The sequence below is a fragment of the Podarcis vaucheri genome (genome assembly GCF_965113315.1).
Source record: "Podarcis vaucheri genome assembly, chromosome: 2".
Classification (NCBI taxonomy): domain Eukaryota; kingdom Metazoa; phylum Chordata; class Lepidosauria; order Squamata; family Lacertidae; genus Podarcis; species Podarcis vaucheri.
The window spans coordinates 100,609,708-100,672,175 of NC_138760.1; the positions used below are offsets into that span (position 1 = coordinate 100,609,708).

General features: G+C 43.2%; 1 long non-coding RNA gene across 2 annotated transcripts; it reads right to left on the minus strand.

The window, feature by feature from the left end:
• Positions 1-20,185: 20,185 nt before the first annotated feature.
• LOC309525490 lies at positions 20,186-60,735 on the minus strand. Of its 2 annotated transcripts, none has more exons than XR_014216342.1 (3): positions 60,373-60,735; positions 59,499-59,682; positions 20,186-21,020 (listed from the first exon to the last, which is right to left on the minus strand). It is a non-coding gene; the product is annotated as an uncharacterized lncRNA (long non-coding RNA). The 2 variants fall into 2 exon arrangements; XR_014216343.1 differs by lacking the exon at positions 20,186-21,020 and adding an exon at positions 36,151-36,615.
• Between the last annotated feature and the right edge of the window lie 1,733 nt (positions 60,736-62,468).

Below are 62,468 nucleotides of genomic sequence, written 5' to 3' on the forward strand. Positions count from 1 at the left end.
GCAAACCCGGTTCACCAGATTACGTGTCTACTGCTCTTAACCACTACACCACACTGGCTCTCTGCACCACTCAGGGTCCACTGGCATTTATTCCAGCCCAAGGCCCTTGCTCTGAGAGGTACACAGATAGTCATGAGCCCTGCTCCCCATCTCCAAATCAACTGGGAAACTGTTGGGTTGCCATATACCCAGAATTTCCCAGACATATCCAGAACACCGCAGTCAGAAGCAGTGTCTGGGCTGGAAATCGCTGGAGATGTCCGGGAAAATCCAGACGTATGGTAAGCAATGTCAGCACTGTCGTTTTTGGCAAGTTCCCTTAAAAACAGCTCCAAAACTTCTCTCTTTTTTTGGAAAATTTGCCAAAAGAGCTCAACAGCTTTGAAATATGGCAACCCTAGCAAGTTGGCTAATACACTGGGGTGGGTTACACATGGAGAATCTGCTCCAGCGGTAGGGATAGATGAAAGGAGAGAATAAAGCAGGGTGAATACAGAAGGCCAAGTTTGGCCTGAAACTACACGAAGAAATCTCTCCAGGTAGCAGTTTCCAGAGCTGACACCCATGTTCCTGCTTCTGATCTCCATTCTTGGGGATCACTTTTTTTAAAAAAAATGAGCTCTAGTCCAGTGAAAGGTGTATATGATTTTGACTTTTCACTTCACATATGAAATGGTCCAAGGCCAGAGCAGAGAAGGTGATTAAGGACAGGCCCATCATAATGCAGTTTTTTAAAAAAAGAAGAAGAAGAAGGCACTTACTTACTAGGATATTATTAGATTTCACTGTTTCTGATTTATGGTCTCTGCTCTGTGAGTTTTAATATCTCTCCTTGACTCTTTTTCATCCTGGCAAGTCACTACATTTTCTTCATACTGTGTGGTACACATCGCTTTTGTGCTTTTGTTCCCACAATTAGTTATTTAAAAATATTTATTATGCCTAAAAAACTTTAAAGTAAATTCCTTCAGAGTTGCTAATTTTACATTGAAATGTAGCAGTAGTTTTTCCGTTCCCTGCCCCTTTTTCGTTGCTAAGGCACAATGCTTTAACTGTGTGTATCATCTTCATTCGTTATAAACTTATCAGAGGCATTGCATTTTTTCCCTTTAAATTGAGCAAGTGTCCTAGACTGGACTGGAACCTCAGAAGATTCCAGAAGAGTAACGCCACACTCCAGAAAATAAGTCTGGATCCAGTGCATAGGTTTCACATGCACATTTGCTCACATATATATTGGATGTCAAGTACTTTGGCCACCTCATGAGAAGAGAAGACTCCCTGGAAAAGACCCTGATGTTGGGAAAGATGGAGGGTACAAGGAGAAGGGGACGACAGAGGACGAGATGGTTGGATTGTGTTTGCGAAGCTACCAGCATGAGTTTGACCAAACTGTTGGAGGCAGTGGAGGACAGAAGTGCCTGGCGTGCTCTGGTCCATGGGGTCATGAAGAGTCGGACACGACTAAACAACAACAACATATTGGATGCTGTCCAGACCAGGTCATGAAGCCCCTGGAGCAGCTGATGCAGCTGGGATCCAGAATCCAAAGTGAGTTGAGGATCACTTTCTGGATTTTGGAAGAAACCTTTATTTTATCAACCTAGTTCTGCAGAACTAGATCTAAGCATCTCTTGTTGTTGCTGTTTAGTTATTTAGTCGTGCCCGACTCTGCGTGACCCCATGGACCAGAGCATGCCGGGCACTCCTGTCTTCCACTGCCTCCCACAGTTTGGTCAAACTCATGTTCGTAGCTTTGAGAACACTGTCCAACCATCTCATCCTCTGTCGTCCCCTTCTCCTTGTGCCCTCCATCTTTCCCAACATCAGGGTCTTTTCCAGGGAGTCTTCTCTTCTCATGAGGTGGCCAAAGTATTGGAGTCTCAGCTTCATGATCTGTCCTTCCAGTGAGCACTCAGGGCTGATTTCCTTAAGAATTGAGAGGTTTGATCTTCTTGCAGTCCATGGGACTCTCAAGACTCTCCTCCAGCATCATAATTCAAAAGCATCTCTACTTTGGATTAAAAACATTGTGATTTGTGCACATCCTAGCCATTGTGTAAGCCTTTATGTGACTGACTGGAAGAAACGTAAGACTGATATTATATTATATTATATTATAACTGGCAGACCTTGATCCATCTTAGCAGCCCTGAAATTTTTAAAACATGCACCATTGTCTCCAGAAATTCAGGATGAAAAGGTGTCCACATACTCTTCCATATTCTGAAGTTGGTGATACTATAGGCAGGGTGGATGTGAGATCTTTAAAAGGGTCTGTTGTGCCCAGTGTGAGGTGGGTCCACTTTTATCCCTGGGGAGCAGACCTGAGTGAAGTCCTCACGGGGACCCAGTCAGGTCCAGCCCCCCCAGAGTGAATCCCACCCCAAGCCCACTTGCCATTGGTCAGCCTATCAGGCAGGCTGAATTCAGACTTCCCCAGCTGTAGGGAGAGGGCTGGTTCGTCTCCCTCCGGCTGGAAGACCCAAAATAGAGCTGCTTTGGTGGCAGGCTGGCCCCCTACTGAGAAGGTAGGCAGAATTCTGGGCACCATATAACAGCTTCCTATTTAACTTATCATGTGTGTGCCCAAGAGGATAGTGTATAATTTGATATACTTGTTTCACTTTATATTTCATATTCTAAATGTAACCGTGTGATACAGTACTTTTCAGTGGGAATCCGTACTCCCTCAACAACAGTTTTTTTCTTCCCTAATGAAAGAACGCTATGACATTACATTATTTGTTTTCCTAGCCATTAAAATACTCAGTTCCACTTATGTGTTAAATCATTCTGCATTCTTTCCTGCTTTGTAATATTTATGTTGTTCATTTTCTGACTAGTTCTCCTCATTCTTTTATTTCCTTAGGTTTTCATTTTCTCACCTGAAATTTCCACTTTACTCCATCATTGCCTTGACATTGATGAATTAACCTTGGCTGTTGAACTTTGGCAGGAATGCTTTCAGAGTCCAACTTTTCATTTGAAAATCATTGATGCTCTCACATTGCTCCCCCTGACACACACACACACACACACACACACACACCGCAGCACGCACATACCTTTTCAAGGTTACATTACCTAGCCTACTGATGTAAGGGTAGAAGCTCCTGAGATACTTTTATGTCCCCTCTATTCAGATACGTCAGCTTTAAAAAAAGACTTTTGGTTCATTAACTGTGCAGCTGGTGTCTGGTCTAAACAATGTAAAATATGCAACTTATACTGCACTCAGTAATGTATTTGTACAAAAAGAAAAAAGTTAGAAACTGAGGTACGATAGAAGAATTAAATGAAACAATTCAGATACAAATTGGGAGTAGGCAACATGAAACCAGCATAACTGGCAATCATGACTAGTGCCCACTAGACGTAGGTAGGGCAACTAGGAGGTCAAAGGGCACGGCCAATGAGATCATGGGACATGGCCAATGGGGTCATGGGTGTTTGGCCAAACTGTTCTGGTTATCTCCCCATCTCAGAAGTCCATGCCAGAGAGACCTAGTGGAAACCACTAGACTAAGTGAAGCCCTTTCTCTCTCTGTCAAGAGAACGTAGTGGGCAAAAACTCTGACATTCAGCATTTCCTGGGCAAATTAGCAGATGCAAGGAGACGATCGTTCAGCAGTAGGATGCTGTGGAGCAAATGAGAAGGGAAGTTCGCTTGCTGAGGGGGTGGTATGTTTATTGCTTGACGGAAGCTGATATCCATGGCTTGAAGCTGGCTAATGTCTGGCAACGGGCAAATGTTGGCAGGTAGATGGTGATGTTGAAAGGCTGAAACTAGGGTGTTGCCATACATCCAGATTTCCCTGGACGTAGCCAGAATACTGCAGTCAGCAGCAGTGTCCAGGTGGAAATCAGGCAAATGTCTAGGGAAATCTGGATGTTTGGCAGCCCATGCTGGGCAAAAATAATAAACGCTCAACAACTTTGACCCCCCTTCCCCCGAAAAACTCAACAACTTTGCCCAAAAATGTTCAACAACTCTTCTCTCTGGATTTTCCTGTTTGAAATATGGCAACCTGAGCTGAAACAGGCTGATGTTTGTGAATTTGTCAGCTGAAGTTCTCCTTCAGAAGCTGGCCAACAGAAGCTAGTGGATATTTATGGATTGGAGGCAGGGCATGACTGTGAATGAATGGAGAGTAAATGATGAGGGAATATGCCCACTGGATGTTAGCTAGTGTATGTTGCTGTGAGGGAATGGAAGGTTTTGAGCAAATGTGCCTGCCGGCATTCATAGAATCATAGAATCATAGAGTTGGAAGAGACCACAACGGCCATCGAGTCCAACCCCCTGCCAAGCAGGAAACACCATCAGAGCACTCCTGGCATATGGTTGTCAAGCCTCTGCTTAAAGACCTCCAAAGTAGGAGACTCCACCACACTCCTTGGCAGCAAATTCCACTGTCAAACAGCTCTTACTGTCAGGAAGTTCTTCCTAATGTTTAGGTGGAATCTTCTTTCTTGTAGTTTGGATCCATTGCTCCGTGTCCACTTCTCTGGAGCAGCAGAAAACAACCTTTCTCCCTCCTCTATGTGACATCCTTTTATATATTTGAACATGGCTATTATATCACCCCTTAACCTCCTCTTCTCCAGGCTAAACATGCCCAGCTCCCTTAGCCGTTCCTCATAAGGCATCGTTTCCAGGCCTTTGACCATTTTGGTTGCCATTCTTTATGAATCTTTATGGATGTTGGCTACTGTATCTTTGTGTGCATGAATGGGAAGTTTGGAATGCACGGAGAGTGAATGATGACTGAATGTGTCCACTGAATGTTGGCTAGCATATGTTTGTGTGCCTGAATGGGAGGATTTGAATGAATGATGAATAAATATGACCTCTGGATGTTTCCTGCTGTTTGTGTATGTGAATGGGATTATTATTATTATGAATTGCCTGCCCTTCACCCAAAGGTCCCAGGGTGGGTTACAACATAAAAACACAATATTTAAAACAGTTTTACACAACTTACAATGCGTTGAACGAATGGGGAGTGAATATGACAATGTGTCTGCTGGGTTTTTTCGGGGATGATGTACGTTTTTGTGTGTGCATAAGGAGGTTTTGAATGAACTGAATGATCAATGAATGTGCCTGCTGGCATTCTTCATGGCCGTCAGCTGGTATAAGGATGTGGTCAAAGTATATTGCCTGTGTATGCATGTTCAGAGGCTGGCCTCAATTGGTCTTAGGATGCAGAATGAATGTGATGCTTGAAAGAAAATTGGTGGGTATTTGTGGATAGATGAAACCAGTGGGAGTTGGCAGCCTGAAGCCTGCTGGTGGAGTTGCTGGGGAGAAGCCAGTAGAGGTGCCTGGGTAATGCAGGCAAATGGCAGCCATCCCATTCATTGTCCTACATATATGTTTTCCTTCCAAGGAAGTCTGAAGCAATGTTTTCATGAGAGAACCCCTGAAAACAATGAAGAAGACTGCAGGGGATCAGCAAGGTGGGGCGGTTTCTTTCCTCTTTCCCCTGTCTGGGTTCTCCTTCATCAAGAAAATCACTTACTTTAGGCTGAAGACCTGAGGAGAGGAGTCTCCAGGCCTGAGGGAGAAAAAATGAAAGGTAATATGGGTAGGAGAAACAGAGAAAGATCCCAGGACAGGTCAGCAAAAGCAGACCTGTGCTTTAGTAGGTCAACAGAGGATGAAACAGAGGCTTCAGTCAAAGTCCTCACAGTGTTTTGTTGAGGCTTAACTGGGGTGAAGTAAATAAAATTTGCAGTCCTTTGCAATCCGGCGTAAGAGTTTTAACAAGGTTCCTGAAAGCTGTCTCAGTTTAGTAATTGTAAAAAAATAAGGTGTATTTGAGTAACACATTTTAAATGTGCCCTTTTAAAGAGACAATTCTAAATTAAATTCTAAATTAAAGTAACTATGGAAGCTAGCCCACTGCATAATCTTGTAATAAATAAACATTAATATCTTTGTCACACATAGTAACTGTATCTGATTGGTTTTATACCATGCCTATATCCCCCAGTTACCAGGGTTATTGGTAAGTTAAGGGTTCAAAGGGTACAGGTGATTTTAAATGGTGGCAAACATATGGGTTTAGGAAAACTATTGGAGTGGAAGCTGGGTTTTGCTTATAAAATAAATAAGGAGATACCCCACTTTCCTTGCCACAGGTTCAATGGCTATGACCCTATTAATATTATATGGTGGCTGTATACCAGTTCCTGTGTCCTGGTTGCTAGGATGACTATTAAACTGAAAGAAAAATGGGAATCTGTGAAAGTGCTCATTTTGAGGACTTTCTCTCTTTGAGATCCACTTCTGTGCTCCCAGACTGCACGTTAACAACAACAACTTGTACCCAGTGCCATTTTTCTAGAAAAAAAGGTACCACAACTCACCATGAACGGCTCCCTTGTTTTCTTACAATGTCCATGGCACCCACCTAAGAGGTGCTGAAACTGAGTTCCAGTGAGTTCCTGCTGGGAAAAAAATCCTGCTTCTGCCCCACCCATCTAAGCACTGCCAGGGAGCTGTATGTAATCCAATTTAATAAACTTACTGAGTTATTAACACCTGTATGGAGCCTGAAACAGTAATTCAACAGGCAACATACTGGTAACCAACCCATTTTAAAACTTGCAGCATACATGTATCAAAGACTGAGACAACTTTTCTTCAAGTTACTATGGGTGCTTAGAGAATGGTTTGGTTTTTTAAAACTAGCACCTCCAATTTCTCATTTAGTTCCAATTTGTTTCCATCTAGTGCTTAAGGACGAAGGAGAAACCTTAAATTGGGACAGTTGGGAGCAGGCTGGACTGCTACCAGTTAAAGTATTTGTACCTTAATGGTATCCCAAGGTGGAAGGAACAGATCGAAGCTAAAATTAATACTCTCCTATGCTCCTGGTTCCAGTTTATCCAATTATTGTATTTTTTTGTTGAAGTCAGAGGCGATTGCTCAGGCATTTGAAGTTTTTGAAGATACTATTGTAAATGTTTCTCCGTCATCTAAAGGTATGGTTTCAGTAAGGTATAAATTTATGACAGAAACTGAACATGGTGATTTTATGGGAGACTGACTTGGTAATTGAAATTACTAATGAGCAATGGCATGCTCTGCAGAAAAAGAGACCTTTAAAATCGGTTTTGGCTACAATGAGGGAAACCTTGTTAAAGCTTCTTCATAGATGGTATCTCACACCTTTAAGATTGTCTTGCATGACTAACAATGTAGATCCCAGCTGCTGGAAGGGGAGTATGGGTCAAGGGTCCTGTTTTCATATGTGGTGGAGTTGTACTCGTATTTTCAACTCTTGGTCTCATGTTTTCAGAGAAATAAGCTTCATTTTCAAGACAAATATTACCATGTCTCTTATGTTGGCATTGCTCAGGTTATAGGAAGATAAACCTCCAAGATCGATTACACATAAAGTCCTATTAAGCTTTTTTCTTGTTGCAGCTTGAATGAAAATTGCTTAATGCTGGCGTAATTCAGAGAATCTCACTTTGGATGCACAATATGCAAGAGTTTGGTCAATTACATTTGCAGAAAAATTAACTAATCAAATTAGAGCTGCTCAAGGCAAGGCAAGTCTGTAACTTTGATTAGCAAGGCTACAAAACCCATCTTTCTATTTATTACTTTTTTATTTATTGTTAGAATATAAAAAGCAATCTATTTACAAAATTGTGCGTTTCCATGTGTGCATATCACATCCATATATTCTGGATGCTGCATTTAGTGTCATTTAAAGGCACTGTTTCCATTTTAATAAGACAATGCAGACTTTCAAACATGGAACGACAAAAACTGAACAAGAAGTTCTGGAAACATGCCTTACACGGGGTCAGAAAAATAGAGGAACGTGTTAGCTTTCAATCCACTTGGAAAGGGTGTGCAAAATAAATACGACTTTGCAGAACCACAAGATGAAAGATCCATGACTGCGTTTAAACATATATTTGACAAAGGAGTAGAACTTACACAATTTTTTTTTACTGTTCTAAAAAATGAAGAAACCCATAAATAAACAGCTGTTGCAGATTTGTGTCAAACTGCAAACAAGGCAGCTAATACTGGATTATTTGATTCTGGGGGAAATGAGTATCTGTGGAAGGATGTTTCTAGAACAGGGATATTTGCAGAGAGAATCCACTGAGGCATGCTGTCTGATTCTAAACATAAAATTTACAGGAACACATATTTCAGTAAGACTCATTTATATACTCGCTAATCATAAATTCTGTACAATGCACACACATAATAAAATGCAAAGTGATACCCCCCCATGCCTGTACTAATACACCTGTTAATAAAGGTAAAGATAAAGGGACCCCTGACCGTTGGGTCCAGTCGCGGACGACTCTGGGGTTGCAGCGCTCATCTTGCATTATTGACCAAGGGAGCCAGCGTACAGCTTCCGGGTCATGTGGCCAGCATGACTAAGCCGCTTCTGGCGAACCAGAGCAGTGCACGGAAACGCTGTTTACCTTCCCGCCAGAGTGGTACCTGTTTATCTACTTGCACTGCATGCTTTCGAACTGCTAGGTTGGCAGGAGCAGGGACCAAGCAATGGGAGCTCACCCCATCGCGGGGATTTGAACCCCCGGCCTTCTGATCGGCAAGCCCTAAGCTCTGTGGTTTAGACCACAGCGCCACCCATGTCCCTGTTAATACATGCACCCAATTCAATGTGGTGGGAAGAATCATGAGAATCAGACATTTGTGCATATTATTCATTAGATTTCTAGTCTTTCTGTCATCAAGTAACAATCCCAGGGCGGCTTACAGCATAAAAAGTTAAAACAATACAACCCCCAGTCAAATAAACAGCAAAAGCAGATAAAATGCCATATTTAAAAACCACTGTGCATGTATGCACATTCCAATCACCTGTTGATCATGTTGTTGTTGTTGTTTAGTCATTTAGTCGTGTCTGACTCTTCGTGACCCCATGGACCAGAGCACGCCAGGCACTCCTGTCTTCCACAGCCTCCCGCAGTTTGGTCAGACTCATGTTTGTAGCTTCGAGAACACTGTCCAACCATCTCGTCCTCTGTCATCCCCTTCTCCTTGTGCCCTCCATCTTTCCCAACATCAGGGTCTTTTCCAGGGAGTCTTCTCTTCTCATAAGGTGGCCAAAGTATTGGAGCCTCAGCTTCACGACCTGTCCTTCCAGTGAGCACTCAGGGCTGATTGATCATATCACCTGTTGATCATATGCAGATGCTATTTAGCAACATGGCCTACTAAAATTCCAGATGCATTTCCTGGAATGTTATATACTTGCTTTCAGACATGTAAGAAAAGAAAAGAAAAAAACAGCACCATCTTGACCAGCATAGCATTTGGGGGAAAAGGAATCAACTTTTTTTATATACTTTATTTTTAAAAGTATCTCTCACATGCATTTGCTCTCCCCTCCAAAATAAGGAGCACTATGGAGAGAGAAAGGGGGCGGGGAGAGAGAACACACAAAGCTTTTTGCTTTAAATGCCTCCCTGTCTACCTTTCCTTTCCCCTTCAGCACTTCAAGAAGGTGTCCATGAACTAGGCCAGTGATAAATGGAATTTTCAACCCTTCCAAAATCCAATTCATAACTGTAGGAAGATTTAGTATCTTAGCAGTAAAAAAATTATTTCCAGATGAGGAAGTGATTTGTTGGAAGTATTTTTAGAAATGCTTACAAGTGCCTTTGGAGTAGCTGACTTCCTAGCCACCCTTGCATTGTCTTCTGCAGCCCCATTTACAGTGGTATCTTGGTTTAAGAACAGTTTAGTTTATGAACAACTTGGATTAAGAAGACTGCAAACCCGGAAGTAGGTGTTTTGGTTTGTGAACTTTGCCTTGGAAGCAGAACATGTTCCTCTTCCTGTTGAGTGTGTTCCATTTGTACACTGAGTCCCCCGCTGCTATGGGAAAGCACACCTTGGTTTAAGAACACTTTGGTTTAAGAATGGACTTCCGGAACGGATTAAGTTTGTAAACCCAGGTATCACTGTATATATATAAGCTGTTATGCTTGGAACTATGTTTGTGTGTGGTGTTCATTTTAGCTGTTTCCTGTCCTGATCAAATAAAACTTTCAAAGACCAATAACTGTTACATATTCAGTCATCTGTGTTCATCTGAGCTTCAATCTGGACTAAGGATTCTGAGCCCGTGTTCTGATTTGATACATGATATCCAATCACGTGGTATTATCAGGATTTGGGCTACTGGCATTGGCTCTTAAACTCTTGAGTTACAACTTGCAGCCTGGGGGTTTAGACAGCCAAACATGCTGAGGGTAGGAGTGGCCCACGCCTTCAGAAAAGTATATAAGCAGTTGCTTTGCCCTTGTTGTTCTGTTAGCTCAGTAAAGTCTCTTGCTGTTATCACCATATCTTGCCTCATAGAGACCCACATCGAGAGACTTCAATAACCAATATGCATAAAGAATGTCCCAATAGAGGTGTACCCATTTTAGTAAATTCATATTGTTTTTTTGTTTGTCATACTGCTAGTCCAGAACTGAAATGGATGCATGAGTTGATGACATCTACGGATGTGTGGGTTGGCACAGTCTAGGGCAGGCATAGGCAAACTCGGCCCTCCAGACGTTTTGGGACTACAACTCCCATCATCCCTAGCTAACAGGACCAGTGGTCAGGGATGATGGGAGTTATAGTTCCAAAACATCGAGGGCCAAGTTTGCCTATGCCTAGTCTAGGGAGTGAGGGGAGTTTGACAGGGGTGGATTGTAAGTAAAGTTGTAGGCTGAGATGGTGTGCATTGCAAGCAGGGATGTGGCCCCTAGTACACGCATACAAACATACACATTGATTTGAAAGTGTGAGCGCATACTGCAGTCTGGTTATTATACACAGCAGGTAATGCTGTAAACTTCTGTTTGGGACGTACTGCTTCAGATTGCAGGAAAGGGCTCTGCTACCTCAAATACTCTTCCATACCAAAATATCGAAATCCTGCACTTTCATACTGCAATGTCTGCTAAGTCTAGAACCATTCAATGTAGCATCTATTTGTCATTGTTTGGGGATCTGTTTGTTTTTTGCATGGGGGAACATGTGTGTCCTTACCCTGAAGTGGCGCAGTTTGGGCAAAGTTTTACCACCTGTGAAAGTGAGGTCTAGGATACCAAATGATTAATATCATATATCAGCACATTTTTATTGAGCAGAACCAGCCTCTGGGTAGTGGGTGCTATAAGGAGACTACTCTTCATCTAACCAGCATGGACAGAGTTATGTGGAAAGCTGGATGAAAAAGTATGAGAGCTGGAATACGGGCTACAAAATTGGGGTATGTAACCTAACAGAGTGAGCAGGGGAGGGGGAAAGAGAGGAGACTTTTCAAAATTGCAGTGGAGTCACTGTTTCCTGTAATAGGTCATAACTCTGACAGTCTGTGATATCTTAAAATAGAAGCTAATCTTTCTAGAAATTAGTTCCCAAAGCTAATTTGTCCATCAAAGCTATGTCTCTGTAACAGCTGCAGAAAAGGGAGGTCATTGTCCCTTTGGTAATTGAAAGTATGTTTTGAGATTGAGCAATCTGCCCTATTGTTTTCCCCCTAGGAAATAGTAAAATGTCACTAATTAAGATTTTTATCTCTGGCATACCTCACAAAGAAATTGGCAGTTATGTCACTGGCCCAAACTTTAGACCTAGGAAGAATCCACCTGGGTACCAATTTATCTTGGTGCTGCTGGAATAAGCCAATGCAGACAGGTACGGATCATGAAGGGGGCTGGAGAAAAGAATGGAGCTCATCCCCTCCTCTCCACTTTACTTCACAGCACTCCATAGACTTAAACAATTTTCTTCCTCCCTCATTTGCTTGCCTGGTATCAGATCCAGGCAGAGAAAACTGCAGAGAGCCTTGGGCCAAAGCACTTAATAGGTGAATGGGGGCAAACATATATATGGTATGTTGGTGGTCACCCCAACCTGTCCTGCTTAGTCTGTAGCACCATGGCTATGTTCTGCCTCCACTCTCTCCCTCCAGTTGCTGGGAGAATTTTGTTGTGCACAGACTCTGCTTGTGGGCTTCCCATGGCAACTATTCCCTGTGAGAATAGGACCCTGGACTAGATGGGCTTTGGCCTGACCTATCAGGCTCTTCTTAGCTCTGCATTGGATTATAACCAAAATGTGCTATGACAGAGAACCATACCCTATGCCATGATCCTTACACTAGTTAGCCATCAGCCCAGGAGACAGCTCTGCAGAGATGTACAGCAGCTAGGGATGGAAGAATTTCAGGGCAATGTTGTAAGCATCTGCTCATAATTCAATCCCATTTAGTTCACTGGGACTTAACTCCTGGTAAAGGGACCCCTGACTATTAGGTCAAGTCATGACCGACTCTGGGGTTGCGGCGCTCCTCTCACTTTACTGGCTGAGGGAGCCGGCGTACAGCTTCCAGGTCACGTGGCCAGCATGACTAAGCTGCTTCTGGCAGTGGCGTAGCGTGGGTTGTCAGCACCCGGGGCAAGGCAAGTAATTTGCGCCCCCTAACCCTGAGTGAGCCAGGTAGGGGCAGAGAGCTGCGAGTGCGAACGCCCCCCCCCCCGATGTTGCGCCCGGTGCGGCCGGCACCCCCCTGCAGCCCCCACGCTACGCCACTGGCTTCTGGTGAACCAGAGCAGCGCACGGAAACGCCATTTACCTTCCCGCCGGAGCGGTACCTATAAATCTACTTGCACTTTGACGTGCTTTCGAACTGCTAGGTTGGAAGGAACTCTGAATATTTTACCAAAACATGCATTTTTTGAAATATGCATTGGGGGACAGCTTTTGCAAGGATGGAGGGCTTGAGAAGGCTGCTCTAGGAGGCTGAAGGTTTTTTTCCTCAGAAGAGCTTCTGGAAGGGGCTGAGGCAAATGTGAGAGAGCTCTGGGGAAACCAGATGGAGAGATTCAGAGGCAAATTCCACACAGGAAAGGCCATTTCCATTCAGGGTGGAGGAAGAGTTCAAGTTCCCCTCAGTGTTGCCGCACATAGACACCTACATGCTAATGAGCAAAAACCGAAAGTGTAACAACATGCTTCTGAATAAGCGCAAAGCAGATTTTGCTCCTTGGGGAGGAGAGATGAAAGAGGCTGAGGGAGTAAAAAGGAGAACTGCAGCAGCTTTCTCTTTCCCCTCACACAGTGTTCATCCAGCAGCAGCTCCACAGTCAGACTGAAGCCCACCGTGGCAGCAGCAGCCCATCCCAAGACAGTGTTGCTGAAGAGACTGGACTGAAAGACGGCCACCTCCTCTTTTTTCCTCTGCCTGCTGAATAAATCCTAGCTCCCTTTTTAATGTTATGATATATTACCCACTGGTTTTTTCCTCTGTCTGCCTTCAGGAAATATAGGGCCTCGCAGGCACACAGTTTAGGGCCCTGGCATTCCCTGCCCCCCTTTTAACCCCGGGTACCATAGTTCCCGCTATAGGAACAGATTGCTGGAAGTGGTAGGGGTTACATGCCTGCCTTTCTTATCCTAGGAAAACGGAGAAAGTGCTTTATTATATGCATTCAAAACATGCATAAATGCTGCATAACTTCTCAAAACCCCACAACCAAGCATCATTCCAAAATTTACTGAAAAGTTTCTGGCGTTTGCCAACTCAACTCTGAACCTAACTCCACCTAAGAGACCAGACACAGGAGTTGGTGCAAAGGGAATGTTAATGCTCCATTTTGCCTTCTGTGACTTATCCTAAGAACCTAAGAGCAGCCCGTGCTGGATCAGACCAAAGGATATATTGTCTTCTCATCGTGTTTCCTATAGTGGCTGACCTCTGGGAAGTCCATGGGCAGGGCCTGCGATCAGAGGGGTGCCAACTTCCCCTCAGGATTGTGAGTTTATTTCCATTAAATTCACAGCTTGGACACTCTGGGTGAGCGTTTTCCTCAAGCTACCCCAAACAAAACCCCAAGATCTAATTTTCTGGTCAGTTGCTGACCAGCTCAACCCCTTTCTGTGCTTATGTTAAAGTTGGGTTATATTTTGCCCCAGTAAGTAAGAGATCTGAGTGTGCCGAGTGATTTGCCATTCTGATCTCATTTAACCCCAGTCAGTTCAGGCTAAGTGCGAAAGAACTGATTTTTACCAAAGCCAGTAATTGGATGTGGGCGTCACATGATTAAACTCAGCATTCTACACCCTCGGGCACCCTTGCCCCCCTACCCAGACATGGTAACTGAATGACTTGCTAATTAAGCATTAAAAGTTTGTCTCAGCACAGCAGGCGCTCAGCAGCCCGCCCGCCCATCCAGAATAAAGATGCTAATTTCCTTTAAAGTAGGGTATATTCCATTCATATGATTTTAATATGCACCTGCACATACGTGCGTGCATGCATGCACACGATACCACTATTTTCTTTCAATAGAACAGTTGAAATGTTGAGTAAATATAACTATCCCCTTGTTATCTTGTTGAACAGTATATAGATTAATATGAACTCTAGCTGGAACTATTGATTCAGCGAATAATCCTGAAATGTGCTTTTCAATTACACTCAGAAATTGGTCTTTTGAATTTCCAAATTATGCAAGGCAAGGCAGATTCAATTTAATCTGCAAAGGGAGGAGATATTTGCAGTAGCTTGGCATGAGCAGTTCATTTTATAGGAGTGTGGAGGGAGGGTGGTTTTTTTAAAAGGGGGGTGTTGAAATGTTGCTCTTCTTGTATTGGCTGTTGCTGCCCTCCAGTGGCCAAGCAGTGCTTAGTTTTTCAATCAAATTAAGGTAGCCTTTTGCCTGCTGTGACTAGAATTGTGCCACTAGAAATTTCAGGTATTCCTCAATCTAAAAACTGGTGAATGTTTCCCTGGCATTTCACTTGAGCAGGAGGCACCCAAAGATCTGCCACAACCACCTCTTAGGTGCATGCAATTCTTATTGGTGGACCCATTCTAGTTCATGCCTTGTGTTCTAAAGTATGTATGTATGTATGTATGTGCAAGACTTGTGCAAGGCCTGCTCTGAATCTATACCCAGAGGAGGGGACCAGCGAGGAAGAATACCAGTGGCAGGAGGGGACTTATCAGAGAAAATTAGCAAATGCTTCTAATTCTAAATAAAATATAAATATTTTTTAAATCCCATACATGGGAACAGAAGACTCGTACATGATTGCCAGTGCTTTTCTGAGTTAAAAGCAGCTTACAGAATAAAAGTGCCAAAACAGTTCCTTAATTAAAACCAGTGATATTAAATAAGCACAGTTAAATTAGCTGGGAACATAATATAAACTAGATAAGATATAATTTTAAAAGTACAGTGGTACCTCGGTTTTCGAACGTAATCCGTTCCGGAAGACCGTTCGAGTTCTGAAATGTTCGAAAACCGAAAACTCAAGACGGAATACATGTGGCATGTTCTACTTCTGAGGCCTATTTGAAAACCAAAGCATTTACTTCTGGGTTTATGGCATTCAAAAACTGGAATGTTCATCAACAGTGACGTTTGAAACTGAGGTACCACTGTACCTCACTGTACTTAAAAGGTTTCTAAACCGAACTGTGGTGCACATGGCAATCTTTGTTTTCATTCATTCCTAGTTGCAGTGAAATATTTATTTTCCTGGAGTAAGCCTCACTGAAGTCAACAGGACTTTCATCTGAACATACCTGTGTAGGATTACACGGTTAATAACTATTACGCAGTCTAGTCCTACTTGGAAGGAAGTGTCATAGTGTTCAGTTATCCGATCCTCGCATCTGCACAGACATGAAAAGACTCAGTAAATATTTTTGAGGAAAATTAAGTTTCTGCCATTTGTTTTAATATTTAGAAAGCAATTTTAATGCTAGTGTCATGGCTATGAAGGTTGGACTCCTAATTGTCCCAGTCTTGGTTGGTATCGCAGTGTTCATCAAAAGTCATTCAACCTTGTGTTTCCTGTTGCCCTATTATCATTTATTACACTCAAACTATTATCATTTATTACACCCAAGGAATTTGTGACCATATATGTGGCTCTCCTCCCCCACTTTATTCTTACAACAGCTCTGTGAGGTAAGTTAGGTTCTGAGACTAGCCCAAGGTAAGGCAGCAAACTTCCTGGCTCAGTGGGGATTTAAAAGTGGGTCTGCCCAGTTACCACCCCCCACACCGGGTCCTCTGATATGATCCTAAGATCTTATGTCAAAGTTTCATAATTAATTAAATTTTAATTAAAAACTGCAACAATAAACCTGATAAGATAAAAAATGTGCATGTATAATTAATCCCCATTACACAATCTTACACTGTCTTTGACACTTTCGTCTGCCTTTTTCCTCTTTATGTTTCAAGAAAAACAGAGAGTCGTTTACCTGAAGGTGGCGTGTTTTCCCCAGTCTACAATGTGTTGCAGGCGCCTATTCTAATGCATTACAAAAGAGCAAGACAGAAAAGTGTCTCCACATTACACTTTTACTGCGTAGTAGAGCAGGACAGAAAGAACCAGAAGATGTGGGTGCCAGGATTGATTCGACTCTTATTGGGATTCAGTAAGAGCTGTTCAACCATTGAACCAACCCCTTCAGAAGGTGGTAGACTCTCCCTTCCTTGGAAGTTTTCAAGCAGAGGTTGGGTGGCCATCTGTCATGTATGATCCAGCTGAGCCCCTTTGGAGTTTTGCTTGCGGGTACGCTTCACATTCAAACACTTTTCCTGCAAGTGGGCAAAGCAGAGCTTGCCGTGAGCTCCTTTGAATTTGCGCTGTCAATGGAGCGTACCTTCAAAGGGGCTCACTGACTGTAACGATTGACGCTGACAGCAAGCCCCTTCAGCCACACTAGGAAGTTCCCAATGGGAAACTCTCTTGTGCAGCCGATCTCAGCGGAGCACCAGTCTGCAGATCAGCACCATCAGTAAGCACTGCTTGTAGAAGAACAACTGGGAGTTCACTTTTAGCAGCACATTTACTGGCCCAGCAGCCAACATCACATACGACATCAGTAGCAAGGGAGGAGGGCATGGTTTGGGGAAATGACTGTGGGCCAAAGTGGAACACGTGCTGGGGTCAAATAGTTCTTGTGGATTGGAGGTTCACCACTGTGTTTTAAGAGGTATTCCTGTAACCATGAGAGGGTTTGACCTTGAACTTCCCAGTGCTTGTTTTAATTAGGAAAGGACACGCTCACTGCAGGGACGCCATTGCTCTCAATGGCCAAAATAGAGGTGTCACCTGCATTAGATATGGCACTTGATTCCAGGGAAGAAGTAAAAAAATCAGGGAACCGAGGAATGCTTCCTTGAGCACCTCGGAGGAAAGGCAGGATTTAAACAAATTAAGTATTGAATGGCATGCAGTACTACGGCTTAGCCCCAGAAATAAGAAATTATAATAGCTCACATGCATATTTTCCATGCCACTGAGTAATCACGATCAGCTTGCACACATCTGGAATTAAGGTTAAGGGCTTTTAGATCAGGGGCATGATTAGGAAATGCTTAATTTGAGTTATACATGCCTTCCCAACAATGTAATAGTAGCTGTTACTGATTATATTGGTGTATAAGCTTATACAGCAGAATGTTTTCACTTGGTAACAGCAGTTTGAAACCATTATATGCATGTGTGAATAAGCTATCGAAGATCAAACATTGCAGACGGCGCTTTCATATCATCTGAGGTCATTCTGTGCCACAGTCCCAGTCTGGATTGGAACACATGCGTGCATGCACAAGAAAGAACGGGCCTTTTCTGTAGTAATCCTGCATCTATGGAATGCATTCCTCAGAGAGGTCTGCCCAATACCCTGATGCCAATATTGCAATTGTTTTGGGTGCTTTTAATCTATGTTTTTAATGTTTTAATGCATTTTTATGCAGGGGAGCTGACTTGGGCTCCAGGTTATGGGTGCCCAGTGTGCGTGACATGACATCATGACGTCACATCATGACGTCCGAAAGCATCTCTGAGGTCTCACAAGGCCTTGGACATGACTTCCAGTGCTTTGCAAGGCAACAGAAGTGCTTTTAGGGGCCCTGTGGTGTGGGTGCTGAGCACCCATAACATTTTTTGTGGGTGCTCAGGCACCCAGAACCCTCTAAAGTTGGTGCCCCTGTTTTTATGTCTGCATTTTATTCATGTTTCAAATTGCTTCACTCCTTTGTGTTGTGGGAAGCGAGTCATAACTTCAGTAAACATAAACTTACTTGGAAAATGAAAAGACATCTCCACACCATCACATCTAGTTTGGCCCCAATACAGGCAACTCAGATGAGCAATCCTTCATTTTGTAAACAATTTTAATAATTACATTGTGCAGTCTCATGTCCTGTGGCAGTGAATTTCATCAGTCAGTTGGATCGGTCTCAAGAAATACCCAATACTTAAAAACTGAAGACCTGCAATCTTACAGCTGTTCAGAACGTTGATCCAAATCAGGAAACATATGGTGAGCTGACCTAGATACAGCAAAGTCAGCAGCTTACTTTAATACTCAATGGGGAAGAATGTTTGAGGCCTGACCACCTATATTCATGTTCCTAATTGTCATCTGAGTAACTATTAATCAAGTAGTTCTTTGCCTCAAATCTTTTCCCAGATTACATTTTATCAGGATGAATAAGCCAAAGGGTTTCTTTTACAAAGAAACTCTTCGAAGGGGGCTAATTGGTTAATCAAATTCATGCACTGTATCTCTACTTTTGGTCTTTGACTTTCAACTCACTAACTAATTTAGCTTTCTATTATGTCTGATGTAAAAATCTAAATATATTGCTTTAAGCTTCTCAGAGTTTGTGGTCACACCTCACTGGCAAGGGAGTCTCTGGCAAGGGATGGCTTGCGAAGTAAATCAGACGATGGCTGAAAAGAATGAATCAGTTTCTCCACTGGTTCTAAATTTAACTACCCAGCGTCTGTTAAAGATAATATTACATCAAATGAGTTGTGTCCTGCTGTACCACAAGACTCTTTCTGATGCATCCTCCGTAGACTTTCAGACTCATTAGCTGGCACAGGATTGGTTGACGGAGTTCCTCAGTAGCCATTATGGTCTATGGCAGAGCTAATGTTCCCCATGATTTTAAAACTAATACATATTCTACTGGAATACGGCCATGATGTATCTGACTTTCTGATGTTGCAGCAGATTATGGGAGTTAACTCTTCTCCTCTTGTCTGTGCTTTAACTAGGATGGGAGGGGGGGGGACAATAAACATCAATGGAAAAGGCAAATGGTGCCATGCCACATATCGTTTCAACATGTAAACACTGGCAGTGGCAGAGCTGGGTGTTCTGGCACCCCAAGCCTATAGCAAACCAGGGAAAGAGGGAGAGCCATAGCAGCTGCTTTGCCGCTTGCCGCTTTGCCACTCACTGGGCTTGGGGATTTCGGGGGGGGCGAATGCCACACCCCTTCAGGATAACACCCGGGGTGGCCCACACCCCCACGCCCCTCTTCCTAAGCCCCTGAACACTGGGCTTAATATACTATTCAAGTCAATTTAATAGAACTAGTGGAGGTTATTTCGTAATATTCAACACAGGTTATATAAGGCTTTCAGAAAACCTCATATCATGAAGATTTGCTGCAAAATAAATCTGGGTCAACATATATATTTCCCCCTTTAAAAATAGTGTGGATTGCCAGAAATCTGATGTCAGACATACTTTGAAACAAATGGAATGTGCACCAAAAATTAAGTAGGCACACCCATTCTTTGTTTCTGCTGGCATTTATCTGGTCCAGAATCTGCTTTTTCTGCAGGAGGAAAGCAACTTTACCAACTACTCCTTCTGTGTCAGAAAACCCCCACATGTCAGCTAGAATAGGAACCTTTAGCTCTTTATGTAGCTGCAATGCATCATCACAACTGCAGTTTGGAGTATCTTCCAGGGCAATGAAGGATTTTCATGCTCTGAACTTGCCCTGCCCATTCAGGCTGGTGACAGGGCCCTGCTAGACAGAACAGACTATAAAAGGATTCCCCTGAGACTTTGTTTGAACAAGAAGAATCCTCTGGGCCTTGGTGTGTTTTTGGTGTCTTCGGCTCTGATTCTTGGCTTCATTCATCAGGTTTTGACCTCATTGGCACCACTTTCGCCTTGCAGTTCCTGGCTCTCAGAAAACCAAGGAGCTGAGCTAGCTCTACAATGCGAGAGATTGTGCTTATGAACAGTCATGTCTACAAAGTATACACAAAAATATCAGGTGTTATAACAATAATTGAACAACAAACCAACAACACCAGAACTGGCTTATGAATATAAAGAACAATTTTACTGGAATACGTAAATATATACCTTCATAAACCAACTAGACAATGAGCAAACTAAAGTGCCTGGAGATACTCATGAACATAGAATGTACCAGTTGTCAGGAGCTCATCCTACACTCGAGTAGGACCCTGGTAGAGACACATGCCCGACTGGCATGTTCTCTCCCTCCTGGTCATTCGTTCGGGAGCTTCAAAAGCTTTCTTCAGCCCGAACATCACAGCAATCGATGCCAACAGACACCGGCACACTTAGGGATCCACAGAGTGTTTGCAGTTTGCGTAACAGACCTCAGCAACTCAGCATTTTGGCTTATCTACTTTCTTTACATATAAACACACAGGAGCACTGCAACATGGCTCCCTCTCTCTCTAGCATCAGACAGCAGAGAGAAAAAGAACAAAGGACAATAGTCCCACTTCACGGAACACAGAAACACAAACATCCTGTCTCCGTCACTTCCCACTCTGTGGAGTCAAAACATACACCGTCATGTGATGGACAACAATCCTATGATTGCAATCACAGAGCAGGAATTCTAACACCAGTGTCTCTCTCGTTGCTGCACTGGTTATGTATGTGATAAATATGTCATAACACAGCTGGAACAAATAGTTGTCCACTGGAAGCACAAAGCAATAAATGTAGGAGTGGTTACCAAAAAGCATTCTTCAAGTGGTCGTTAGCTGGAAGCGCAAAGCCAAATGATCAATTGAAGCCAAATAGATGAGACCTGTTCTTCAGATATTATCCAGGTTTCGCAGCAATCTTCATCAGTCCATGATGCTAATCACTCAACGAACCATGATTAGGGACATCCTAAGGAAAAATGGGACATTCCAGGATCAAATCAGAAACCAGGATGGCTTCTCTAAATCAGGGACGTCCCTGGAAAATAGGGACACTTGCAGGGTCTGTCTTCCTCTTGTTCCAGCCTCCTTAATTACTATTTTTAGAAGCATACTTGGGAGGGGTATAATTTAGCTAAAATTGGAAGGAGTCAGTGGGTGGGGCTTGTGGATGTCATTCAGGGACCCCCATAATTTCTGGTTCCCTATCCAAGCACCTTCTCATGCCAAGCAAATATATCATGACAGTTGAATCTTAAGAATATATTTTCAGGGACTGATGCCTGAAAAGTAACTGATTAGATTTCAAGTTCTTACTGTTTGGAGGGGTTTTTTAACTGCTTTGAAATTAAACAACATTAAATTGGATATTTTTTGCTTTTCTTTTGCTCATCATAATGATGGAAGTTATTTAATTAAAGCAATTTCAAGTTGGCACACTATACTTCTCAGGCCCAGAAAGATAGCTGCTTGCACATATATGGCAAAAGAATGGAATATGTCTCACATAGATACTAGTTGCATTGTCAAGAAAGCAATTTCCCCAGAACACCTCTGCCCCTCTGACAATCTGGAAAAAGTATCATTGCTCAGGAGTGAAATGATGGCATTCTGTCTCTAATGCGTAATGCAGCCAAACCAGTTGTTAACTAATCTTCTAGCCATGTGTATGTGGTCCTTCTTTAGCAGGCCAAAGACCATTTCTCCTCTGTTCTAATTTAATTTCAATACCTTAGTGACAAAAAAAATAAATGTCCTACCACTTCTGGAATAAGCATTTTCGTGTATATCACTCTCTAAATGGGGAAAACAGCAGCAGTACAGAGGTTCAGGAAACTTTAGCAAACAGTAAAGCCTGTCAGTGGTGTATAATGTTACATGGAACTTTTAGCTTTCTACCATAGACTGATCTAATACTAGTCTACGACAATCTGAAAGGAATCCTATCATTTTTAGCACGTGAAAAAGCATGCCAGTGATCTTCTGTAATCTCCAAAATCTTGTGCCGATTTTCCATGCCCGAGCCATACATTCTTGAGGTGGCTAGTGTTGGCAAAGAGACTCTGCCCCAAAAAGAAGTCTCCATGACAGCACTGGAACATGATGTTTCTGGCATGGAGAGACTACACACAATTAGAAGGATAAACATGAAAAGTGTCTATTGCCCTCCCATCTGAACCACTTGGTGTCATTTTCCAGCAGCTAGCATTTTACTGGGTAATATGTAAACCTGCCCTAAAAGTAATGGCATCAGGAGTTTGAGAAAACAGGCCGCTCTTAATGATGTGGGATTGCTATGATCAATACCTGGGATTTGATCCCTCCACCATGTTATAATATTTATTTCAAAGTAGCCTTTGGAGGGGGCGCTTTCTGAACAGCATTGGAACAGAGGTGCTGAGGAAGCATACTTAACTCACTTTTTCTTATCTAAATCAGATTTCCACTAGCCTTTCCTTCTCCTGCAGATATCCCACAAAGCAGTGGAGGTTTAGGATCATGTTTTCCTTCTCCTAGAACATGGGTAGGCAAACTAAGGCCCATAGCTGGATCCGGCCCAATCGCCTTCTAAATCTGGCCTGCTAAACCGCCACTGCTTTTGGGGATATCTGCAGGTGAAGGAAAGGCTAAGGAATGGTAGGCAAACTAAGGCCCGGGGTCTGGATCTGGCCCAATCACCTTCTAAATCCAGCCTGCGGACGCTCCGGGAATCAGCATGTTTTTACATGAGTAGAATGTGTCCTTTTATTTAAAATGCATCTATGGGTTATTTGTGGGACCTGCCTGGTGTTTTTACATGAGTAGAATGTGTGTTTTTATTTAAAATGCATCTTTGTGGGGCATAGGAATTCATTCATTCCCCCCCCAAAAAAAAAATAGTCTGGCCTCCCACCAGGTCTGAGGGACAGTGGACTGGCCCCCTGCTGAAAAAGTTTGCTGACCCCTGTCCTAGAAGGACTACCTTCCCAGGCTGATGAGCCCCTTCACTTCCCTCTGCCCTCTGCCCTTCACTTCCCTCTACAGCAAGTGCAGAAACCACCTTCTTAACCAATGGACCCACTATTTCTCTCATCTGCTCAATCTGCTGGAGCCTGTCTTTGCCTGCAGGGGAACTCCCTAACTCACTGAGGGTTTGAGACCCATTGGCTATCCTCATCTGATTTAGTTGGGGCGTGGCCACTGTCGCATGCTGACAGCTTCTAGGAGTCACAGGTGAGAGCTGGGTAACAGGTGGGGGCAAAAGAGGTACTACACCTCCCCTAACATCCCATACACCACTGCATAGTTCTGTGAGCATACGCTACACACAATAATTCTGGGGTTTTATTTTCCTGTTTTGTATCCTGCAGTTTTCTACCTTTATTTATTTTTCCTTCTTCTTAACAAAAAAAAAAGGAAATGAAGGATAGCACAGAGAGAGGGGGACATCAAATACAAATCTTCTAAAATTAGCCACGTCTTTGTTACTGCTGATTAGCGAGAATGAAAGTGTATAAAGATAAGAAAGTCTTTTTGCTAAGCACTTGTGCTGGCCTTGCGTTTTAAAAGAAATGCTTAGTTGTAAGAAATCTTCTCATACATTAGAATAAATGTTTCCAGTTACTTAAAAACTCTTTTCTCTCGTGATTAATTGAAATGGACAGTGCCAAAGGTTTCTTCTTTGAAGTTGGAGATACGGGCGGCTTTATCTACATCAGATAATAAAGCACAGAGGGCCAGTCCCTAATTTGGAAAGAGATACTAGACGGAATCTATAGACAAGCCATGCTTTTTTTTATTGAAGGAGAACAATTAACAGCAGTCAGGATTTGCCATTTTCCCTCTCTGCTTTGCAGGTTTCCCTTTGAAGATACCAGGACCAAAACTATCTAGATACACCTGTTATTTTTACAAAGGTGCCCGTCTCCCAAGGCAACCCTCAGGGAATATTCCAGGCTGCGTCTGAGGTAATCTTACTGCCCCCATGAGTTAGAAAAACAAAGGAGATTTGAGAGAAAAGGGAGAACCGTTCACAGAAGCCACCCACACATATATTTGCTAATGGGCCACTGTATTGCTTTCAACAAGGGAACACTGTTGCGTTTCTCCATCCATCTGGAAATCTATGGGAATTGAACTCACTTTCAGCAACAAGTGATGTGCCTAGGAATTATTTGATCTGCTGACTGAACCCATCCATGTATGATGGATCAACTTCCTAACTCTCCCAAGTCACGATCAAAATCATGCTCCAGCTTTCAACAGTTGCTAACGCAAAGCAGGTGGAAATCAACGAAATAAAACACACCGGGCATCATGCCATTCAAAAAAAAAAAGGAAAAGTGATCAAAGGGCAAACTGAAACTATTTGAAAAGATTTTCCACATCTCACGACAGAGACGATGGAAAAATTGCTTCGTCCATTTTCTTTTGGAATATGTATCCATAAATACTTCCACGTCTACTTTTGAAGAGAGTTGAAGTTTGAAAAGGGGTGAGAAATGGTTGTTATGAGTAAAATGTGGATGGGAATCCTAATGAGTAAAATGTGGATGGGAATCCTAATCTCATAAAAATTTATGGAAGCTTCAGCACATATTTCTATGGCTGTGAACTATAACCTTCATTTGGACTGTGGTAGAACTTCACTCAATGAATGTAAAAAATGAAACTGCACAATTCAATCAAGAATGACTATTTTTTTAAAAAAAAAAGCTTGGCACATTTTTATGACATGTCGATTGGTTCCAATGAAGTTTTCAAAGTTTTGGGAGATTTTTTTAGATTTTTAGAAATAGTGTGGTGTGTGTGTGTATCTCAAAAATAATGGAAGTTAATCTGCATAAAAGTAAACAAAAACTTTGGACTGCTCACTAGATTATTATTCTGGACACTATTAAAGCAACAGTTTATATAATGCAGTGTATTTTTTTAAGGAAATGTTTTAATGGCTGCAAGATTGCTAATAATAGCTGCCCCTGGAAAATAGTGGTCCTCTATTTCTTACATCGTGACTTTGAAGACTTTGAAATCTCATGGGAATTAAGATGCTTGGTTTAGTTGTCTGCCTCTACATATTACAGCCAGACCCTCTGGAAGACTTCAATATCACGTTTTTGAATGAACATAAAACAGCATGTAATGTGGAACTTCATATCTTGTTCTTTGCATGAATTCTCAAGACTAGAATCTTAATTATGAAAAATACATTATCTAGTCTGGGAAGGGAACTCATTTCCAATTTACAAATCTGAACACTTTAAGAAGAAATAGAAAGCAATGAGTGAGGCCAGGGGGACTTGTCTGTAATTTTTTTAAGCATAAATTAATACGTCATGTAACTCTGGATTCTTCTCCAGAGTGGATTTAAAATGCAGTATTTCTATCCTTTAATTTCTCTTCCACTGCCAACAAACTCTCCCCCTACAGCCCTAGATTTTGCAAACTGATTAGTCTTTTCAGTGCTGGACATTTTCATGGGAGAGGGACTTTTAAGCTGTTGCCCTCGTGTCTATGGAATGCTCTACCCAGTGAGACCTGTTTGACACGGATAATGGGTTAAAACTTGCCTCTGCACTCAGGCATTTGATGGCATGTGATGGTCTGTTTTTACAGATCATTAGTTTTTTATTTACTTTTAGGTAATTGCATATCCTGCTGGTTTTGATTTTGCTCATTTTTATGCAGGGTGTTTTTAGTATGACATGGATTCATTGTGGTGTACGTTTTGGTTTTAACTTCTGTACATTTATCAGGTTTACATTTCTTTCATATCTTTTACATTTCTGTAAGTTGCAGTGGGTTGTTTTGAGAAAGGTGACTAAGACATTTAACAACAACAACTTAATTTCATGACCTGACTTAAAATTTTGGCATTTTGAGGTGGGGAAACAGGTAGCTGTTACATTCATGATGTTCCAGGCTTCGTTTTAAACCGTCACAGAATTAAGGGTGGTAGGGAGCAACCCAATAGCAAGATCCACCAGGATGAGCAGGTTAGGAACCAGTGGATCTTCAGCTGAGCCAAAAAGATCTTGGTGCAACTGGGCTACACTGCCTTCATTCCCTCAACCTATGCTCAGCTGGAGATATGCCTCCATCCTGGTTCAGCTCGGGCCCAGAGCTGACCCTGGTGGCTCTTAAACCAGTGTAATCCCTGGAGGAAAGAGCATTCCAGGGGTGTGGCAAAGAAGCAAGAGTCAGACTGGACTCCAAGATCATTGAGCTCAGTCACATGACAGGGCAACCCAACATGGGTTGAAGATGAAGTAACACAAATACTATTTTAAAGGCTGGTTTTCAGCAAGCAGTAGCCTTGCTGGTTAATGGAGCTTGGATCTGGCATAACTTTACTTGCACAATCTTGCTTTATGCCAGTTTATTGTGTGTAGGATCAGCTAAGTCCTACTTAGAATATTTAGCCATGTCTGTTGACTTAAACTGGGTCTTCTTCTTCTTCGATCACTTGTAGCCGAGTAAGATTGTCTTCCATAAACAGGGTTTTAACAATGAGTCCGTAAGTGACTGTGGAGGCCAATTCTGGATCCACACGTCCTTCCACAGTGGGGACATTGGTTTCCGGGTGGGAGTTGATCATGCTGTGGATTTGCCAAGCGTGCCTTCCTCTTAGCACGTTTCTCCCTTGCGTCCTGAGTTTGAGTGTCTTCAAAGCACATGATACCTTTGGTAGGTTGGGACGCGGGTGGCGCTGTGGGCTAAAGCCTCAACGCCTAGGGCTTGCCGATCGAAAGGTCGGCGGTTCGAATCCCCGCGGCGGGGTGCGCTCCCGCTGTTCGGTCCCAGCGCCTGCCCACCTAGCAGTTCGAAAGCACCTCCGGGTGCAAGTAGATAAATAGGTACCGCTTACCAGCGGGAAGGTAAACGGCGTTCCGTGTGCGGCTCTGGCTCGCCAGAGCAGCGATGTCACGCTGGCCACGTGACCCGGAAGTGTCCCCGGACAGCGCTGGCCCCCGGCCAATAAATGTGAGATGGGCGCACAAACCCCACAGTCTGTCAAGACTGGCCCGTTCGGGCAGGGGTACCTTTACCTTTACCTTTTACCTTTGGTAGAGGCTGTTCTCCAATTGGAGCACTCACAGGCAAGTGTTTCCCAAAACTGGATAAGACTAGCTTTGATACCACCCTAAGATGTCATTCTTTTACAGTTGAAGGCTGACACCTACAAATTTCTAAAATAACAATGAGACTTGCAATAGCTGGAGTACCTTGCAACATGTTTCATTTTTCAATTTCTTCAGCATCATGCCTTGCTTGAAGACACGCTTTTATGAAGTTAGTTATAATTTAATTCTCCTACTGGTTTCAATTATGTTAGCCTGAATTTAGGAGTGGGCTTACCAAGAGCTCAAATTGCCTTATTCAGGTCCAACAGAGCCTAGTTACCAAATAGTGTAAAAATTTACTCGCATGAAATAAACCTCATTTGATGTTACATATTGATCCACTCGAAAAGAATGGAAAGATGATGTGGTGCATTCACTTAAAACATTTCTTCTCTGCACGAGAAGCACCTTTACTCTTTCATGCATACACTTCAACCGGTATTTGTCTTACTGCCAAAGAGTATTGCTTGCTTTTACACTGCTCATACATCTTCTTTCCATGCCCAGCTTCCCAATATAAATCAACAGAGCAGCAATGAACACCCTGTGCTCTTAATGGACAAGCTATCCAGGTTTCAAGGCAGTGCCAAATTGAAGGTAGCTGCTTCTACTTTTCTTTCTAGTGAAGCAGGTAAGGTTTAGGGTGACAAGCTAGCCAGAAATAAATTTGATTCAGGTCTATGCACAGCTTTTGTAACTAATTCAGGTGGTTTTCAAAGCACAACTCTTGTCTCTTATTTGTATTATGCAAAATATAACTAATATACTGGGAGTTTTTAAGAATCCACACCATGCTCAGAGGAAGAGTTGTAGCTCAGCTTTGCATGCAAAAGGTCAGGTAGGACCTGGGAAGTCTCTTGTCTGAAACTTGTGAACTTTCTAAAATTAGACTATATAGGCCAGGTGGACTCCATGTACCCACAAATGGTCTTCTGAAGCCACAACACCACCAATTTTTATTTTCTTGAAGCAACAAAACACCTAAGTACTCTATGAGGCAGTAGTGACCAGTAGAAGAAGTAATGGCAGAGAATCTTCATTTGGACATCTATTTCAGTGACCTGTTCAAACTGAATTTCATCTTTCTTCAAGACTGAGCTGCCAGCTATAATGTTATCACCCAGAAATGAAACCCACTTAGGCCTTTATGTAACATTGACTCCAACAGCTATAACTGTTGGCAGATGTCTGTGAGACACCTGCAGCGCACCAGGCCCACCTTTGGGGTCCCATGTGGAAGAACAGCTGCAAACACATCCACTTCCACATTGCTTACAATAAAGCACTTGACTCGTCCAAAATGTGTATGTTTAGATTAACCATAGTGTAGCCTGGGGCTCTGTTAAAACTAAACATTCAGCTGCTGATGAAGTGCAATTCGGTGTACTTCTTTCATCACACAGAATGCAGAGTGATGGAGAAGATTATCTGGCTGGAACCAATAGAAGCTTAATTGAAACCAAATATCTGAACTTTAGTAGAAACAATTATTATCAGGAAATTGTTGGGGCCAGCATAAGAAATACTCATGAGTGATGAGATTCACATGCTGAAACTGCTTTCTTCGCTTCCATGGAGGATTTCTAACCATGTTCTGGCTAGGAAATAAGTAATAAAAATTGACAAATGTTAACGAGCTCACTCTGAGAAGAACAAAATGTGAGGAGTCATCAAAATTTGAGGGTGGTAAGAGATGCTACCAGAGACTTAACACAGTTTGCTGTTGTTGTTGTTTAGTTGTTTAGTCGTGTCCGACTCTTCATGACCCCATGGACCAGAGCATGCCAGGCACTCCTGTCTTCCACTGCCTCCCGCAGTTTGGTCAAACTCATGCTGGTAGCTTCGAGAACACTGTCCAACCATCTCGTGCTCTGTCATCCCCTTCTCCTTGTGCCCTCCATCTTTCCCAACATCAGGGTCTTTTCCAGGGAGTCTTCTCTCCCCTTCATGGATCACTGCCTTGCCATGGCGAAGGGGCTTGAATAACTCAGAGAAGCTATGAGCTGTGCCGTGCAGGGCCACCCAAGATGGACAGGTCATAGTGGAGAGTTTTGACCAAACGTGATCCACCTGGAGCAGGAACCGGCAAGCCACTCCAGTATCCCTGCCAAGAAAACTCAATGGACAAAGGCAACAGGCATACAGTTTGCTGTATCTGTTTACAAATATACACAAAGAACGAACAGTGGTGCCTCGCAAGATGAAAAGAATCCGTTCTGTGATTCTCTTCGTCTAGCGGTTTTTTTGTCTTGCAAAGCAAGCCCATTGACGGATTAGAGGATTAGCACTATTAGCGGCTTTTAGAGGCTTTTAGCGGCTTTTAGCGGCTTATCAGCTTATTGGATCAGCTGATAAGCGGCTTAGCGGCTTAGAAAAAGGGGGAGGGGAAAAAACCTGCAGGAACTCGCAAGACATTTTCGTCTTGCGAAGCAAGCCCATAGGAAATTCGTTTTGTGAAGCACCTCCAAAACGGAAAACTCTTTCGTCTAGCGAGTTTTCCGTCTTGCGAGGCATTCATCTTGCGGGGCACCACTGTACAGGAATAAGCCCTCTTTCACGAGGTGTGGTGGTGCTTGTACTGTATCTGATGAGATCACCCAACAGGAACGGTATTTCAAGGATGCTGTAGCCTCATCCAGCTACTACAAACTATAGCTTCCTTTCTGCATCTCTCTGTTCCCACCTAAGGATGTCCAGTATATGGGGAGAGACGAGAGACCACTGAAAAAGCTGCAAGTGCCTTTACTCTATTGCTGGAGTGGAAGACAAAAACACAGGTAGACCTTAACTTCCTCCCCATCACTTCTGGGGCCACATGGGATGCTATTGTTGTGGTATCTAGGCAGCATGTTCAGGAGGTGGTTCAAGCCTGAAGGCCAAGATGGGGCATCCCAATACATTATCCCGACTGTGCATAGTGGTGGGGGCCATGGGAAAGACCCCACTGCTCTCTGTACATGCATTGTTTATAGTACGATTGCCATACGCCTGGAATTTCCCAGACATATCCAGAATACTGCAGCCGCAAGCAGAAATCGGCAAAATGTCCTGGAAAATTGCAAATATAGCTCCTGGTTATAAGACCACTCTCCTCAGTCATGTGATGGGTAAGATGCCAACCTATTCTGATTACAGGAATCAGGGCAGGGCACACAGACCACCTAGCCCAAGGAAATAGGCAGGATGTGTAAGATTCCTCCTTGGAGTAGGAGGAAATCTATGTTAAGGAATATTTAGCATAGTGGTTGGTTAAGCAATATGCTAAGACATGTTATAAGCAGCACATCTTGTATTGTTCCTTAACATCTGAAGGACATTAACTATAGCTGCTTAAATAAAACTTGAAGAGCAGAAAACTTGAAATTACAGCTGAGCTTCACTGGGTGGGTGGAAGAGATGTTCTAAAGCTTCATGAATGCAAAACTTTCTGCCACAAGATCCTGAGAAATAACGGCCTTTGGTTTTCTGCCCCCCCCCCCTTTCTAAGCCAACAGCTGTTTAAATCACATTTTTGGGCACGGCTGTATTTACTTTATTAGATACTACATTCTTATCTCACAATGAATCATGTGAAAGCATTATCTGGAGATTTTCTTTTTGGAGGGGTTGGGGTGTGTTTCCCCCCCCCCCCCTTAAATCTCAGCATCAGTTTGCTGTGCTTGGAGTGACAGTGTTGGCAAAGATATTAAAGTTTTGACCTAGACATGTAAGAGAAAGCAGGAAATATCTGGTTTATTTCAGAACTCCACCCATATACAGGATTAAAACACACACACACACACCATCTAGGAAATTAATGTAGAACTCTCAGACAGCTGGAAATAGATATTTGCCCTAGAATGACATAGGACAGTATCACAGAATTCTGTCAAGGTACAACTTCTGTGATTTATAGAAATGTGTCGGCTTCATCTTTCCTCCAGCTTCAGTATGTTGCTTTTGGCTTCATTTCGGCAAAGAGAAGTTATGCAGCAGAACACAAACCCCAAGAATACAACCTGGCTGGTTTTTTGTTTTAGTCTATGTTATGATGTTTTCCTAGAAGTCTGCTACCACATTCAGTGAGAGCCAAGGTGGTGTAGTGGTCAGAATGTCAGTCCAGAACCAGGACACCTGGGTTCAAATCCCCCCTGAGCCCCAAAGATCACAGGATAACCTTGGGCTTGTGTTATTAGAACACAAGGACATTAAGAAGAGCCTGTTGGGTCAGGCCAATGGATCATGTAGTCCAACATCCTGTTCTCACACTGCCCAACCACATGCCTGTGGGAAACAGGGAAGCTGGATTAGAGCACTCCCCTCTCCTTTGGTTTCCAGAAACTGGTATTCATAAACATTGCTGCCTCCAACTGTGGAGACAGAGCATAGACATCATGGCTAGTCACACACCCTAAACCTAATCTACTTAACAAGTTTGTTGTAATGATAAAATGGATGAGGAGGGGAGAACAATGGACTCCTTGAAGGAAGGGTGGGATAAAAATGTAAATAAGAATGCTGGGTACTGGCTATTGAGTCACACACTTCCATGAATGGTCTATTAACTTTTCTCCCCAAGCACAAGTTGAATTTGTGTGCAGTGAATCAGTCAACTGAATCGTTCATCATGAGCATTGAGAAGTTTAGTGACCAAAAACTAGATTGGCCATTTTTTAAAGGAAAAAAAAGAACAAAAAACACTGAGATGGTCCCTTTTCTTGCCAGACTGGTTTTTGAAGGAATGATTTCATGGGAGATGTTCTTCAACAAGTGCATGTTTCTTCAGAAAGATGGCAAGTCAAAAATTAAGGGAGAGGAGAATTGTAGGGTGACAGTATTTTTGCATAAGAGATTTTCGAGCAAGTACTGAAATACTAAGGATGCAAATTTTTGTCTAGGTGTGCTCTGAATGGATTTGGAGCAGAGAAATGGCTAGTGAACCAGCAATTTTTCAAGAAAGAGGAATGTTCGGAGATATAAACAACATTTTCTAAAGGCTCCAAGATTCTCCTATACTTGCATTAACTAAATCTTAGCCACAGGTGTTAAAGATCATAACTCACATTTTGCAGAACAGAAAATTTGGTGGAGCTAAGCCAAGGTCAGAAGAAAGATCCTCAGCGTATTTGGAACTCAAGCAAGGATGACTTTGGGCCTGAAGGCAGCATCATATCAATGCTAGGATAGAGAGAATTTGATTGCAGTCTTCCCACCAGTTTGGGTTCATACTTCCTCCTTCACTTTATCATTCCCAGACATGCAGTTCTGATATTATAATTGTTATTCACACCTGGGCACCACATATTTCTGTTGCCATTTCCTCTGTATATCCAGTCTTTTATATTCTCCCCTGCAGAAGGTGGTTAGGCCATGAATCTACAACTCTTTGAAGTTGGAAGTAGATTTATGCACACGCAGAAGGACGGTGTCATTGCCACATTTATCATGTAAGTGCGTTGGAATGGCTATTGAAAGGAAATCTGTTCCATTGTTGAATCCTAATTGTGGTATCTCACTGGGGTAGCTAGGGTGGTAAGAGCATAGCCATGCACACAGGAAAACCTCATGTTAACTAATGTCAATCAAGCAAGAAAAGCTAGGGTGTTTACGGCACATTAGTCTACCATTTCGTGGTCTCAAACGTCACATTTTCTAACTTAGATCAGTTTAGCTTAGTTACATCTGAAAGCCTTAAGGTAAAAGGATTTATTGACGTGGGTGTGGGTGTCATTGTTCAAACTTTCTGCATTAGTGCGATTATACTGCTTCTGTTACATGGTCACCAAAAAGGAGCTAAAAGACCAACATAAATTCTACTCGGTTCCCTTCAGTTCATGTTCAAAGACTTTAAGCATTCGGCACATATGATCTATGTACCAAGGTGATACTCCAACAGAGACAAATTACGTTGAGACATCTGAAAGTCATCATTTCAACGCACATGTACGCATTTTAAAAGGAAACCTACAAGAGGATCAAAAAAGGAGATTACGCCACATCTGTTTGGGTTTAAACTACATTGTCTACCGAGTTCAAAGTTGTTTCCTTTTGTCTTAGAAAAAAAAGGAAAGGAATCCTCCTACCCAGCTGCTTTTTATCTTAAGTTCCTCACTACTATCAAAGAAGTGTTTTCGGTGGTCATTCCATGTTATTTCAAAAACCTGAGCTAGTTAAGGAAAGAAGCTAGTGAGAAAATATGCCTTATTCATCAAAGCTTTGCCCTCTCCACCTTAACTTGGAATATACAGAGAAAAATTGGGAGAGGGGCTCTGTGAAGTCCTATTGGGAATTCTCTTATCTACCACATGCCGTTATGCCATAAATTAAGGAGCCAAATCAAGCAAGGAGAACTCCCATGAGAGCCACGTTTCAAAACAGGGTGCTCAGAGAGGCAGCAATGGATAAACTCCATCCTGGGTCTTAATTTATCTTGCACGAGTAATTGCTTGTGTTGTATTTGGGGAAGAGAGCAAAAGGAAAGGGCACCTTTCCCTCCAGTTGGGGAACAGCTCGTGTGTTGCTCAGCTTCAGCCCTCTGAGAGCCAGTGTGGTGTAGTGGTTAAGAGCAGTAGACTCGTAATCTGGGGAACCGAGTTCGCATCCCCGCTCCTCCACATGCAGCTGCTGGGTGACCTTGGGCTACTCACACTTCTCTGAAGTCTCTCAGCCCCACTCACGTCACAGAGTGTTTGTTGTGGGGGAGGAAGGGAAAAGGAGAATGTTAGCCACTTTGAGACTCCTTTGGGTAGTGATAAAGCAGGATATCAAATCCAAACTCTTCTTCTATGGCTATCCCCCAGTTCATGAGCTTGGGCAGAAGTAGCACACACTTTTCAATGATTATTTCCCCTAGGATTTATAGCAGAGCTGGGGCACCTTTGGCCCTCCAGATGTTTGTAAACTACACCTCCCATCAGCCCTAGCAAGCATGGCCAGTGGCCAGGGGTGATTGTAGGTGTGGTTCAGAAACATCTGAAGGGCCAGCAGTTCCCCATAGCTGAGGTTATATATCTCTTTTTGGCTTTGTACTTAAAAGTACACAATGTTTATCTAATTGTCTGTTGTGCTCTGCCTGAACACACACACTCTATGGCTGTGAAGGCCTTACTGCACAATGGTGCTGGTTTCATTATGAAGCTGAATCACACTATCGAGCAAATAGGGTGGCTCTGGCAATCTCTATATGATGGCATTGCAAGATGGCCCAGGACATCCTCTGAATGAAGCAGTTTGAATCATGCTCCTGCTACCCAGGTAACAAGCACTGTGACTAGTGGTGGATACTGGCAACTGGAATTGAAAGAAAGAGTAGTAGGATAAGCAAGGGATTGATTGGATATACAGCGGTACCTCGGGTTACATACGCTTCAGGTTACATACACTTCAGGTAACATACGCTTCAGGTTACAGACTCCGCTAACCCAGAAATAGCGCTTCAGGTTAAGAACTTTGCTTCAGGATGAGAACAAAAATTGTGCTCCAGCGGCGCAGCGGCAGCAGGAGGCCCCATTAGCTAAAGTGGTGCTTCAGGTTAAGAACAGTTTCAGGTTAAGTATGGACCTCCGGAACGAATTAAGTACTTAAACCGAGGTACCACTGTAACTTGCCTCATCTATTCAGCATTTTCATTTTTGTGTGTAGCAGGGCCATTGTTGGTAGTGTATGGAATCTCTTTGCACACACCCTTTCTCCCACCCCCACCCCTTTTTTTACAACTGGAAACCATTATTTGTTTGTGCCACCCAACTTTGAGGGCCTTATCCAGACTGCATCCTCCCAGTGGCAGATCCCTTCTATGCAAACTGGTTGTTGCTACCTGCTCTACTTTAATTTTTTACACAATGCCATTGGCAAGGAGTGTTTGGGAGGCTTCTGTATTATAGAATTTTAAGGTGATCATTGAGAACCCTGGGAAAGTGAAGACAACTTCTAAAAAGAATGGTTCTCCAACATGAGGTCCAACATGTGACCCTCAAGGCCTTTTTGGTGGCTGTTGGCAACATTTGATGCCTGCCGTAGTCCTGTGTGGCCAGCCACGGCAGAGCTCAGTGGAGGTAGTAGCCAGCCAACCAGCCAAGTTTCAGGGACTCTTGGCCTGGAGGCAGAGCCCATATGCAAGGCTCAGTCCAGTCCTAAGGGCAGGAGTATCTCAGTTCATGTAGTCAGACGATCCGGGTGTCAAGAAAGCAGAGGGTCCAAGGTCACAAGAAGCAAGAAGGAGCAAGATCTGGCCAGGCATGACAAATGTTCATTCCAGCAACTAACTGAGGCTGGAAACCCTGCTTAAGAAAGCTGGAACCAGCTGGTTCACATCAGGAGCAAGAAGGCTGATCAGCAGCAGGTGGAGTCACTTTGCCTTCTGCTCCTTCAGGCTGCTGCTCAGCAGGTGAAGCCATCTCCTGGCCCACGACAATCCCCCTCCAGCCTTCGTGCTGCTTTCCCAAAAAAAGTAAGTGTGTAAGTGAGGTGCTGGGCTTTGGGAAGGAGGCATAAGTTCTCTGACAGTGTCCTGGAGTCCTCCTTCCTCCTTTCCAAAGCCTCGTTAGTGCTTTCCCAGTTTTGGGAAGGAGGCTGACGAATTCTATGACCCTGCCAGAGCCCTACACCTCCTTCCCAAAGCCCCGCAACTTGCTTACCCAGCTTTCGAAAGGCAGTGCAAGGGCTGAGGGGGGCATCAAATTTTGGCCTCCCCCCAGCATGGCAAAGCAGGGTGTGTCCCATGGGTTCCATGTCAAAGTACTCATGTGGCCCACTTGGCATGAAAAGTTGGACCGCCCTATTCAAAAGCAATCACCACCAACTCACCACAGTAAGATACTACATTCTGCAACTTAATCGTAGGAATATATGCTATGGCTATACAAATGGTTTCAAAATGTATAAATATTCATGGAGAAAAAATATAGCTCAGGATAAATATGAGAAATGTGTTAGAACTGAGTGATGCCATAGTATGAATATTAAATATGAATATTTAAAAATAAAAAGTAAGCACCCAAAATACTTTTGTGTGTCCTGGATATGTGCTATGTCTATTCTAATATTTATTTTTTTAAAAAAATCAAAATTGCCTCTAAAATGCAAGAAGAATTGGCTCCCCAAACTCTCTGAATCATGTAACATTTGTTCCATTGCAAAGAACACTTTCCTCCCTGAACTTTCTCTTGTCATAAGTCATTTTTTCCCTGCTTTCTTGGAAACCGCTTAGAAGGAAAGGCAAACTCCAAGTGGTTATCAATGAACCACTACTTAAACAGTGCAGGGCTATACTCAAATAACCAATTTAGACATTATTGTTGGCAGGCACCCAGTCATCTACTAATAGTACCATGTGTTGGGTTGACTTAATAACTCTTGGGCTGGGTTTTCTTGTGGGATGTCTCTAAGTGGGGAAGATAGGATCCTGGAAACAAGATGATCACATAATTTTGTGTTCTTAAAGCTTGCTCAGATGAAGCTTCCTCCATGGTTGATGATTTTGCTCTGCAATGCATAATAAAAAGTAGAGGAATAAGTGATAGCAGCCATATAGTATATTTTCAGGAAGTTGGGGTTTTAGCAACAACCCCTCTTCTTGCCTTTGTTACCTGTGCCAATCCTGCTAGCTTCCATTTGCTTCTCAGTTCAAAAATGTGGGGGAAACACACGTTAAAACATAATAAATGACAGGATAGATACAGTATAGAAATGGATTGTGACTAATATTTTGTGTATACTGCTTCCAGAACCAATGCTGGGAGCGCACTGAACACAGAGCAAAGGGGAGCATGTACGCAGCCTGAATTAAAAGTACGGGAGCTGAAAATTTGCTGGTTTGAAAAACAGTTTAGGAACAGTGGTCCTTGTGAAAAATGATATTGAGTATGGAAGAAGGTAGTGTTTGGGAGGATTCCGCCTCCTGTTAGCTGCTGGGTCCCCTGCTCCAGCAGCTCAAATGCACAGCAGCCCCCACGGTGTAAGTCAAACCCTCTTAGGACCATTTTACACAATTCTGAGATACATGGTTAGCTGTTTATTTTCTCCCTTGGTCGCCATATTTCAAGTGTCAAATGTGCTCATAACAAAGTTTGCTCCCTCGTTGGAAGAAATGGATTTAGCACCACAATCAACCCCAGTGGGCTGGGCATGAACAGTGTCCACCAGACCTTTGTCTGTGCGTATGATAGATAAGGGTTTTGCAAATAACACACTTGATCTCAGCTGTGAAATAAGCTTAAGACAGCACAGAAAGAAAATATTGTGCCTATTGGCAGAAATGACTGGCAGAATCCGAGACCTGGAAGAAGAGACAGTGGAAGAGGACTGGAAGAAATTTAAGGACTATTTGCAAAAGTATTGTAAATTGTATGAATGCTAGAATGATGCAGGATATAAAGACAACATGGCATTAGTAACTTAGCGGAAAGGAGTATGAAAATAACTGAACTATAAGAACAAAGGTGAAATTTGAATAATATTATGTCAAACTTAAATACTTAAATATTTGATAACACAGGGTAAAATTGGAGACATAATAGTTGAAATGTACAATTTAAAACAAGTTTTGAGAGAAGGTGAAGTATTGCTGAACATGATTTTCTAAATGGGAACACAGGAAAGGAAAACGTTAAAACATAATAAATGACAGGATAGATACAGTATAGAAATGGATTGTGACTAATATTTTGTGTATACTGCTTCCAGAACCAATGCTGGGAGCGCACTGAACACAGAGCAAAGGGGAGCATGTACGCAGAAAAGAGGGTGATGGAAACTTGGTCTATGAAATCTAACTATGTTGTATGTCTTTTATATGATTTTCTTGTTCTGTATGTATGTATTTTCTCATTTTGGTGATGGTGTTTTTTATTGTTTTTGGGTTGTGTATGTGTATGGTGTTATATTGTTTAAAACCTTTAATAAATATTTTATATATAAAAAAAGAAAATATTGTGCCTAATATGACTATGAAAAAGATCACATATTCAAAATGTGAATCTCATATGTCCTTTTAAACCAAGGTCCAACTGTTGAGTGGTTGTTTTTCATACAGTGTATGACTATATCATTATGATAACATTCAGAACATCCATACACTGAAAGCTTTTCCTCTCTCCTTTATGCTGAACTGAAATTCTGAAGACAAGCTTTTGGGAGAGACCCCACAGGTCTGTAAGATGATTGAGGTGGAAACAGAAAACGGCATAGGGATCCCTTTCCAGGTGCCTATTCTCCAAACGCTCTCCATAGGAATCAGTCTGTACCAAGCTATAACTAATGTTGGCTGTGGGTCACAAATAGTTGAGCGGAGGATGGGAAAGTAATAGCCAATACCCTGGCTCCACTCGGTTCTTCCAATTCTCCCTCCATAATTTGCAAGATGGATAGGCTTTGGCTGAGGCTTTTGAGGTTTTGGGACAAATGACAACACTCAACGTTGTTCAAGTGGTTTGTAATTCATGTTTGAAACTGGAGGAGGAAAGCCTTTAAGGCATCCTGGTCATAACTGCCAGTTCAGCAAATATTAAGGATTTGTTCACATTTAACTGTTTTTGTGCCTAGTACAAGACCCTCCAGAGGAATGAAATCTTGGCTTTGCAAACTCTAAATGCAGACTCTCCTGCTGCTCCTCTGCCACCTTCCTGGCCAGGCAAGCATATCAAATTCCCTAATCAATATGCATGTGACTAATCCTCAACAGCTACTCTCTATCTTTGATACGAAAAAATAAAATAAAAATCCTATTCTGAGTTTGATTGGCCTGAACCCTGTGAAATAGTCCTTATGACCTTTGACAAAAAGCATCCACGTTTCTTAATTGTCATAGCAGTTTGCTGAATTTTGCAATTCATCTGCGGGGAACACATGTTCAATTGATGAGTGTGGAGGACATAGCAGCTTTTCACCATCAAATAGAGAAGGACAGAGACAGTAAGATGGAACTGGGGTGAAGCAATGCCCAATTTGCTTTCTGGGAGATCTTCCCCTTGCCTAATAGGACTTTCCATTGCCACACCATTGGTCCTCTCACCTCTATTCAGAAGCCTGATATTCCTCTCCATCATTCTGAAACCATATGACATCCTTCCCAGTACACAACTCCTCATCACCCTTATTTTCAAAGCTTTCAATGGCCTTCTTGCTTTCTCAAAAAACTCTACCCTTTCTTCCTAGCTGCTCTGTATCCCTTGAACTTCCTTCCATGACAACTGCGTGATGCTGCCCCTTCAAAACCCACCATTTCTGCAGAACCTTTCACTTCACCCCTTGGTTCCTATTCCACACTGCAACTCGTATTGAGTATCGACAACTGAAACCATTGCCATTATCTCCATCTTCCTGTCATCTCTCTGTTGGCATCCCTCCTCGGATGAAGAAAGGACCTGTCTTTTTGTTTGTTACTGTGCATACATGACTGTATACATGGTTCTACGTGACTATAACAACAGCAACAATGGTATGAGACTAGTAATGGCTGCTCATTTTGTGGTTCAAAGAATGGTAAAAACCGAAGGACAGTGCCAAATGCTGTCAGAGGAAAAGTCTTCCTTTCCTTAGTTTGAATTTTTGCTCTGCCCATGAGGAGGGAAACGGCTACAATATCATCCCATGCTTCAGAAAACATATGGAAGCAAGGATTAAAGCTGTTCCAACCTATTAAATTTATGGAGCCGGAATCCTCTGGGAGATGTCATAAATTCACATCCTTTCTTGAGTGTGAAAGCTTGCCGAGGGACTTTTAGATTCACACATAGGCGTATGAAAATAAATTTTTGCTGCCATCGCTGTGTTGAAATAGAGAAGAGGAAGATGATCCTGTTCACCCACCTCACCCCCTGAAATATACTCAGAGTCGCAAAGTGATTTCATGCTCTTTATTCAGCTCATAGTGGTGAGGAGGAATGAATGAAGGTCCCCTCACAGTATCTGCTTTATATACATTATTTACACAATGGGCTGCACATGATTGGCTAATTCCGGAATTCTACTGTAAGCCAATCAGGTTGTGGATTCACTTCTATCTGGAGCAGGATTGGGTGGTTCCTGCCAACCAATCATAGTGCTGCATTGTTCTAGGACCAATCAGACTGCTGCATTCTGAATCCTATTGTTCTAGGACCAATCAGACTGCTGCCTTTTGGATCCTATTGTTCTAGGACCAATCAGACTGCTGCAGTTTGGATCCTATTCAACTCAGTACATAACACCCCCCAAAAAAATTAAAGGCTGAGGTTAATTTGAAAAAACGAAACAAAACCGTGTCAAGTTAAAAGGGCCCGATTCTGACATTGTAGCTTTATTTTTGTTGATGACATATAGGCGTATTTGAGAAGATTCAAAAATAGGTCAGCAGCAAGGGATTAGGATCTACACCAGTAGATGGATTAAAGGAAACCATCGAAAATATAAAAAGAAAGACTGAAGAAAATTAGTATGTTCAGTTCAAGGCCTCTTCCAACATTACAAGCCACATGTAGCCATCAGTGTTTATGTAAGCATGAGTATTCACAAGTGGTCAACCACAGCATAATTTGAGCCTCGCCTTGCCAGAATTTCTACCAGCTGCCACTGGACACTGTTCCTTTTCAACTACTGTTCTTCTAACCCAAAAAGATTTCCTTTGTGATACCGTGGGATACATTGGGATAAATAAATAGATAAGTGCAATAAATCACTGTAACACGGAAGCTACATGGTCTTGTAAATAAAAGGACCATGAACAAAAAAATAGGATCCAATGCAACATCCTGGAAAATTTTCTGATTCTCGCCCTGGGTTTCGCTGGGGTTCCCTGTGGTGACATGTAAGACATTTCAAATCCTATTGCTATTGCAAGCTTTTTTATTCGCTATAGGCCTCCTACCACTGTCTGCAACCAGAAGGTGGCAGTATTACATCCACTATTAATGTACTTACACCACAGGCAAAGGGGAATGAGGAACAGATGTCAACAGAACATTCAGTCTTAATATTGACAAATTATGCATCAACTGCTCAATTAATCAGCCTAGGCGGCATTAGCACTGCGACATTGTCCTTTGGCTGCAGCACATTGTTGTTGTTTTAAGAATGTCTAATAATATTAGTCATGCAGTGTTGAGTTAGCCAAAACTGCAGCACTGGTCAGAGCACAAACTTTACACAGCAAGGGTGAGTTCAGCCCACAAACGTTGTTGTTGTTGTTGTTGTTTTACAATACCTGCACAATACACCTTCTAGTGAGAAGATATGGCAAGAGCACCACCTCTTACACCACACAAGTTCCCCTGGACCTGTTAATGATCCATCCTCTTTCTTGATATTGGCCATACCTGTGTCCAGATAAAATCTGAAGTGTATTGCGGAAGGCATGTTGCAGGTGGGCAGGGATATGCAATAAAGAGATACTGAGCAATGTAATTTCAGCATTCTTTTGTTTGGGTTAGATAGCACAACAATTTGCTTAGGGTTTATCCACACTTAACCTTTACTCTGCTCTTTCCAGGCACAGTCCGTGTCTCTGTGCCTGAGCACCTCTCTCTCTCTCTGGAGCTTTCCTCATGAAAACCAACTCTTTAAAGCTCCATTGGAGCAAACGTTAATCCACAGAAAACCCAAACTGACGTTTGCTTTAAAGAGCAGTTTTCCACAGGGAAAGTTCAAGGAAAAATGCTTGGACATGGAATGTAAAAGTGCAGACCTCTGCGTAGAAAGAGCAGGGTAAAGGGGGAGTGTAGATAAGCCCTAAATTCTAAATTTAAAGCTTTGATAGCTGATGGAGCCAGTGCTGCATTGACAAGGCCTTCCATAAACACCAAGTCTACAGCCTCCTGCAGCTAAATTGGAGCTGATTATTTGCTTGTTATACTTGTGTTTCCGGAGCTCTGCACTTTGTCAGACCTCCGTTTTTCTCAATTTGCAACTAGCATCTCATTTTGGATAACATATTCAAATTCTCTGGGAACGCAATAACCTCCTAGAGCCAGAACTGTTCAGATTAGGGGATGTTTGCATAAAATATTCTGTTTTAGTTTCCGTATTATCCCGGTGCACATTTGGGGAATTTTAACATGCCAAACTTAGAGGGCCTTGCATGCTGTGTAAACCACCAGCTTCTCAAAACATCCATCTGAACTGCATTAACTTTCTCTTCATGACCTCATTCTGGGTGTCCATGCATTTTATGTCAGTAAGTAGACGAAAGGGGGAAAGAAAGGATCAAATAATTATTCTCCAGGGGATTGTGCAAATGTTTCCCAGCATCAGCAGCTTAACAATAAATTTAGAGCGGATTAATAAATAGCAGCAGCAAGTGAGGTGTGGCATGAATTGATGACATCAGCAGCACAGACTGATGATGGGTCACTGCTAACCAGTCAGCTGCCATCTGCCTGCACAATACGGTTGCAGCGCCCCCTGACTCCAATAACACCACTGTGTATTATGTGGGGGCAAGAGGCCCACTCCCCTTTATGTGGTTTACAATCTGCTGTACTTCCCCACCATTCACCACCAATGCTCCCCACATCAGAAGCCTCTGAAAACAGAAAGCTAGTTTAAGAAGAAGAGGCCAGCTTATAGTCTTTGCCCCGAAGTGCATAGGTGTTTTTATGTGAGGGAGTAGTCAATCTTGCAATTGCTCATCTTTCCTCAGTCTTTCAATGTGCTCAGTCTTTCAAATGGTTTTATTGTTTTATTGGATCTCTTAGGGTTTTTTATTTGTTTGAACTGAGATTTTCGGATGATGGGGGGGTTCACAGCATAAAAATAAAAAATAAAAACTCAAAATACGTAATAAAAACAAGAACAAAACAGACCAATAACCCTCCCCTCCCACAAACACATTTAAAAGAATATAGGTTTAGGCTTCTGCTTTAATTATTTATTTGTAAGGTTTCTTACTTGTCTTTCACTGTACAATACAACAATACAAAGCAAGTTAGAGAAAAATGAAATAATTACTTTTCTCCCTCTCTCATAACACAACGCAAGGTGCTTATGTTAACATATGAAGCCCTAAACAACTTGGATCCCAAGTCCATATAGATCTGACTGAATGTTAGATCAGAAAGAGAGGCTCTGCTGGTACTACTGGTTACTGCTGAGGTCCGAGGTAAGGCTTCCTCAGTGGTGGCCCCCTGCTTAAGGAACTTCCTTCTTTTGGTGGTGCTTCTGACACCACCATTGTGCTCTTTTCACCAGTTAGCAATGACGCACCTCTTTGCCTAGGCTTTTGAGAGCAGATGAGTTATTTTTGATAAGGTTTTCCCCTCCCCCGCCCTTCTTCAATTTTTTGTCTTTTTTATATCATGGTTTCAAGTTATGTTTTAATGTTTCCAATATGTTTTGTTCAGTACACATCCAGTGCTTAGTTTCTCAGCCCTGGAGTTGGAAACCGATTCCAGATCCAAAGATGACCCCTGCTGAGTGCTAGCACCACCCTCTGCAGCAGAGATGTGAATATGGTTGCAGCCGTACGCAACTTCATCCCACAAATAAGTAGCAAGAGATCCAGTCCCTTCTTGGCATCTGCAGCATCAGTAGGGAGCAGAGGGAGAGGGGTTTTTCCCCCTCTCCTTAGCTGAGTAACCTGAGATCAGATGGTCTCATGTCTTTACTATGGATTTTGCTTAATACTAGAAAAACATTGTTTGCTGTGATCTTGCAAGTCATGCTCGGTCAACCACCTTTCATGCTCTAAATACATCAAGTTGCTACACTAAATGAAACCAAACAAATGCATTCAGGAAGATTAACAGGCCACAAAGATGGGGGTCTGTTGTGCTTTCCTTTCCAAAGCATCCCAGAACGGTTTGTTGGAAACAGAAAGTGTACCGCACATGATCACATGTTAATGATTTAAGCCTGGGCTTGGTCAGTTATGTAACCAGTGCATTTTCTTCAGCAATTGTGCTTTCTCCGTTTTCCAAACCCAGATTAAATCTTGGATTTCACTGTGCTGCTGCAGTTCAATTTTCCATTGGTACAACGAGCAAATTCTTCTAAATATGCATGTGTGTGTTTTTTCCTTTCCTTCCACCACGGCATGGGTTTTTAAGGGTAGGCGTTAGAATGAAGATTAGTCCTCCAGTCAGTGTATGTCTTTAACGTGGAATGCCAGGAGCAGCAAGTTCAGTACATGCTGAGCTCCAGTTTAATCACATTAAGAGTCCCGCTTTCCTCCTTAAAATATATGGAAAACTTTCACCAACTTCAAAAGAACTACCGTATTTTTCGCCCTATAGGACACATTTTTCCCCCCTCCAAAAATGAAGGGGAAATGTGTGTGCATCCTATGGGGTGAATGCAGGCTTTCGCTGAAGTCTGGAGAGCAAGAGGCATCAGTGCGCACCGACCCCTCTCGCTCTCCAGGCTTCAGGAAGCTATCCACAAGCCTTGTGAGCCCGGGGGAGTTCCCGTGGGCTCGCAAGGCTTGCGGGCAACAGCCTGCAGCCCAGATCACAGAGCACCCTCCGGAGGATGCCCCGTGCTTCAGGGGGGTGTCCGCAAGCCTCGCGCGCCCAGCGGGAGGTCCTGCCGGGCGCGCGAGGCTTGGGGTGGCAGCCTGCACCCCGAAGCACGGGGCGCCCTCCGGAGGATGCCCGTGCTTCTGGAAGGTGTCTGCAAGCCTCGCGCGCCCGGCGGGAGGTCCCGGCGGGCTCACAAGGCTTGCAGCAGCAGCCTGTTCTGGGGGCTGGGGTCGGGGGAAGCTCAGGCTGGGGGGGAAATAAATTTTTTTTCTTTATTTCCCCCCCCCAAAAAAAAAACTAGGTGCGTCTTATGGGGCGGTGCGTCCTATGGGGCGAAAAATACGGTACTTCATAGTAAATGAATTCAGGAATATGCTGCACATGCCGCAACTAACTGCTGGAGCAGATACAGGCTAGAAAATCTTCTTGACCCTCTCTTAAATTGTAACTCATTGGATGCCTTGGAAAACAGCGTTAGCTATTAACCTCGGTTTCTTGTCTGGGAAATCAGGACATTTACACGTTATCAGCTTATCAAGCAATGAGCATACACAGTTGCTTATTTGTTCCATAAGATTCGTTCACCTTCGACTGGTCATGAACCCAGTCCTCTAGAATTACAACTCTTTTGCTCTGTCTGGATTGATCTGGGGTCTTGAACTGGGGCAAATAATTCACTTTGCCACTGAATGTATTTTTTATTTTCTTTTATGGTTGGCATAAGAGTGTTAGTCTAACCATCTTATACAAATTGCATACATATATATCCTAGGTCTCCTGCAGCCAGCTTTCTGTCTGTGGATGTTTCGCACAGCTCTAAATCTTAAATGAGGGGTTTTTTTTAGAAGGGATACATAATTTACATACAGTGCTGTTGCCCACCATCCAATCTCTGAGTCGTGAGAGATTCCAGGGGGTTCCAGGCATGTTTCCTTTTGGGAATGAGGCACAGCGGAGACTGTGGTGTCTTTATGACATATGGTTTATTTATACATATATACAACCTGAGCCTAAGATGGAGGGGTTCACAGCATTAATACTCAAAAGGATCTTGTTGAGGGAGATGGTCCCACCCATTTGCCATCTTAATTCCCCCTCACCCAGGCTATCACCTCTGCAGGAGGCTAGTCAGGCTATTCCAAGAATTAGAAGCCTTGATTAAATTCTAACACTTGTTGGATCCAGGGACTAGAGGGGTCTGGCACACAGCTTAACACTTCAAACTCATAACAATACTTTATGTATTTCTCAGATTGCTTGAACGCTGCAAAGCCAATGTCTGTTGTTTGGAACAGCATCCCGCTTTGCAATCGTAGGAAGCCCTCCTTGACTTCTTGGGGCTGATTATTATTTTTATTGCTACTAATACTATTGTTATTATTATGGACAAGGCCCACCATCCAGTCTAGTCACCTCGCCTCCCTTCCATCCCTCCCTCCTTCCTTCCTGAGCCAGCTTGCTGCCCTTGAGATAAAGCAGCTAACAACATATGACTGCCCCGATTAAAAATTGAGAGGAAGCAGGGTGTGGGGGGGGGGAGAGAAGTCAAATGTGTGCGAGAGCCCAAATGGAAGCAGCACACAAGTTATGAAACACTTTGAGAAGTGTCATTTTACAACAGAACATGTGAGGTCTGTGGAGGTGGTGACATTCACACTCCCCTACCCCCACCCCACCCCACCGGCCACCTCAGGCAAAATTCCAGCCGGGAGGATTCGGAGACAAACCAACCACAGGAAAGAAAACTACAGTTCCAGATCTGCTGGAACCACTGGCATTTCTGTGAGATTTCCACATGCCGTTTCCCTACCTTTTTTTGAAGGTGGAATTTTAATTTTGAAACACACACACACACATTTTATATAATGTCCTCTCACAGAACATTATGCTGGTGAACAGCAACATGAAAGATCTTTAGAAGCAGTACAGAGCAATCATTAAAATGTCTGGCTACTCAAAAATATTTCATACAACTCCATAGGCCTTGGGATACTTCTGCAAAGGCTATATATACCTTCCATCACAGGGTAAAGTATCTAATTGTTTTGTATTATGAAGAGTTCTGCCTTTGATTCCTATAGTGCAGGTTGCACATTTTCTCATCCAGGAGTACACTACTTAAGGCAGGCAGTGTACTCAAAATGTCTGGTCTGTTTATTGTTTGCAATGAAGTCTTATAGATAGGGCACCTAAGAACTTAGGACATTGCCTTAAAGTGAGCATTAAATACATTAAAGCAAATTGCAGTCAAGATCATGGGGGCAGTGCTTTGTTTCTGGGGGTAGTCAAGGGTACACAGTACCGGCACTTTTTTTTCTAGAAGAAAAGCACTGGGACGGAGTCCTAAAAGTATCTCTTTTGGTAGTCAAAGGGCAAGGTAAAGAGATCTTGAGATATCTCCTACCTTGATTACCTATTGGACAACCCAAACAATTTGAATTTCTCACAGTATCAGTTGTGCAGATGTTTGCATTTCTTGGACAAGTTGTTTAAAGAATGAAGTCATTAACAAGGCTATGATTTAAAACAGGCTTCTGCAACCTTGGCCCTCCAGATGTTTTGAGACTACAATTCCCATCATCCCTGACCACTGGTCCTGCTAGCTAGGGACCATGGGAGTTGTAGGCCAAAAACATCTGGAGGGCCAAGGTTGAGGAAGCCTGATTTAAAATAATAATTTGGCATGGTGTTGGTTTGGGAAGTTTGAACATTACACTTGGGTAATGCAAAGCTTTGCGTTTTCACTAGGGGGAGTCATGCTCAAGAACAGTGGATATTGGTCAGGATCTATAGCCAGGGAGCCTTTACACTGCTCTGTGTGAGATGCCACAAAGCCCACCTTGGGTAATACAGTACGTGTAGATTAGGATCCCAAAATTAGACTACTGATGAAGGAAAGGTTGTGTCAAAAAAGAAGAAGTTTCACACCGAATAGGAATTAAGGAAAAGATCGCCATCAAGGTATTGGGAGATTATATTTATAGGCCTATTAGAACCTGCCACTGCAATGAGTGCGATAAGACAATTCTGCTTCCAAGGTTCATAACATGAGGCAATTCCACTGAATTGAAATTGGTAATCTGCTAATTGGCAACCTAAAATATCACCAGTTATCTCACTGATAAAAAAGCAAACTACTTCACACTTTGGGTATTCCAGTACTGAAGGCCAAATAACAACAAAGCATTCCCTTTTTCCAAGCATGTGGGGCAACCTCATATCAGCAGGTCACAGCTCTGAAGCTCCCTTCAAGTGTAAAAAAGAGGAAGATAAGAAATTATTTGTGTGGGCCTCTCAGAGCAGATGTGATACAAGAAAAAGATCTGCAATCAGATTTGGATTGGAGCAGTAAAGCTGAGTTTCCTCCCAGGGCACATTTCTGATCCAGATTTGCCCCTCCTTTGCTAAAGCTGCTATTAGTCCCAGTGGGAACAACCATAATACAGTAGGCAGGGAATCTCCAGTTTCCTTCCTGGCTGATATTAAACAGGCTCCCTTCTCGTGGAACCAATGACTTCCCTGTTGCAGTGGGCATTTTGAAATAGATTTCTGCTTCTGTTATGAGTTTTAATTGCTCTGCCCTTTTAAGTTGCTGACAACACCTAGAACGGGCCAGCCCAATACATTTTGGTACTGCAATATGGCGCTCCCCACCCCAGCCCCAGCTGGGAAGATGGGATAAGTGAAGATCAAGCGGGGGATACAGAAACAAGGGTTGGGGGAGACCAGCAAGGCCTCCTATTCGCCAAGACACTGCAGAGACGGCATGGGGAGGCGAGAGGCTGCCCAAGGAGTGTGCTGCAGCTTTTGCTACCACTATGGCAGTGGCACCAGGTGACGCATTCCTGGGAGGCCAGACCTGCTGCCCCTGTGGATCCTGCCGCCTGAGGAGGTCAACTCACCTTGCCTCATAGGTGGGCCGGCCCTGATGTTGGGGCACTGCAGGAACTGTTGCCACCCTCATGCCCTTGGGTGAAGGGTGGACTCCAGATCTCTTAAATGAAGTAAATGAAAGTAAAATGGCAGGTGGCTTGCCCATGATGGCACTGCTGCTGTCTACCGCTGCCTGCCTGCACCAGTTCGCCTGCCAGGAAGCAACCAGCAGATATTGGGGGCTGCAGAGGCATCATGAGCCCACCAGGTTGCATTTGGTTTCAGCCATGCCTTTCCCATAACCTTCCATGTAATCTTTTTAAATGAAGATGCCAGTATGGAATATGGGACCTTCCACATGAAGCATGCGCTCTATGGCCTCTTCCCTAGTCATCTGAAAAATATATGATACATCTCCTCAGCTTCTTGTTCTGTATCAAACACAAATCTGCAGAATCTTCTCCTTTGAATATATTGGGTGGGGGATGTACAGGATGTCAGAGGTTGGGACCGGCCTCCCAGATCCCAATTCATGCAGAAGCTCTGGCTACAGTCCATTGGATCCTGTCCTCGATATATATTCTACATGTATTCATCATAAAGAAGCCTAGTGACATCCAGCCTATTGCTTCTTTGACTGTGTGCAGAGCAATATATTACTATTAAAGCACACTTTAAGGCATGCATGCCTTTAAAAGTGTAGTTGAACTCACAATGGGATCCTTAGGCATTATTAACTTGAAGGTTTAAGAGACCTAAAAGCTACACTACATATGGAAAGTCACATTAATATGTCTCCTTATACGCTGTAACTTTATATTGTTTTATTATAGAAATGGCTATAAAAACAGATTTGTCTGGAATTATTGATTATTTTGTTCTGTGTCTGGTGGAGCACGGATTCTTACCATGCGCCCTTAAATGAAGCTTCGGGCTACGAATGAAAATATGTACATGCAATTATACTGTAAAAAGATACTACAGTGTCATGTGGGCATGTTATTGGTGCAATATAATAGCAGGCCAAAAGCAGCCAGCAGGGAATAAAACTTGCTGAGTTGGAAAAAAATGTATTATGTTAGGGAGGAAAGGGGTAAAGAAAAGGGGGGATGTGGACTCGACAGCTATACTGTAAAGCCCGTTCCGCCACTTAGCAGGGTTTATGAATTGTATTCTGGAGCTCTGCAAATGGCAGGCTTTTAAGTTGACAGAAAGACTAAGCATTTCTTAAAATAAAAAAAACGACTTCTATTGCTGCAGTTCAGTAACTTTTGTTTCTTTGTTAGCTAGTTAGTTTGTTTTGTTTTTAATAATGTGTTGCATACACTTAATATCTTTTTTTGGGGGTGGGGCAAGAGGATGGTGGAGGGAGCAAGGCCAGGACAGTGTAGATGTGTATACCATATAACACCGGTCCTGAAAGACCTACATTGGCTCCCAGTACGTTTCCGAGCACAATTCAAAGTGTGGGGTTTAAAGCCCTAAACAGCCTTGGCCCAGTATACCTAAAGGAGCGTCTCCACCCCCATCGTTCAGCCCAGACACTGAGGTCCAGCTCTGAGGGCTATCTGGTGGTTCCCTCCCTGCGAGAAGTGAGGTTACAGGAAACCAGGGAGAGGGCCTTCTCAGTAGTGGCACCCACTCTGTGGAACGCCCTCCCATCAGATGTCAAGAAATAAACAACTATCTGACATTTAGAAGATATCTGAAGGCAGCCCTGTTTAGGGAAGCTTTTAATGTTTGAAGTTTTATTATGTTTTTAATGTTCTGTTGAAAGCTGACTAGAGTGGCTGCGGAAACTCAGCCAGATGGGCGGGGTAGAAATAATAAATTGTTGTTGTTGTTGTATAAGGCCAGCCCTAACATGAGGCAGAGTAAGGTAAGCACCTCAGGCAGCAGTTGGGAGGAGGCGGCACCAGAGACAGCCCTTTCTCCTGTGTCCCTGGCCATACCATTCTGTTGGAAGACAGACCTGCAAGTGCCACACAGCCCATTCTGTACCCTCACTGCTTACCAGCTTCCCAGAGGGCGAAACTATGCCACTGACAGTATTGGTATAAGAGTCAACTGCCAACCCCATCAGCTTCTGATGCCCTTTACCTCAGGCAGCAAAACATCTTGGGCCAGCTCTGCGTACATACTCAGGGTGAAGGATGGATGGTGAGATCAGCCTCATCTGTTCTGCACTGGGCTGCATCCTATTCTTTTGTTCACCCACTTCTTCAAGTCAGAGAAGTTCCAGGGATGCAGTGCTTCCCCAGGTTTGGTGTCCTTTAGAAGGAGGTCCCTGGAGCCTTTAGGCATTTTGAAGTGTTTGCAGATATTTACACATATACAGGGTGAATGTGGGTGGGGGCACCGTTTAAATACCCCAGCAGACTGAAGTACAGTGCTTCCACAATGGACAAGAAGCACCCCAAGCAGTGAAGGCTGGTCCTTTAGGGCAGGTGGACCAATATCTTACCCATCTCAATCTGTCCTGAGCCAGCCCTCACCTGCCTGCAGTTTTACTTACAACCAGTCAGTACTTTACTTATAATCCTGTCATTGACTCTGCCTTTCCACCTACTGTTGGCCTCCCTTCCCTTCCTAGTGGGCACCACTGTAAGATACTTAAAGGTAAAAGGTAAAGGTACCCCTGTCCGAACGGGCCAGTCTTGACAGACTCTGGGGTTTGTGCGCCCATCTCACATCTATAGGCCGGGGGCCAGCGCTGTCCGGAGACACTTCCGGGTCACGTGGCCAGCGTGACAAAGCTGCATCTGGCGAGCCAGCGCAGCACACGGAACGCCGTTTACCTTCCCGCTGGTAAGCGGTACCTATTTATCTACTTGCACCCGGGGGTGCTTTCGAACTGCTAGGTTGGCAGGCGCTGGGACCGAGCAGCGGGAGCGCACCCCGCCGCGGGGATTCGAACCGCCGACCTTTCGATCGGCAAGCCCTAGGCGCTGAGGCTTTAACCCACACAGAGCCCTAATTCAGCTCCTGTGTCTTTCCCTGCCTATCCCAAATTGCAGTCTTTCTCTTGTTTTCTTTACATAGATGCCTGATTTACAACATCCTCAGCTTAGTGGGGCAGGAGGAGGTCCTTTTGCCCCTGTCCAGGTATTTCCTAGCCTCTGAGAAGGCCAGTTATTGAATCTACTGATCTCCTGAACTGCTTCAAGCAACTATCTCATTTCTGCATCATTTCTGCATCTAGATATCAAAGAAATTTAGACAAATTGGATACGTGATTGCATAGCATCCCATTAACAATAAGGTGATGTGGACAAACATAAATTTGATAATCAATACTTGCGTAACGCAGGTCCTTTGGCAAGTTCACAATATAATCTAAGAAATGATCTAATCTTAGATGCATCTGACTGATCTTTCTAAGTCAGCTAGCCATCTAATGATACCATCTGTGTTGTGGATCTATATAAATTAAATTTCATTAACAAAAACAAAGGGAATGAATTTAATAATGCATACATTGTCGAAGAAAGCTTTGTCTATTATAAAACCTTTGGCAGGGACGATGGTGGAAACAATAATTAGCAAGTTAGCATGGCCCATTTAATAATCTCCTGCACTGTCTAAAAACAAGGAAAAGTGGCTGTGGGTAAATAATTGTAACAAGAAACATCTGCCTTTTATGTTTCATTTTGACGTCAGTGTGCCTTTATTAGCTTCCCAAGACAATTCAACATTTTATGAAGGAACCTGAATAAAATTTAGTATTGAATAGGTTTTGCAGGGGCAGGAATAAGAGTCCAGCAGTGATCAAAAGAGGGTTTTGTTTCATTTCAATATAGATATCATAATAGATATATAAATTCTAGAGACCTTTTTGCCAAGAGGCCGTTTGCATGACTCTTGAAAGAGTAAAAGGACAAGAAAGGTGGCCAAGCATTATTCTCTCTTCCCGCAGTTTCAGTGTTGTTGATGCCTTTGCTGAGCCAGTTACAGATGTTATGGGTTAAGCCTTACATTGTGCCATTGTTTTGTGAGAGGAAGAAGACAGGGAAGACTAAGAAGGGGAAATGGGTTTTATTCATAAGCTGGAGGGTCACACAGACATCGTGTACATCTGACCGCTGGGAGAGAGATGTAATCTTGCAAGGCATTATTAGGGGGGGGGGGGAATGCAGAAGAAAAATAACCTTTCCAAGCTACAACTCAACCCTGCAGAAGAGAAAAAAACATTTCTTCCTGACAGCTCCTTCTCATCAAGTCTCCTGTGCAATCTTGGGTAATCCTTTTTGTGGACAGACCCGCCTTGCCCAACCACTTGACCAGAGGAACGTCTCTGTTCCGCCTGTGCTAAGAGCACAGAATGTAAGAGCTCTGTTGAATCAGTCTCACAGAGTCCACTGACAGCATATATACCTGCTTAATTACATCTGTACAGTGGTACCTCTGGCTACGAAGTTAATTCATTCTGGAAGTCCGTTCTTAACCTGAAACCGTTCTTAACCTGAGGTACCACTTTAGCTAATGGGGCCTCCCGCCGCTGACATTTCTGCAGCCGCCGCACGATTTCTGTTCTCATCCTGAGGTAAAGTTCTTAACCTGAGGTACTACTTCCGGGTTAGTGGAGTCTGTAATCCGAAGTATTTGTAACCCAAGGTGTTTGTAACCCGAGGTACCACTGTATTAGGGAGTAAGTTCTACTTGGTTCCACTGGGCTTCCTCCCAGGGAAGTGTATATAAATTGTCCTGTTTTCCCCTGTGACCAACCACATGCTTCTTGCAAGCCCATGAAGGAAATAGTTCTAACAGTCCACCAACCGGTACCACCAAGTACAATGAAGATGCTCCACACCACAGGATTTAAGCCTCTGTGAAAAACTGTTTATGCTGAGCTTTGACCCAAAATGTTACCCCAGTCCTATGGTAATTGTCTAACATGCCTCCTCTTTTGCTTCTCTTGTACAGTGGTGCCTCGCAAGACAAAATTAATTCGTTCTGCGAGTTTTTTCGTCTTGTGGATTTTTCGTCTTGCGAAGCACGGTTTCCCATAGGAAACGGTTTTAAGAAAAAGGAAACAAACTTGCAAGACGTTTTCGTCTTGCGAAGCAAGCCCATAGGGAAATTTGTCTTGCGAAGCATCTCAAAAAATGAAAAACTCTTTCGTCTTGCGAGTTTTTCGTCTTGCGAGGCATTTGTCTTGCGAGGTACCATTGTATATTGTTCTAACCATATAGAGCTTCTCCATACCAGCAGAACATTTCCAGATCATGTGTCCTGTCATTCATGGAAGCAGCTTGCACTGATGTAGATAGTCCATTTACATGATGGGAACAACATGCAAGCAAAACACTTGCGAATGTTACAAGTGTTCAATGAAGAATAATCAAAGAGAAGCATCTCTGGTGGTTTCAATGACAGGAAGGAAAGAGATGGAGAGGAAGGATTGGGGCTCTTTAAAAATAAAATGAAAAGTGCATAAGCTACAGTTTTAAAGAAGTTGATGGCATTCTACTTCAGCTGTCCATCCACTTAGGGTGTGCATGCATTACAACTTACTCCAAATGCAGTAAACTCCCCTTACTAGTTTTTGAAACTGTGTACATGTTAGCCCTGATCCCTATCAATCCTGTAGTTTCTTGAGAAATTCTGGTGGTCAGTAGCATAGTGTCAGGGGGCTCAGAGGGGTGGTGACCCTGAGCATAAAACTCTGAGAGGGACACAACCAGATACCCCCCAAACAGGCTCCCTTATCGAGGCCACGTGGCAGAACTCCTGCTTCCTCCTGGAGCCACAAGGAGGGAAGCTGCACACGTACCAGGCCTTTGGGGTTGAGGCAGGGCCTCCTTCTCCTCATGGCCAGTGAAGGGATGTCCAAACACCCCACCTCTGGGCTGGTCAAGCCAAGCCAAGAAGGTGTGCAGTCATTGCCACCAGCTACGGCAGCACAGGCAGTCATGTACCTCGTGGAATTTATCCCAGCTGCACTGGCCACCAAGGGAACACACACTTGCCCATCCCTGGCACTGGCAACCCACGCTATGCCACTGCTGGTGTTTGATACATTTTTTTCACAAACCAGCTTCAATCTGTCTAGAAAACATAAGTTTCATTCACTTAATATTTAAGACCAGTGTGTGCGTTTGAGACCACCGTTGCAGATGAGTGCAGGTGGTTAGATCACAGCTTCATGAACAGGAGTTCTCATCATGAATATCCTCTGGGCTGGCCTACTAACAGAGGATAAAATTCACTTGGCCTTTCCCATACTTCCAGCAACTGTCATTAGTAGAATTGTGCATTATAGAGACAATTAAAAGGGTTAAAATACTATTTCACCCATAACTTTAATGAGGTGTGTTAATGTTAATGATGCTGTACATTTGTTCATATTTGTCTAAATGTACTTCTGTATATCTTCTGAAAATGTTTGTCCTGCCATTCCTCTGCAGTTTTGAACACACAGTAGTTTGCTTTTTTATCCCCTCCTTTATGCAGTATAACTTGCTAAAGCTGAGAGAGCAACTTATTTGGTTTTCCCCAATTTCCTTTTTAAAGAGAGGAATCTAGGAGGATTAATGAGGTCACAATCCCCTCGTCATTCTCCCAAAGTAGGTAATCCATGTGGGCAACCAAGGCAAATTCTGTCTCAAAACTGGGCCACAACCCAGGTTGAAATGGATCAAGAAATTCAAAGAGTGTCTACAGCTGAACCATCTTCCTCTCAGTCATCTTGCCCAAGAAAAGTATATAGGTGATCTGGAGGTGTTTGGCATAAACCTCTGGGCCCAGGGCATTCCCCCCACCCCAGAATGGCCACCCCACTGACCTTCTTCAAACTGGTGGGGACCCAGCCCATCCTGCAATGAAGTGTTCCCAGAATCAGTCCTCAGGGAATGTGCAGGCGACCTTGGAATGGACAGCTCACGGAAGAACCCCGACCAAACCTAAGAGGAGGCGTGTAGTGGTGATAGGGGATTCCCTACTGAGGGGAACAGAAGCAGTGTGATCTGTGGGCCTGACAAGATGTCTCAGGAGGTGTGCTGTCTCCCCGGGGCTAAGATCCAAGATGTAACTGAACGACTGCAAGGAATCATAAAACCCACTGACAAATACCCCTTCCTCTTGGTTCATGTGGGAACCAATGACACTGCAAGCAATAGCCTCCAGAAGATCAAAAGAGACTACGAGGCTCTGGGCAGGAAATTGAAGTAATTAAATTCACAAATTGTCATCTCATCTGTCCTCCCAGTTGAATGACGTGGCCCAGGGAGAGAGGGAAAAATAGTGGAAGTGAACAGCTGGCTTCGCAAATTGTGTAAACAGGAACGGTTTGGATTCTTAGATCACGGACTGCAGTTTCTTGAAGATGGACTTCTGGCAAGTGATGGGCTGCACCTCACAATGGTTGGGAGGAATGTTTTTGCCAAAAATCTCAGAAACCTCATCAGGAGGGCTTTAAACTGACTGATGTGGGGGAGGGAGACAGTGCTCCTGAAGGTAGGAGTCTATCAATTGATGAAGATGATCATCCAAATGTCATAGACCAAATGGAGCAAACAGCACGCAGACCTAGTGGTGGGAGGAAAAAATCCTTAAATAAGAGACACGGGGGAATGATTAATGGACTTCAATGTCTGTACAGTAATGCACAAAGCATGGGAAATAAACAAGATGAGCTTGAGCTCTTGGTACAGCATACTAAATATGACATAATAGGCATCACTGAAACCTGGTGGGATAAGTCCCACGACTGGAATGTAATAATGGGAGGATACAATCTATTTCAGAGAAACAGACCAGACAAGAAAGGAGGAGGAGTGGCGTTATATGTCAGGGATGTGTATACCTGAGAAGAGATCCAAGATTTAGAACCTCAAAGCCAAAGTGAGAGCATTTGGGTCAAAATTAAGGGAGAGAAGAATAACAGAGACCTCATTGTGGGAGTTTACTATAGATCTCCAAGCCAAACGGAGGACATAGATGATGCCTTCCTGGAACAGATGGCCAAGCATGCAAAAGGAAGGGAGATAGTAGTAATGGGGGACTTCAATTACCCGGATATTTGTTGGATGTCAAACTCAGCCAAGAGCATAAGGTCAAACAGATTCCTCACTGGCCTTGCAGACAACTTCATTGTCCAGAAAGTGGGAGAAGCAACAAGAGGAACAGCCATTTTAGATCTGGTCCTAACCAATGTTGATGACCTGGTTAGTGGGGTAGAAGTGGAAGGATCATTAGGCGCGAGTGATCATGCTCTTCTGAAGTTTACTATACAGTGGAAAGGAGTAGCCAAGCATACTAGGACTCAATTTCTTGACTTTAAGAAAGCCGACTTCATAAAACTTAGGGAAGTGCTGGGTGAGATCCCATGGACAGTAATACTAAAAGGAAAGGGAGTTCATGGTGGCTGGGAGTTTGTTAAGAGGGAGATAGTAAAAGCACAACTTCAGGCAATACCAATGAGACGGAAACATGGAAGGTGCCTAAAGAAGCCAGGGTAGCTATCTAAAGAACTTTTAACTGAGTTAAGATTAAAAAAGGATGTGTACAAAAATGGAAAAGGGGGGAACCACCAAAGAGGAATTCAAACAAATAGCCAGCACATGTAGACACAAAGTCAGAAAAGCTAAAGCACAGAATGAACTCAGGCTTGCTAGAGAGGTTAAAAGCAACAAAAAAGGCTTTTATGGGTATGTCCGTAGCAAAAGGAAGAAGAAACAGTGGGGTCACTCAGAGGAGAAGATGGTGAGATGCAAACAGGGGACACAGAAAGGGCTGAACTCCTCAATGCCTTCTTTGCCTCAGTCTTCTCCGATAAAGAAAACAATGCCCGACCTGAAGAATTTGGAGCAAATGATTCAGCAGAGGAAACACAGCCCAGAATAACTAAGGAGATAGTACAAGAATACTTGGCTAGTTTAGATGTATTCAAGTCTCCAGGGCCAGATGAACTGCATCCAAGAGTATTGATCGCCAATAGTCAGCATGGATTTCTGAAAAATAAGTCATGTCAGACTAACCTGATCTCGTTTTTTGACAGAATTACAAGCCTGGTAGATGAAGGGAACGCAGTGGATGTAGCCTACCTTGATTTCAGCAAGGCATTTGACAAGGTGCCCCACAATATTCTTGTAAAGAAGCTGGTAAAATGTGGCCTTGACTATGCTACCACTCAGTGGATTTGTAACTGGCTGACTGACCGAACCCAAAGGGTGCTCATCAATGGTTCCTCTTCATCCTGGAGAAGAGTGACTAGTGGGGTGCCACAGGGTTCTGTCTTGGGCCCGGTCTTATTCAACATCTTTATCAATGACTTGGATGATGGACTCAAGGGCGTCCTGATCAAATTTGCAGATGACACCAAACTGGGAGGGGTGGCTAACACCCCAGAGGACAGGATCACCCTTCAAAACGACCTTGACAGATTAGAGAACTGAGCCAAAACAAACAAGATGAACTTTAACAGGGAGAAATGTAAAGTATTGCACTTGGGGGGGGGGGAAATGAGAGGCACAAATACAAGATGGGGGACACCTGGCTTGAGAGCAGTACATGTGAAAAGGATCTAGGAGTCTTGGTGACCACAAACTTGACATGAGCCAACTGTGTGACGCGGCAGCTAAAAAAGCCAATGCAATTCTGGGCTGCATCAATAGGAGGATAGCATCTAGATCAAGGGAAGTAATAGTGCCACTGTATTCTGCTCTGGTCAGACCTCACCTGGAGTACTGTGTCCAGTTCTGGGCACCACAGTTCAAGAAGGACACTGACAAACTGGAACGTGTCCAGAGGAGGGCAACCAAAATGGTCAAAGGCCTGGAAACGATGCCTTATGAGGAACAGCTAAGGGAGCTGGGCATGTTTAGCCTGGAGAAGAGGAGGTTAAGGGGCGATATGATAGCCATGTTCAAATATATAAAAGGATGTCATATAGAGGAGGGAGAAAGGTTGTTTTCTGCTCCTCCAGAAAAGCGGACACAGAGCAATGGATCCAAACTACAAGAAAGAAGATTCCACCTAAACATTAGGAAGAACTTCCTGACAGTAAGAGCTGTTCAACAGTGGAATTTGCTGCCAAGGAGTGTGGTGGAGTCTCCTACTTTGGAGGTCTTTAAGCAGAGGCTTGACAACCATATGTCAGGAGTGCTCTGATGGTGTTTCCTGCTTGGCAGGGGGTTGGACTCGATGGCCCTTGTGGTCTATTCCAACTCTATGATTCTATGATTCTATGAATCCTGAACCCACCCAGCATTTGTGTCATCATCCCCTCTCTATCGTCACAACCACATGTGCGGTAGGTTTGTCCAAGAGCCAGAGGTAGCACGTTCAAGGTCATTTTGTGAGCTTCTTGTTCAAGTAGGAATTTTAAACTATATCTTTCCAGTCTACACTCCACGCTTTACTGTCTTTCTTTTAAGCAAGGTAGCCATTGTCCAAGTAAAGATCAACTCACATGCTATTCCCTACCCCTTCCCCACAAAATTCAAAATCCCTGTTCTTAAGGGTAGCAGCTTGGAAACAGCAATCTACCCTAGACTGGAGCCAAATCTACTACTCTTATTTCACATTAGGGATTTTGGTTATATTTGCTTTGTAAGTATTCTGAGCGCCAAAGTGAAGTTTAATTCTCCAAGCTGCAAATAACCTGCAGCTTGAAAATTAGCTGTGTCAGAGCAACACACGCTCATGTTGTCTTGCCCATTTATGATATAACTCGATGTGTGTCACTCTAGGTCAAGAGTCTATATTTAGTATCTGGGCAGCCAAACAGCAAGCTAACCTTTCATCCCCCCCCCCCGATCCAATTTCCATGTTATTGACTAGGGACATGTCTGTCAAAACACACCTCGTGAACATCCCTGAAATGCGTCCTCTCTCTTTAAGTATCCAAGTAGTAGCTATATTAGATATTCTGCATGACAAACTTAAGTAAATCCAGCAGCGTGTTGAAATAAATGGCTGTCTGGCTTTCTCCCCCTCCGCTCAGTGGGAACTTTCTAGGTTCACACACACATCTTTTTTGGCCTCCCAACATCAAGGCATCACTGCCCACCCCCACCTTGGAGTTTTATCATACTGCTGGGAAAGAGAAAGATACTTGCTTACCAAATGGCTGGCCGGTGACTCATGTGCTTGTTTGAAATCCACTGAGCATATGAATCTCCCTTATCTCGCCCTGTGTGTTTTGAATCCCCTCTAATGAAAACACTTAACCACTGCCTTTTTGCTGACCTCCCTCTGCACAGATTTCTGTAGGCCGTTTTCAGAAGACCGTGTGCGCTGGTCTTAACTGTGAAATCAAAGGGAAAATAAGAAGTTAAATTTACAGCAGGAGTATTTGGTCTTTCCTAAACAAATATTCTCCATTCAACATTAAGAATGGACCAACACGTCCTCCTCTTTAACAGCCTTCTCCCCCGGGCACATTTATCAGTTGCAAGGACAGCAAGTCTATTTATTTTATGATACAATGGAGGGCAAATGTGAGACTTCAGGGATGCTTTGCCATGGTCTTTGGGGCATGGAAAACATTACTCAGTTGTTCACAGGGTCTTCCTACAGAGCTCATTAGCAATTTAATCCAACAAGGATTTAGGAGTCTGAATTAAGGTCACATTGTGTGTTACACTCTGGCCATAGAAATTTTAAAAAATCATGCTGGGCCAAAGTATTTCTGCCCAGCAATTTTTGAAGGTAGTGGTGGGGGTATCGCCCCCCGCAAATGTTAAAAATTCGCAGGAGAAATTCAACAGGTGAAGCTTTCCCTTGCAAAGATAGACATTTTTAGCTGCTGAACCTGATTGGCACAGCTGTTAAGCTGGCAAGAGACCACCATACAAATTGGCAAGCCTAATAAGGGGTTTTCTTACTCAGCTTTCCAAATATCATTTGTTAATGAGGATGTGTCCTACTTATCATCATAATTTTTTAGCAAGCCCCACCCCGTAAAGAAAATTAATAATTATGCTTCTGAACTTACATTTCTTCGGAAGTCCTGTCAGATCATCTAAGTGACAAAAAAATTCTCAGCGCCAAGAAGCCAGAGTTTCCAAGTGCCGTGCTTGGTAGTTTTTTGCTGCTTCCCCCAGACCTGGAAGGCCAGGGGTGGAGGGAGAGCAAGGATAAAAGGCATCCATAAACTTTTGGCAAAGTTCAAAGGAAGCAAAATATCATTCGGCTTGGAAAATGCAGGAAAAGCTCACTTCTTGGCTCCCTCACAATGCAGAATTGCAGAAGTCTTGTGCTCTGTAACCGCAGACACCTATTGCAGTTTTAAAGAGTAATCATGTAGCAAGACATGTCTCCTGCAGGTTTTTCAAGACTAGTCAGTTTTTCCGTGGCCAGATTTCCATAAGCTATCTGTCTAGTGTGGGACTATCAGCTCTCTTCTCCAGTTAGCCATAAGGAATGCAAGGAACTCATTCCGCCTGACCACAGTTCATAAAATGACCTCACAAAGTTAAAACAGACTAATAACAGAATGGAGTCATTTGATCTTGGGTTACAATGTGCTGCAACCACAAAGCAAAGTATTTCGATTTATTTCATTTTTTTTCATGTATACTGTATATCGGATGTGCATTTTGGCCAAGGGAGGGGATGGTGGGACAGATTTGGGTTCCAAAGGGACAGGTTGCCAATCTTGCTGATTTATGGTGGCTTCAAATCCTAAGGTATACAAACTGTGGCACACCTTCCCCATAGGAGCCATACAAGGTGAAGGAGATGAGGAAAATCCTCTGTCAGAAAATCCAGTAGGTTTGTTGTTGTATTACCTTTAGTCCATGATGAAATATAAGGCAACATATATAATGTTCCCAGGATAGCTTCCATCTAGGCATTGACTGGACTCCGACCTGTTCGTTTCAGCAATCACTCTATATGAAGTGGGCAGACACATGAACAACTTGCGTGGCTTCCCCCTCTGTATCCTGCTTTGCCCCACAGTCCATGTCCATTTTGGTGCTGATGTCTCATCTCCTAAATGCCCTCTCCAGGGATGCTTGCCTTTTCAGCACCAGGTGAAAACCTTTTTGTTTACCCTGTTAGATGTTGTTTTATTGGGTGTGTGATTCCCTTTGGCTCTTTGTTCTGGTTTTCTTTCAACTTCATTATTCATTGCTGTGGTTCAGTTCTTCTGCTTTGTTATTTTTATTTTATCAATTTATTTGAATAATGGTGTGCGGCTCTTAGAACTCTCTCCCCCACACACACAAACACATAAAATACACAAATTAGTGAAGGCACAGAATCCCAAACAGGGAGTTTTGGACAATGTATATCTTGGCATCCAGCTCTATTCAGGATCTAATTAAGACTGAGGCTGAAGATGAGTGTGGGTATCATTCTACAGAGTCAATGCCAACCGCTTTGACGAGCTGTTGATATGTTTTCTGAAAGCGTTTACTCCACTTTAACAAACCTAGCTCATGAGAAGGAAGATGCCCTTCTGTTGTTTCATTTGTGTTTGTTGTACAGTTGTGCCTCGGGTTACAGATGCTTCAGGTTATAGGCGCTTCAGGTTGCAGACTCTGCTAACCCGGAAGTAGTACCTCGGGTTAAGAACTTTACCTCAGGATGAGAACAGAAATTACTCATTGGCGGCGCGGCGGCAGCAGGAGGCCCCATTAGCTAAAGTGGTACCTCAGGTTAAGAACAGTTTCAGCTTAAGAACGGATTAAGTTCTTAACCTAAGGTACCACTGTACCTCCTTTCTTTCTTCTTTCTTCATAGGTGTTTGCTACAGTTCTCATTCTTCCATGAAATGAACATTTTTTAACAAGCTACTCAGGATACTAATGTACAAAAAAAATCATGTAAGAAATTGTGGGGCGGTGCAGCAATAAAGATGATGAAGAAGAAAGACTTATTGGAAAGTTGAAAATGTGTTTGTAGCCCTTGTCTTCCCTAGTTGGGTTGAACTGTATATTGTGTATAGATATTAATTAAATAAAGTATTATTTTCTTAGTTCCCTTTATAAATAAGTTTATTATCCCCAAGACCCTCTGGTAGAATATTCCTATATCTTTCAATATCAAATGGTACAATGTGGAATAATATAGCAGATGAACATT